Genomic DNA, 61,425 nt, shown 5'->3' on the forward strand with positions numbered 1-61,425 from the left:
CGCACTGGCTTGGCGCTTCGTGCAGAATCCGCGATCCTCGGTAGTGGGAGGGGGAACCTAGGCGCCCTTGAATAGCACCTTCCAGGCATCCTCGTATGTTGTGTCGAAGAGCCTGTTCAGAGTTTGGTGCTGGGGCGGGTCGAACTCCCACAAGTTGAAAGCCCGTTGTTGACACGGGAGGATCCGGCGGATGAGCATGACCTGGACTACGTTGATGAGTTTGAGCTTCTTGATCACCATGTTTTGGATACATGTTTGGAGTCCGGTCAGCTCTCCCGAACTACCCTGGGACAGGCCCTTCTCTTGCCAGGAGGTGAGCCGCATGGGGATGCCAGATCAGAACTCGGGGGCCGCTTCCCATGCAGGGTCACGCGGCTCGGTGATGTAGAACCACCACGATTGCCACCCCTTTATGGTCTCCACGAAGGAGCCCTCGAGCCATGTGACGTTGGGCATCTTGCCCACCATGGCGCCTCTGCACTCCGCCTGGCGGCCGCTCACTACCTTCGGCTTGACATTGAAGGTCTTCAGCCATAAGCCGAAGTGGGGCTTGATGCGGAGGAAGGCCTCGCACACGACGATAAACGCCGAGATGTTGAGGATGAAGTTCGGGGCCAGATCGTGGAAATCCAGGCCGTAGTAGAACATGAGCCCCCGGACGAATGGGTGGAGAGGGAATCCCAGTCCACGGAGGAAATGGGTAAGGAACACTACCCTCTCGTGGGGCCTGGGGGTGGGGATGAGCTGCCCCTCATCTGGGAGCCGGTGCGCGATGTCGTCGGGTAGGTATCCGGCTCTCCTCAGCTTCTTGATGTGTCCCTCCGTGACGGAGGAGACCATCCACCTGCCTCCTGCTCCGGACATGGTTGGAGAAGGTTGAGGTGGGAAATGCGGACTTGCGCGCTGGAGCTCGAGTGTGCGAAAATGGATGAGCAAAGGAGGAAAAAGTCGTGGATGAAAAGGTGAATCCTTGTCCGTTTATATGGGCGGACGGAACTATGCGTCCCCACTGGCCAGGTAAAACTTGCTTATCCCCCAAGCACCATAATCAATGGCACGGTTGGGTTACCCACGGCCGTATTGATGAGAATCCCGTAATAAGGGGGACATGATCCCTGCTTTGACAAGACGTGTCAGGAAACTACCTCGTGTTATGTGCAGAGTTAGTTGAATGAAACAGTTTGAATAATCACTGGGCCATGACATAACGTCATGTTGCCGAAACGTGTTAGCAGATTAGATTTGTGGAGATATTATTCTCTCTACGGTGGTATGTGGAACTTATTTTGCAGGGTCGGACACTATCCTTTTATTCAAATTCTTCCGGGGTGTATTCGGGGGAGGAACCTGCCTTGCAATGCCGAAGACAAAACTGCACGCCGGACTCGATGTCATTGAAACCTGGTTCAGGGGCTACTGAGGGAGTCATGGATTAGGGGGTCTCCGGACAGCCGGACTGTTGGACTATGAAGATACAAGATTGAAGACTTCGTCTCATGTCCGGATGGGACTCTACTTGGCGTGGAAGGCAAGCTAGGAAGTGCGGATATGGATATCTCCTCCTTTGTAACCGACCTTATGTAACCCTAACCCTCTCCGGTGTCTATATAAACCGGAGGGTTTTAGTCCGTAGGACAACAACACTCATACCATAGGCTAGCTTCTAGGGTTTAGCCTCTCCGATCCCATGGTAGATCAACTCTTGTAATACCCATATCATCAAGAATAAATCAAGCAGGACGTAGGGTTTTACCTCCATCAAGAGGGCCCGAACCTGGGTAAAACATCGTGTCCCCTGCCTCCTGTTACCATCCTCCTTAGGCGCACAGTTCGGGACCCCCTACCCGAGATCCGCCGGTTTTGACACCGACAGTTACCTTACCACTCTGGTGCGGAATGTGCTCTGTTCGACCTACGAGGTCCTATAGTAACTTGATCTGAAGTTTCATGATCATTATCATTAGCTTCCTCTCTAGTTGGTGCAAGCATCACGGGAACGGATTTCTCTGATGAGCTACTTTCCAATCCGAGAGAAGGTACAATTACCTCATCAAGTTCTACTTTCCTCCCACTCACTTCTTTCGAGAGAAACTCCTTCTCTAGAAAGGATCCATTCTCAGTAACAAAGATCTTGCCTTCGGATTTGTGATAGAAGGTATACCCAACAATTTCTTTTGGGTATCCTATGAAGACGCACTTCTCTGATTTGGGTTCGAGCTTATTAGCCTGAAACTTTTTCACATAAGCATCGCAACCCCAAACTTTAAGAAACGGCAGCTTAGGTTTCTTGCCAAACCATAGTTCATACGGTGTCGCCTCAACAGATTTAGATGGTGCCCTATTTAACGTGAATGCAGTTGTCTCTAATGCATAACCCCAAGATGATAGTGGTAAATCGGTAAGAGACATCATAGATCGTACCATATCTACTAAAGTACTGCTACGATGTTCGGACACACCATTACGCTATGGTGTTCCAGGTGGCGTGAGTTGTGAAACTATTCCACATTGTTTTAAATGAAGGCCAAACTCGTAACTCAAATATTCGCCTCCGCGATCAGATCGTGGAAACTTTATTTTCTTGTTACGATGATTCTCCACTTCACTCTGAAATTCTTTGAACTTTTCAAATGTTATAGACTTGTGTTTCATTAAGTAGATATACCCATATCTTCTCAAATCATCTGTGAAGGTCAGAAAAAAATGATACCCACCGCGAGCTTCAATACTCATCGGACCGCATACATCGGTACGTATTATTTCCAATAAGTCATTAGCTCGCTCCATTGTTCCGGAGAACAGAGTTTTATTCATCTTTCCCATGAGGCATGGTTCGCAAGTATCAAGTGATTCCAAAAGTCCATCCGCATGGAGTTTCTTCATGCGCTTTACACCAATATGACCTAAACGGTAGTGCCACAAATATGTTGCACTATCATTATCAACTTTGCATCTTTTGGCATCAATGTTATGAATATGTGTATCACTATGATTGAGATTCAATAAACCATTTATATTGAGTGTATGACCATAGAAGGTTTTATTCATGTAAATAGAATACCAATTATTCTTTAACTTAAATGAATAATTGTATTGCAATAAACATCATTCAATCATATTCATGCTCAACACAAGCACCAAATAACATTTATTTTAGGTTCAACACTAATCCCGAAGGTAAAGGGAGTGTGCGATGGTGGTCTTATCAACCTTGGAATCACTTCCAACACACATCGTCACCTCACCTTTAACTAGTATATGTTCATTTTGCAACTCCAGTTTTGAGTTACTAATCTTAGCAACTGAACCAGTATCAAATACCCTGGGGTTACTATGAACACTAGTAAAGTACACATCAATAACATGTATATCAAATATACCTTTGTTCACATTGCCATCATGCTTATCCACCAAGTATTTGGAGTAATTCCGCTTCCAGTGACCATTCCCTTTGCAGTAGAAGCACTTAGTTTCAGGTTTGGGTCTAGCTTGGGCTTCTTCACGGGAGTGGCAACTTGCTTGCCATTTTACTTGAAGTTCCCTTTCTTTCCCTTGCCCTTTTTCTAGAAACTAGTGGTCTTGTTAACCATCAACATTTGATGCTATTTCTTAATTTCTACCTTCGCTGATTTCATCATCGCGAAGAGCTTGGGAATCGTTTTCGTCATCCCTTGCATATTATAGTTCATCACAAAGTTCTAGTAACTTGGTGATAGTGACTAGAGAACTCTATCAATCACTATCTTATCTGGAAGATTAACTCCCACTTGATTCAAGCGATTGTAGTACCTAGACATTCTGAGCACATGCTCACTAGCTGAGCTATTCTCCTCCATCTTGTAGGCAAAGTACTTGTCAGAGGTCTCATACCTCTTAACACGGGAATGAGTCTGAAATATCATTTTCAGCTCTTGGAACATCTCATATGCTCCATGCCATTCAAAACAATTTTTGAAGTCCTGGTTCTAAGCCATAAAGCATGGTGCACTAAACTATCAAGTAGTCATCATACCGAGCTTGCCAGACGTTCATAACATCAGCATCTGCTCCTTCAATAGGTCTGTCACCTAACGGTGCATCAAGGACATAATTCTTCTGTGCAGCAATGAGGATAATCCTCAGATCACGGACCCAGTCCGCATCATTGCTATTATCATCTTTCAACTTAGTTTTCTCTAGGAACATATTAAAAATAAAACAGGGGAGCTATACGCGAGCTATTGATCTACAACATAGATATGCTAATACTATCAGGACTAAGTTCATGATAAATTCAGTTCAAATAATCTTTCCCTAATAATAATAAAGCACGGGTTGAGTCTCTCGGGTTCACCTTCACAATACGCTTCTTCCCATGAGTTTACGCTTTCACTTTGAATTGAAAACATATACGCGAGGTGGTACTAATTCGTACGTCGCCTTCCGTTGTTGTGCCAACCAAACCTGGTATGTATCACCCAGCTCGCATGGGCCTCAGCCCATCAAACAAATTCAGCAAACTATGGACCGTGCAGGCTGATGAGAGGACGCAAAAAAATTCGGCCAAACTCGTGAACGGGGCATCCAACTGAGCTAACCCATGATTCTGTGCAAAGGAGAATTTGATTACCTATTTTATATCCCACATCGCTCCCTTACAAACAGATAAACCAATTTAAATATGGCTGCAAGTTGAAATGAATAAGCCAACTGGGAGCAATAGGCAAGTGTGGGCAGAGGTATTAAAACTGAGGGGAAAGATGGATGGGTCAATCCGACCAGTCGAAAGAATCGACCCATGTGGAGCAAAGCACGCGTTGGGAATAGATGGAGTGAGGCTGGCGCTGGTCGCCGGGAGGAGGGAAGCAGAGGAGTGGGAATTTAGAGGGCAACGGCGTCCTGGTCACCGGCAGGGGTAACAGAGGAGAGGAGTGGCGCGCGGGGCCCCCGTCAACGGCAAAGGGCAGTGGTGCCATGGTGCTGGTCGCCGGCGGGAGGAAGCAGAGGTGAGGCGCACCTCGCGGGGCTCCCGCTCCTCTCTGTGTGCGTGTGCGGCAGCGCTGGGGATTGGGAGGGACTGCAGAGGAGTTGGGATCGGGGGGATAGATGCGGCTGGGCCTTAGTGGGTCAGTTGGCCCAGCTGGCGCGCTCTCTCTTTCCCATTTTCTCTCTTTTGCCATTTACAGAAATTAGTAATAATGATGTAAAAAGAAATGGCTAGGGTGCATGGAAATATATGAAATTTTTCTTGTGGTGTCCATGATTTATACTTAGCCCCTGACAAGAAGTTTCACATAAATTGGTAAGTTAAATTCAAACTCATTAGAAATTATATCAAATGGGTTTGAATTAGGTCTAGGCTTTAGGATTGTGCAAAAAACATGAGATTTTTGGTGGAGTGTGATAAAATAATTTTGGACAAAGTTTTGAGGGCCAAACTGCAAGGCATTTTGGAGAAGGTTGGAATGGAAATTGGAAAAGCAATTAAATAAAATACAAGGAAAGCTCAAATGATTTTATGAAAATCTTCATATTCATGGTTACTGAGTTAGGGTCGTGCGGTATTTTCTTCTTTCGTTGCAACGCACGGGCTCTTTTTCTAGCCATATTACTTAAGAACTCCCACTTACATAGATATCCCTCGAGTCATCTAAATGATCACGTGATCCATATCAACTAAACCATGTCCGATCATCATGTGAGATGGAGTAGTTTTCAATGGTGAATATCTCTATGTTGATCATATCTACTATATGATTTACGTTCGACCTTTTGGTCTCCAATGTTCCGAGGCCATGTATGTACATGCTAGGCTCGTCAAGTTTAACCCGAATATTCCGCATGTGCAAAACTGTCTTGCACCCATTGTGTGTGAACGTAGAGCTTATCACACCCAATCATCACGTGGTGTCTCGGCACGACGAACTGTCGCAACGGTGCATACTCAGGGAGAACACTTATACCTTGAAATTTTAGTGAGGGATCATCTTATAATGCTACCGCCGTACTAAGCAAAATAAGATGCATAAAAGATAAACATCACATGCAATCAAAATATGTGACATGATATGCCCATCATCATCTTGTGACTATGATCTCCATCTCCAAAGCACAGTCATGATTTCCATCGTCACCGGCTTGACACCTTAATCTCCATTGTAGCGTCGTGGTCGTCTCGCCAACTATTGCTTCTACAACTATCGTAATGCATAGTGATAAAGTAAAGCAATTACACGGCGTTTGCATTTCATACAATAAAGCGACAACCATAAGGCTCCTGCCACTTGCTGATAATGTTTACAAAACATGATCATCTCATACAATAACGTATATCACATCATGTCTTGACCATATCACATCACAACATGCCCTGCAAAAAAAAGTTAGACATCCTCTACTTTGTTGTTGAAAGTTTTACGTGGCTGCTACGGGCTTCTAGCAAGAACCATTCTTACCTACGCATAAAAACCACAACGTTGATTTATCAAGTTTGCTGTTTTAACCTTCAACAAGGACCGGCCGCAGTCAAATTCGATTCAACTAAAGTTGGAGAAACAGACACCCGCCAGCCACCTTTATGCAAAACTAGTTGCATGTCAATCGGTGGAACTGGTCTCATGAACGTGGTCATGTAAGGTTGGTCTGGGCCGCTTCATCCAACAATAACACCGAATCAAAATAAGGCATTGGTGGTAAGCAGTATGACGATCACCGCCCACAACTCTTTGTGTTCTACTCGTGCATATCATCTACGCATAGACCTGGCTCGGATGCCACTGATGGGGAACGTAGCATGCAATTTCAAAAAAATTCCTACGATCATGCAAGATCTATCTAGGAGATGCATAGCAACGAGACGGGGAGAGTGTGTCCACGTACCCTCATAGACCGAAAGCAGAAGCGTTAGTTTAACGCGGTTGATGTAGTCGAACGTCTTCTCGATTCAACCGATCAAGTACCAAACGTACGGCACCTTTGAGTTTGGCACACGTTCAGCTCGATGATGTCCCTCGAACTCTTGATCCAGCAAAGTGTCGAGGGAGAGTTTCGTCATCACAATGGCGTGGTGATGGTGATAGTGAAATGATCCACGCAGGGCTTCGCCTAAGCACTACGACAATATGACCGGAGGAGTAAACGGTGGAGGAGGGCACCGCACGAGGCTAAGAAACAATTTATGTGCTTATAGGTGCCCCCCGCCCCCGTATATAAAGGGGGGAGAGGGGAGGAAGCCGGCCTAGGGCGTGTCAAGTGGGGAGGAAGCCCACTTAGACTCCTAGTCATCTCCCCCCTTCCTTCTATCGGAGGGGGAAGGGGGAAGGAGAGGGAGAGGGAGAAGGAAAGGGGGGTCGCGCCCCCTCCCCTTGTCCAATTCAGACTCCCCATGGGGGGGCGCCACCCCCTTGTGGGCTGCCTTGCCTCTCCCCTATGGCCCATGGAAGATCTTTATCGGTCGTACCGTAATGACAACATACGTTATTCCCTTTGTCATCGGTATGTTACTTGCCCGAAATTCGACGTCGGTATCTTCATACCTAGTTCAATCTCATTGCAGGCAAGTCTCTTTACTTGTTTTGTAATACATCATCCTGTAACTAACTCATTAGTTACTTTGCTTGCAAGTCTTCTTATGATGTGCATTACCGAGAGGGCCCAGAGATACCTCTTCGATACTCGAAGTGACAATCCTAATCTTGATCTATGCCAACCCAACAAACACCTTCGGAGATACCTATAGAGAATCTTTATAATCACCCAGTTACGTTGTGACATTTGATAGCGCACAAGGTATTGCTCCGGTATCTGGGAGTTGCATAATCTCATAGTCAAAGAAATATGTATATGACATGAAGAAAGTTATAGCAATAAAAATGAATGGTCAATATGCTAAGCTAACGGATGGGTCTTGTCCATCACACCATTCTCCTAATGATGTGATCCTGTTCATCAAATGACAACGCATGTCTATGTTAGGAAACTTAACCATCTTTGATTAACGAGCTAGTCTAGTAGAGACTTACTAAGGACACAATGTTTTGTCTATGTATCCACACATGTATCAAGTTTCCGGTTAATACAATTCTAGCATGAATAATAAACATTTATCATGATATAAGGAAATATATAAATAACAACTTTATTATTGCCTCTAGGGCATATTTCCTTCAACACAGTCTTCAGAAAAGATAGAGCTACCAGTCGATGCAGATAGAACCACGGTTGTACTTGCCCAAGAACAAGCCCCACCACACATAACCCCAGACTCTCATAGATTGTACCCCTACCTAGTTGGACAGAGAACTAGCTACACCCCTTCTAACCCCAACCCCAGTAGATAGTAACCCAGTTCCAGTTGACACAGCACTATCTCCACCATAGAGCACCCAAACACGAGCAGTTAGTAAGGGAACTGCAGTGCCCAAAGCACGAGGACCACCACTCGGAATCCCAACTCAACATTTAAAGCAGAAGAATAATTGTTCTCAGGTCAGGTTCTATAGCTATGGTTCATACTCCTTTGCTCTTGCATCACTGTATTTACTCATACCAACTATTTTCAAATTTGAAGGATGGAATTAAAACTCCAATGGCGCAACAGGTATGTTTTAAACTTGTTTCTTTAACTGGTTTGCTGTTGTAACTTACTCTATGTTGATTTCAGTTTCAATTGAATAAACGGCTATGTTCTCATGTCATGCACATTACAAGTGTTGTTATTGCTCTGCAGTTTCCCACACTTATATTCTGTCTATTCTGCTTTGTCTTGAATAAATATTATTTGAACTATGTCCCTATCTTGATTTGGAAACAAAAACTAGAATAATATACACCATACAGTGACCATGGTACATAGATATATGTTTGTTTCATGTTGTTATCCTATCCACTTTACTACTGAACTGATTTACCAAAATGAGTTTCCTATACAACATGGTAAACCTGTGATGTGTCTGCTTGTTTCTCTTCTAGGATGCGGACAAAAAATTGGAGAAGAGTACCCCATTATGCAATGGTAAAGGAAGTAATGCGGATAAGGTTCAAGATAGCGAGACATCCCTGTTGGTCTCCAAGAAAGCTGATAAAAACTATCTTGATGACAGTGAGACAACCCGAAAGTCTTGTCTTGATGTAGTGTTCGAGTTACTGGCCACTACTGCTGGCACAAGCTCTTCGAACTCACTGCCTGAATCAATTCGTCTTCTTGAGTCTCAACTTCAAGTTGAAAGACATCGATCAGATGTGCTGCGACACGAAGCCGAAGGACTGAGGAAGTCCCTGCAGAATTAAGATGCATACTTTCTGGTGCAACGGCAAGCGCTGGAGGATTTAAGCGCCAAACAAGAGAAAGATAATAAGCTTGCTAACCATCTTGCCAGCATTATGGGTACCCAGGATATTGTTTCTTGAGCTCTTCTGAAGTGGTTTCAGTTCTGGACTTGTTTTGCTACGGCATTTATTTGCACTGGTCACCAACTTTGACAACCAGTGTATGTGATATGCTGCTTTGTTCCCTATATTTGCACTGGTGGCAAACTTTGATGCCCAGTGGATGTAATTGTGTAATAGTCGTGATAGCCTAGCGTAAGTTGCTTGCTTATTTATTTCCTTGTTGTCTTGTTTATTTGTTTGCTTGTAGTCAGTGCAGTTCTTCTTTCGTGGTTTGCTAGTGGCCGCAATAACCTATTTTTTTAAACTAGGCCACAATAACCATGGGCTACATATTTACTATAGTGACCATGGGCCTTCTACGGGCCGTAGAAACAATGATCCTTCTACGGGCTGTAGAAACAATGGGCCTTCTACGGGCTGTGGCATCAATGGGCCTTCTACGGGCCATAGCATCAAGGGACAATTCCATTTCTGCCCCTAACTAGAACCCACTACTCAAATTTGCCCCTAATTTCAACGTGTGCTCAAATTTTTTCTACCATTAGTTTCCCTTATAGAAATGCCCTTCTGCGTTGTTACCATCCGGTCAGACAACTTTGACCATCTCGAAAAAAAATAGCAAACAAAATCAAAAAAATCTGAAATTTTGTGGCATCGAAGGTACCAACTTTATCAAGGTGCATGCAAATTTTCATATTGTTTGGGCATTCTAGGAGGTTGTGGCAAGGGAAAAACAGTAAATGTGTACGCGTGTGAACAGTAAATTCAAAAAAATAGCAAGAAAATTCAAAAAAATATGAATTTTTCTGGCATCCGAGATGCTTAGGTGTGGAAGGTGTCTGCATAATTTTGTTGTATTTGGACATTGTAGGAGCTCGTGGAGAAAAAAAACAAAATTTGTCTCAGAAAAAAACTTGTAAAAAATACACTCTTTTGTTTTTTTGTGAGAGCTTCTCGCATGTCATTTGATAACAAAATTTTGCACATGCCTTATGCACCCGAGCATCTTGGATGCCAGAAAAATTCTTATGGTTTTGAATTTTCTTGATATTTTCTGAATTTACAATTCAAAGATGTACAGATTTATTGTTTTCCTTTGCCATGAGCTCCTGGCATGTCTAAATAGCATGAAAATTTTCACGCACCTTGCGCACATGAGTAGCTTCAATCCCACAAAATTTCGGATTTTTTTTTATTTTTTTTGCTAATTTTTTCGAGATGGTCAAAGCTGTTTGACCGGACGGTAACGGCACAGAAGGGCATTTCTATAAGGGCAACTAACGGCACAGGGGCAAATTTGAGCACACATTGAAATTAAGGGCAAATTTGAGTAGTGGGTTCTAGTTAGGGGCAGAAATGGAATTGTCCCTAGCATCAATGGGCCTTCTATGTGTCGTATGATCGATTGGCCAAACATGGGTCAATAACAGACCGCATTATGGGCCGTAAACAGGCTAGAGTTGGAATAGTCCGTTCATGGACCGACCATAACGGGCCATCGTTAACCGGCCGTATTTGATGACGCTACGAAAACGGCCCAACGGATTAACGAGCCACAAACGGGCCGACTGTAACCACGGGTTGAATTTGGCCCACAAGAAGAAAAGACCACTAACGGGTTGTAAGTAACCGAATGCTAGAAATGATCCCAAGAATAAATGGGCCCTAAGAAGGCCAAAAGATAACACGGGTTGGAAAAGGCCCAATGGAATAATGGGTCGTTAATGGGTATAAAGCGGTACATTGTTCATTACGGGCCAGTTTCACCACGGGCCATTAATGGGTCAAGAGTTGCAAAGGGCCTCGTATGGGCCGAAAGACGTCATGGGCCATACATGGCTCGAAAGTTATAATGGGCTGGAATCATATTGGATGGCCCAGATGAAGCTACCGGGCTTAATTCTGATAGGCCCTAACAGGCTGTGAGTTAGCAGGCCGTAAATGGGCTATATACGAACAGGCCGTTAAAAGGCTTTCCGTAGGCCGACCCGCTACCTTCTGACCAAGTCAAATTGGTCGGCCTTTTCACCGGAATGGGCCTCTGTTGGGTCATGCCACGTGTCGACGTATCATAGGCGCTGATGTCTACTACACAACCTTCTTCTTGTAGACGTTGTTGGGCCTCCAAGTGCAGAGGTCTGTAGGACAACAGCAAATTTCCCTCAAGTGGATGACCTAAGGTTTATCAATCCGTAGGAGGTGTAGGATGAAGATGGTCTCTTTCAAGCAACCCTGCAACCAAATAACAAAGAGTCTCTTGTGTCCCCAACACACCCAATAAAATGGTAAATTGTATAGGTGCACTAGTTCAGCGAAGAGATGGTGAAACAAGTGGTATATGGATAGTAGACAAAGGTATTTTTAATCTGAAATAATAAAAATAGCAAGGTAGCAAGTGATAAAAGTGAGCGTAAACGGTATTGCAATGCTAGGAAACAAGGCCTAGGGTTCATACTTTCACTAGTGTAAGTCCTCTCAACAATACTAACATAATTGGATCATAAAACTATCCCTCAACATGCAACAAAGAGTCACTCCAAAGTCACTAATAGCGGAGAACGAACGAAGAGATTATGGTAGGGTACGAAACCACCTCAAAGTTATTCTTTCCAATCAATCCGTTGGGCTATTCCTATAAGTGTCACAAACAGCCCTAGAGTTCATACTAGAATAACACCTTAAGACACAAATCAACCAAAACCCTAATGTCACCTAGATACTCCAATGTCACCTCAAGTATCTGTGGGCTTGATTATACGATATGCATCACACAATCTCAGATTCATCTATTCAACCAACACAAAGGACCTCAAAGAGTGCCCCAAAGTTCTACCGGAGAATCACGACGAAAACGTGTGCCAACCCCTATGCATAGGTTCATGGGAGGAACCCGCAAGTTGGTCACCAAAACATACATCAAGTGAATCACGTGATATCCCATTGTCACCACAGATATCCACGGCAAGACATACATCAAGTGTTCTCAAATCTTTAAAGACTCAATCCGATAAGATTACTTCAAAGGGGAAACTCAATTCATTACAAGAGAGTAGATGGGGGAAGAAACATCATAGGATCCAAATATAATAGCAAAGCTCGCGATACATCAAGATTGTATCACCTCAAGAACACGAGAGAGAGAGAGAGAGAGAGAGAGAGAGAGAGAGATCAAACACATAGCTAATGGTACATACCCTCAGCCCCGAGGGAGAACTACTCCCTCCTCATCATGGAGAGCACCGGGATGATGAAGATGGCCACCGAAGAAGGATTCCCCCTCCGATAGGGCACCGGAACAGGTCTAGATTGGCTTTCGGTGGCTACGGAGGCTTCTGGTGGCGGAACTCCTGATCTATTGTGCTCCCCGGAAGTTTTACGATACGTAGGTATATATGGATGAAAGGAGTATGTCGGTGGACAAAAGGGGGGGCACGAGGCAGGGGGTGCGCCCCTACCCTCGTGAGCTCCTCCTTCATCTTCTGACGTAGGGTCCAAGTCTATCCCGTAGGTTTCCTTCCAAAAATAACTTCTCTAGTTGATTTCGTTACGTTTCGACTCCGTTTGATATTCCTTTTCCTCGAAACACTGAAATAGGCATAAAACAGCAAATCTGGGCTGGGCCTCCGATTAATAGGTTAGTCCCAAAAAAAATATAAAAGTGTATAATAAAGCCCAATATTGCCCAAAACAGTAGATAATATAGCATGAAGCAATCAAAAATTATAGATACGTTGGAGACGTATCAAGCATCCCCAAGCTTAATTCCTGCTCGTCCTCGAGTAGGTAAATGATAAAAAAGATAATTTTTGATGTGGAATGCTAGTTGGAATAATTTCAATGTAATTCTTCCTACTTGTGATATGAATATTCAGATCCGAAAGATTCAAGACAAAAGTTCATTTTGACATAAAAATGATAATACTTCAAGCATACTAACTAAGCAATTATGTCTTCTCAAAATAACATGGCCAAAGAAAGCTATCCCTACAAAATCATAACCCCGATGACAAGCCAAGCAATTGTTTCATACTTTTGATGTTCTCAAACCTTTTCAATCTTCACGCAATACATGAGCGTGAGCCATGGACATAGCACTATAGGTGGAATAGAATGGTGGTTGTGGAGAAGACAAAGAGGAGAAGGTAGTCTCACATCGACTAGGCATATCAACGGGCTATGGAGATGCCCATCAATAGATATCAATGTGAGTGAGTAGGGATTGCCATGCAATGGATGCACTAGAGCTATAAGTATATGAAAGCTCAACAAAAGAAACTAGTGGGTGTGCATCCAACTCGCTTGCTCATGAAGACCTAGGGCATTTTGAGGAAGCCCATCATTGGAATATACAAGCCAAGTTCTATAATGAAAGATACCCACTAGTATATGAAAGTGAAAACATAGGAGACTCTCTATCATGAAGATCATGGTGCTACTTTGAAGCACAAGTGTGGTAAAAGGATAGTAGCATTGTCCCTTCTCTATTTTTCTCTCATTTTTTTATTTTTTTTATTTGGGCCTTTTCTCTTTTTTATGGCCTCTTTCTTTCTTTCTTTTATTTGGGATTCTTTGGCCTCTTTTCTTTCTTTTTTTATTTGGGCTTCTTTGGCCTCTTTTATTTATTTTTTGTCCGGAGTCTCATCCCGACTTGTGGGGGAATCATAGTCTCCATCATCCTTTCCTCACTGGGACAATGCTCTAATAATGATGATCATCACACTTCTATTTACTTACAACTCAAGAATTACAACTCGATACTTAGAACAAGATATGACTCTATATGAATGCCTCCGGCGGTGTACCGGGATATGCAATGACTCATGAGTGACATGTATGAAAGAATTATGAATGATGGCTTTGCCACAAATACGATGTCAACTACATGATTATGCTAAGCAATATGACAATGATGGAGTGTTTCCTAAACGGAACGGTGGAAAGTTGCATGGCAATATATATCGGAATGGCTACGGAAATGCCATAATAGGTAGGTATGGTGGCTGTTTTGAGGAAGGTATATGGTGGGTTTATGGTACCGGTGAAAGTTGCACGGTACTAGAGAGGCTAGCAATGGTGGAAGGGTGAGAGTGCGTATAATCCATGGACTCAACATTAGTCATAAAGAACTCACATACTTATTGCAAAAATCAATTAGTTATCGAAATAAAGTACTACATGCATGCTCCTAGGGGGATAGACTGGTAGGAAAAGACCATCGCTCGTCCCCGACCGCCACTCATAAGGAAGACAATCAATAAATAAATCATGCTGCGACTTCATCACATAACGGTTCACTATACGTGCATGCTACGGGAATCAAAAACTTCAACACAAGTATTTCTCAAATTCACAACTACTCAACTAGCATGACTCTAATATCACCATCTCCATATCTCAAAACAATTATCAAGTATCAAACTTCTCATAGTATTCAACACAATCATAAGAGAATTTTATTATTCTTGAATGCCTAGCATATTATGATTTTAAGAAAATTACCGTGCTATTTAAGACTTCTCAAAATAATATAAGTGAAGCATGAGAGTTCATCTATTTCTTCAAAATAAAACTACCACCATGCTCTAAAAGATATAAGTGAAGCACTAGAGCAAATGACAAACTACTCCGAAAGATATAAGTGAAGATCAATGAGTAGTCGAATAATTATGCAACTATGTGAAGACTATCTAACATTTAATAATTTCAGATCTTGGTATTCTATTCAAGCAAAGCAAAATAAAATGACATTCTAAGAATTGCAAACATCATGTGAAGAAGCAAAAACTTAGGATCAACCGAAACTAACCGATAGTTGTTGAAGAAGAAAGGTGGGATGCCAACCGGGGCATCCCCAAGCTTAGATGCTTGAGACTTCTTGAAATATTATCTTGGGGTGCCTTGGGCATCCCCAAGCTTGAGCTTTTGTGTATCCTTAATTCCTCTCATATCACGGTCTCCCTAAATCTCAAAAGCTTCATCCACACAAAACTCAACAAGGGCTCGTGAGATAAGTTAGTATAAACCATTGCAAAAACCTTATCATACTCTACTGTAGAAAATCACTAAAATTATTATTCAACATTGCATACTAAATGCCTCTGCATATTTAATAGTCCTATCCTCAAATAGAATCATTAAAGAAGCAAACATATGCAAACAATGCAAACATAACAGCAATCTGCCTAAACAGGACAGTCTGTAAAGAATGCAGCAACATCCAAACTTCCCTAGCTCCAAAAATTATGAAAGAAAATTCCCAATGTAGTAAATTTATCATATCTTAATATGCAAAAGGTTTCAACATTTTATCACATTTTGACTTTTCCAGGGAATTATTGCAACAGCGGTAAACTTTCTGTTTTCAAACAGCAACATGTATACTTGTAACATAGGCATAGTAAAGACTATTAATGCCACTTATATTGAAATAAAAGATGCAAAACATTGTTCTAAATAACAGCAAGCAAATCTTAACAAAATAAATTGACGCTCCAAGCAAAACACATATCATGTGGCGAATAAAAACATAGCTCCAAGTAAAGTTACCGATGAACGAAGACGAAAGAGGGGATGCCTTCCGGGGCATCCCCAAGCTTAGGCTTTTGGTTGTCCTTGAATATTACCTTAGGGTGCCTTGGTCATCCCCAAGCTTAGGCTCTTGCCACTCCTTATTCCATAGTCCATCGAATCTTTACCCAAAACTTGAAAACTTCACAACACAAAACTTAAAGTAGAAAACTCGTAAGCTCCGTCAGTATAAGAAAGCAAATCACCATCATAAGGTACTGTAATGAACTCATTCTAAATTAATATTGGTGTAATATATACTGTATTCCAACTTCTCTATGGTTCATACCCTCCGATACTACTCACTGATTCATCAAAATAAGCAAACAACACATCGAAAACAGAATCTGTCAAAAACAGAACAGTCTATAGTAATATGGATCAAACGTATACTTCTGGAACTCATAAAATTCTCAAATAAATTGCTGGACCTGAGGAATTTATCTATTAATCATCTTCAGAAATAATTAACTAAATATCACTCTCCAAATAAAAATGGCAGCAATTCTCGTGAGCGCTAAAGTTTCTGTTTTTTACAGCATGATCGCAAAGACTTTCCCCGAGTCTTCCCAAAGGTTCTACTTGGCACAAACACTAATTAAACACATAAAACCACATCTAAACAGAGTATAGATGAATTATTTATTACTAAACAGGAACAAAAAAGAAGGAACTAAAATAAAATTGGGTTGCCTCCCAACAAGCGCTATCGTTTAACGCCCCTAGCTAGGCATGATGATTTCAATGATGCTCACATAAAGGATAAGAATTGAAACATAAAAAGAGCATCATGAAGAATATGACTAGCACATTTAAGTCTAACATGCTTCCTATGCATAGGGATTTTGTGAGCAAACAACTTGTGGGAACAATAATCAACTAGCAAAGGAGGGCAAAACAAGCATAACTTCAAGATTTTAAGCACATAGAGAGGAAACTTGATATTATTGCAATTCCTACAAGCATATATTCCTCCCTCATAATAATTTTCATTAGCATCATGAATGAATTCAACAACATAACCAGCACCTAAAGCATTCTTTTCATTATCTACAAGCATAGAAATTTTACTACTCTCCACACAAGCAAAATTCTTATCATGAATAATAGTGGGAGCAAACTCAACGAAATAACTACCATGTGATTGAAAATTAAGATCAAGATTACAAGTTTCATGGTTATCATTATTCTTTAAAGAATAGGTGTCATCACAATAATCATCATAGATAGGAGGCATGCTTTCATCATAATAAATTTGCTCATCAAAACTTGGGGGACAAAATATATCATGTTCATCAAACATAGCTTCCCCAAGCTTGTGGCTTTGCATATCATTAGCATCATGGATATTCAAGGAATTCATACTAACAACATTGCAATCATGCTCATCATTCAAATATTTAGTGCCAAACATTTTATAGCATTCTTCTTCTAACACTTTGGCACAATTTTCCTTTCCATCATACTCACGAAAGATATTAAAAATATGAAGCGTATGAGACAAACTCAATTCCATTTTTTAGTTTTTTTTATAAACTAGACTAGTGCTAAAACAAGAAACAAAAAGATTCGATTGCAAGATCTAAAGATATACCTTCAAGCACTCACCTCCCCGGAAACGGCGCCAGAAAAGAGCTTGATGTCTACTACACAACCTTCTTCTTGTAGACGTTGTTGGGCCTCCAAGTGCAGAGGTTTGTAGGACAATAGCAAATTTCCCTCAAGTGGATGACCTAAGGTTTATCAATCCGTAGGAGGCGTAGGATGAAGATGGTCTCTCTCAAGCAACCCTACAACCAAATAGCAAAGAGTCTCTTGTGTCCCCAACACACCCAATACAATGGTAAATTGTATAGGTGCACTAGTTTGGCGAAGAGATGGTGAAACAAGTGGTATATGGATAGTAGATAAAGGTATTTGTAATCTGAAATAATAAAAACAGCAAGGTAGAAAGTGATAAAAGTGAGCGTAAACGGTATTGCAATGCTAGGAAACAAGGCCTAGGGTTCATACTTTCACTAGTGTAAGTCCTCTCAACAATACTAACATAATTGGATCATAAAACTATCCCTCAACATGCAACAAAGAGTCACTCCAAAGTCACTAATAGTGGAGAATGAACGAAGAGATTATGGTAGGGTACGAAACCACCTCAAAGTTATTCTTTCCAATCAATCCGTTGGGCTATTCCTATAAGTGTCACAAACAGCCCTAGAGTTCGTACTAGAATAACACCTTAAGATACAAATCAACCAAAACCCTAATGTCACCTAGATACTCCAATGTCACCTCAAGTATCCGTGGGCATGATTATACGATATGCATCACACAATCTAAGATTTATCTATTCAACCAACAAAAAGGACCTCAAAGAGTGCCCCAAAGTTCTATCGGAGAATCACGACAAAAACGTGTGCCAACCCCTATGCATAGGTTCATGGGAGGAACCCGCAAGTTGGTCACCAAAACATACATCAAGTGAATCATGTGATATCCCATTGTCACCACAGATATCCACGGCAAGACATACATCAAGTGTTCTCAAATCTTTAAAGACTCAATCTGATAAGATTACTTCAAAGGGGAAACTCAATTCATTACAAGAGAGTAGAGGGGGGAAGAAACATCATAGGATCCAAATATAATAGCAAAGCTCGCGATACATCAAGATTGTATCACCACAAGAACACGAGAGAGAGAGAGAGAGAGAGAGAGAGAGAGAGAGAGAGAGAGAGAGATCAAACACATAGCTAATGGTACATACCCTCAGCCCCGAGGGAGAACTACTCCCTCCTCATCATGGAGAGCACTGGGATGATGAAGATGGCCACCGAAGAAGGATTCCCCCTCCGGCAGGGCGCCGGAACGGGTCTAGATTGGCTTTCGGTGGCTACGGAGGCTTCTGGCGGCGGAACTCCCGATCTATTGTGCTCCCCGGAAGTTTTACGATACGTAGGTATATATGGGTGAAAGGAGTACGTCGGTGGACCAAAGGGGGGGGGCACGAGGCAGGGGGCATGCCCCCTACCCTCGTGAGCTCCTCCTTCATCTTGTGACGTAGGGTCCAAGTCTATCCGGTAGGTTTCCTTCCAAAAATAACTTCTCCAGTTGATTTCGTTCTGTTTCGACTCCGTTTGATATTCCTTTTCCTCGAAACACTGAAATAGGCATAAAACAGCAAATCTGGGCTGGGCCTCCGGTTAATAGGTTAGTCCCAAAATAATATAGAAGTGGATGATAAAGCCCAATATTGCCCAAAACAGTAGATAATATAGCATGGAGCAATCAAAAATTATAGATACGTTGGAGACGTATCAGGCGCCTACTGTCCAATGAGTGGATGACATCTGTCCCAAGGTGAGCCAACACGTGGTTCCTCCGGCCAATAAGAATTTTACACATGGAAAATCCCCATTGGTCCAGGCTGTTAACGGGTTATCGGATCCAAAACAGGACCCGATAGCTTAACGGCGACTTGTTACGGTGGATGCCACGTGTCGGTTACCCTTGACGAAAGCACTTCCATGACGCGCCGTTTACCATCATGGAAGTGGACACTACCATGATGATAATTTAGGCAATGTCATGGAACACTTCTACGACAACACGTGTATGACTATCTTGATTCTGTCATAAAATCGTCATGGATGTACATGCATGACAGAAAACTTGACCTATTGTGACAGACACGTATCATCACGGAAGTGTATTTTTTTTAGTGCAAGAATGTGGTAAGGTCTATGAAATCATTTTTATTTTGAAGTACTATATGCATGTGTCTTACTATACTCTATTCATGTAGAACAAGTGCTTAAACCTAAAGAACAATTGTTCTCATTTAAGATTCCATTGCTATGGTGCATACTGATTTGCTCTTCTATCACTATATTTACTCCTACAAACTTATTTCTAAATTGAAGGATCCAGTCGAAACTCCAATGGCACAACAGGTATGTTTAAACATGTTTCTTTAACTGGTTTACTCTTCTAGATTTCTCTATTGATTTCAATTTCAATTGTGTATACAGTTGACTTCTCATATCATGCACATTACTAGCATCACAACAGAGCCAATAGTGTTGTTGTACATGTATACCCGTGGTACCCATCTGAAATCTTGTTGTGCCGTGTAGTTTTCGGCACTTGTATTCCTTCAATGATGCTTTGTCTTGAACTGATATGATTTGAACTGTGTCTCTATTTTGATTTGTCAAGACAATGCAGTGACCATAGCACATAGGTATATGTTTGTTTGATGCTTTTATTATGTACTACTTCGCAATAGAGGACTTGGTAGTTTAATCATGTCCACCTTACTATTGAACGGGTTCACCGAAATGAGCTTCATACACTACATGCTAAACCTGTTATGTGTCTGCTTGTTTCTTCTTTTAGAATGCTGACAAAATATTGGGGAAGAGTACCTTATTAAGCAATGGTAAAGGAAGTAATGGAGATAAGGTTCAGGATAGTGAGACATCCTTGTTGTTCTCCAACAAAGTTGATAAAATAGCTAAGGAAAACTATCTTGAAGATAGTGAGACAACCCCAAAGTCTTGTCTTGATGTAGTGTTCAAGTTGCTGGCCATTACCGCTGGCACGAGCTCTTTGAACTCACTGTCTGAATCAGTTTGGTTTCTTGAGTCTCAACTACAAGCTGAAATACATCGATCAGCTGTGTTGTGACAAGAAGCCGAAGGACTGAGGAAGTCCCTAGAGAATTCAGATGCATACTTTCTGTTGCAACAACAAGCGTTGGAGGATTCTAGCGCCAAACAGGAGAAACCTGATAACCTTGATAAGCTTATTGCCAGCATGGTGGATACCCAGGATAACGTTTCTTGAGTTCTTCTGAAGTTGTTTAAGTTATGGACTTCTTTTGCTGTTGCGTTTATTTGCGCTGGTGGCCAATTTAGATGCCCAATGTATGTAATAAGCTACTTTATTCCCTATATTTGCACTGGTGGCGAACTTTGATGCCTAGTGGATGTAATATGTGTAATAGTCGTTATAGCCTAGCGTATTTGCTTGCTTATTTCTTTCCTTGTTGTCTTGTTTATTTATTTGGTTGTGGTCACTGCAGTTCTTTTTCTGCGGTTTGCTAGTGGCCACAATAAAATATTCTTTAAAAGTAGGCCACAATAACCATGGGCAACATACAGACCCTTGTAACCATGGTTCTGCTGCCTACTATATATAGTGACCACGGGCCTCCTACGGGCTATAGGATCCACGGTCCTCCTTCGGGCCGTAGGATCCATGGGCCTTCTATGGGCCATAGAATCAATGGGCCTTCTACGGGTCGTATGATCAATTGGCCAAACATGGGTCATACTATTCGTGGACCAATAACGGACCACAATATGGGCCGTAAACGGGCTAGATTGGAAATCGTCTGTTTATGGTCTGGCCATAACGGGTCATTAATAGGATGATATGTATAACGGGCTTAATTCTATCGACAGGTATATCGGGTCGTTAATGGGCCGTATTTGATAGCGCTATGAAAACAGCCTAACGGGTTAATAGGCCACAAACGAGTCGACTGTAACCACGGGTTCAATTTGGCCCACAAGCGGAACAGGCTAGTACTGGACTGTAAGTAATCGAATTCTGGAAATGAGCCGAAGAATAAATGGGCCCTTAAAAGGCTGAAAGATAACACAGGTTGGAAATGGCCCAATGGAATAATGGGTCGTTAATGGGTATAAAGCGATACACTGTTCATTATGGGCCAGTTTCACCATGAGTTGTTAATGGACCCAGAGTTACAAAGGGCCTCATATGGGCTGAAAGACGTCATGGCCCATACATGGGCTGAAAGTTACAACAGGCTGAAATCATATTGGACGGCCCAGATGACGTTACTGGGCCTAATTCGGATAGGCCATAACGGACCATGAGTTAACGGGCTATAAATGGGCTATATGCAAACATGCTATTAACACGCTTTCCGTGGGTCGGGCCGCTTCCTTTTGATCAAGTCAAACGGGCCTGCCTTTTGACCTGCATGGGCCACTGTTGGGTCGAGCCACATGTCGACGTATCATAGGTGCGTCCCGTCCATTCGCTGGATAACATTTGTCACAATGCGGAGTTGAAACATGGTTCTTTCGGCCAATGAGAATTTTACACGTGAAAAATCGCCATTGGTCATTGTTGTTAATGGGTTATCAGATCCAAAACTGGACCCGATTTCTTAACGGCGACCCATTACGGTGGATGCCACGTGTCGGTTACCCTTGAAGAAAACACTTCCATGACGCCCCATTTATCGTCATGGAAGTGGACACTTCCGTGATGATAATTTGAGTATTGTCATGGAAAACTTCTACAACAGCACAGCTATGACTATCTTGATTCTGTCATAAAATCGCCATGGATGTACATGCATGATAGAAAACGTGACCTACTATGGAAAACACGTATCATCACGAAAGTGTTTTTTTGTAGTGATACCGTTATGAGCGGAGTCTTGCAAAGTGCAATCACCATTGTCGCTTGGCACACATCAAATCCAACATTGACATTGTTTATCACTTGATTTATGATGCTACATAGGCCTCATGGTGAACTGCGGTATAGTGATTATGTAAGCGTAAGAGAATCGAGGCACTTTTAGTAAGAAAAAAAATCAGAGGCATGGGAAGTGCCACAAATATAAAGCTATATTGCGGAGAGATATAATAGGAATGGAGTAGCTCCTTGCATGAAAGAGAGAGCAGATGCTATGATGCATCGCTCTATTGACCACTCGAGTTTGCAGAATATGAAGATAACATCAAAATCCATCAATGCATATTGATCCCTTGAGCGAGTGGAATTAGAAAAAATGAAGAGGTAGGGAAACAGTGGAGAAGATAAAGGATATTGTCAACAAGATGCCGCTCTGTGCAAAAAAGTGAAAAATAATAATGATATGGCTTCACCAAATTTCTAAAAGATGCAGATCGTAAGTATATGCACAAGCAAGATGCTAACTCGTAAATGTTTAGTTGGTAAGAAACTAGTGTACACTTTATGTAGTTGATTCAATAGCATTTTAACAACTTTATCATGTGTTTCAACTACATATATCGCTTGTTCAACAACAATGTTTCAACTGCATCACGTGTTTCAATTGCACTTTTTAAACTGTGTCGTCTATTCGAGCTACTATATAAATTGCAATGTTTGGGACACAACTATTTTTTTCAACTGCACGTATTCAACTCTATCATGTGAACTTCAAGTGTGTCTCAACTAGTACAACAAAGTAAGGATCGTCTAATTAACATTTATTTTTTGTTTTAGTTGATTTGCTGGCCACACTTCTTCCTCCACTAGTGGTTTCCTCTTCCAACTGACCCATTCATATCGTCAACAGCACCGCCGCCTCCAACCTAACTAACAACGCTTTCGCATGTTGCCTCACTACCCTTTCTTGTCTGATTTGCCACCGCTCATGACTTCCCTCTAATTCCCATCCACCATGCCATATATTCCGTCGACAACCACACACCTCTCAGTCTGAACCTATCAACCCTCTGTTAGTCCTCCATGGAGATGCCGAGGCCAGCAGCATCGTTTCCGTCTCAGGCACATTAGAGACGTCGTCGCTGGTAGTCTCACATTTGACATTCCCTCGTTTTTCTACCTCTTCTCTACCAAAATCTACTGAAACAATTTCCCGAGGATTAGCAAATGTGAACAAAGTAACGTACCTCCCCAGATGGACCACTTAAATTACCTTTATGAAGTTCTCAAATCAAACAAAGTACATAAGCACAACACACTTACAATCACATTGTTCTCCTTAGACATGAAATCCTCTGGGGACATATATGTCTCACTTGAATCTAGCCAGTTGATTGAGGGTGACCACCTACTGGTCCCGCATGGCAAACTCCCTCAAGGCCATCTGCACCATCTCGATGTCATCAGGGTCGCTACCGCTACCACCACCTCTGGCAAGGCCACTCGAACCAGCCGCGTCCATGTCGTAGTAGTAGGACCAGCCTCCAGCTCCACCACCCACATTGCCCAGTTGGTTGTTGACGGCAGACTCACGGTGCATCTCTACCACTGCCGGGAGGGTACGTTGTCCAGTGAACGCATACATGTTTATGCTCGCATTGGCCGCCTGCTGGATGTCTTGCTCACTAACCATCTGCGTCGGTGACAAGCCGTACGGCAGGCAGTTGTTCAGGTGCGCATTGGGAGGGATGCAGTACGAGTACCCCTCATTTTGCCTATCAGCGGCATTCAAATTTGGTGCCCAGTAGTGCATGTTTGTCGGGTTCAGGTGGTAGTACATACCAATCATTGCCGGATTGGGGTAGGTCAGGTGTGCATGCTCGGTAGGGGCGATGACGACGGCAGTATCTCTACCGGCCATCCCCATCTGCCCACCGTGCTCTCGGTCATGATACAATGGTGGGGACACCGAACGTGTATCCGCGGGTGATCCGGTGTGCGGCTCCACGCTGCGGATGTACTGCGCAAGAAGGGAGAGCTGGCCGGGAGGTGGTTTCTTGCTATTCCTCTTCTTGATCTGGCGCTTCGCATTTAGACTGCGCTTGGTTGCATTCCAGTGGTTCTTGATGGCGTTCTCCGGCCGACCGGAGAGTAGCCGGGCGATCACCGACCAGCGGTTCCCCCACGTCTGATGCGCCTCGATCAGCTTGATGTCTTCCGCGTCAGTCCAGATTTTCCTCTGCAAGGGAAGTATTTGTAAGTTAATTAATTATGGCATAGCATTCCATTGAAATACAATTGAACACACCACCACACACTGAAAGTAGTATCTACTACCTTTACTTTTTTAATGAAACACGACACTCATGTGCACGGAAGCATTATTTATTTAGAAGTCAACCTAGTGTCATTTTTATACCATGCATGGATATGCCGTGCATGCATCCACCATTCATCATTGCTTTGAGATTTATCTTACCTTTTTGTTTGTTTGCAAAATTCGTGTTGTTCAAGAGTACCAAAATTGTATTGAAATATTTATCTTGTTTCAAAATGCATCATAATGTTTTTTCGTGTACCAACAAATAAAAATGAACTTGTTTCAGATAAGGTTTTTGTTGGTACATAATGGAGCCAATAATGCTAGACCTATAAAGTTTTACTTAACCTTCCAAACTAATTCTCTCTCTCCCCGCTGATTTTAAGTGGGGTGGTCCCCCCTCATCCTCCTATTATCAATCACAATCCTCCACTTCAGTTTGTAGGTAAAATCTTTAAGTAAACCTTTGTAGATGTAGCATTACTTGTAATGGAACATTACTTCCATTATGTTACGCATTGAAACAAAAAAATGCAACACTCTGAAACAAGATAAAATTCGCCAAGATCGGAAAACATAGCTAGAATATCCAATTATCTAAGGAATCTCAAAGTATCTCAGGAATCTATCGGTTAGAAAATTTCCAACTAAGCCTGATACTCTCACAAAATTGCTATATGCCACATATAAATTGATGAAATGGTGGAATGAGCCTGATAGAAAAAATGGAAATAAAAAAAGTTAGTATGTGGATAATTATTTGGAGAGGATCGGCCCATACAAAAAAGGGCATGTCTTATTTACTTTGCAGATATCTTATTAAAATTACACATATTTTGCGTGTGCAACAATTTTCGGAATCATATGGTGTAATTTGAGGTGCCCGAGATTTACAAAACTTTCAAAAAAATCCAGTTAGCAATATTGATTATATCACAATTGCAAGTGTCAATTTTATTTATAGATTTTATGCTCTTTTTGTTCGAACAAGGAAAAATATTTACATTTTTATTGATTAACAAGAGAAGTTTGTAAACTAACAACCACAAAGGCACCAAATTACTCTCCTGCATTACATTACTCAAATGCTTAGCCCCCATAATATCCCAAGGAGACGCCTCATCTTGGATGAGGCAAATAATGACTGCCATCGGCCTCACTTTCTTTTGAAAGACACACGTGCTCCTTTCCTTCGATATCTCCCATCCAACAAGAAGGAGCAAAGAATGTAAAGATTTCCTCGGTTGCCAATTATTGAGGAGGACTTCTTTCCACCAAGACTTCATCATCTCAATACGATGACAAAGCATCATACTAGCATGAAGACCAATATAAGAGACCACGTTGTTCCAAACTTGAGGCAAGAACCAACACTTGATGACAAGGTGAGCCACCAATTCTTACACTTGGTTGCAAAGAGGGCACTGGTCGCAATTTGGTCACTCCCAACGTTGCACCCTCTGTCGTTCAAATCTTATTTTAGATGGCAAACCAAGCCAAGAACTTACATTTTAGGATGCCCAAACCTTTCAAGCCGTGGCATGCAACTTGGATCAGATGAGGCCAACGAACTGAGCCTTGTAAGCCGACGAGGCGGTATAATTCCCGTGGTTGATCAGCTTTCTCATGGTTGTATCTTGGATGTCTAGTTTGATGATGACATGCATTGGCAAGTTTGTCTTACTGAATGAAGAATTATTGGATGTGCTCTAGTGTGAGGCCTCCTTGACTACCAACCTATAGAACCTAAAACTTATCTCTTAAAACCTTGGTCGCCTCCATAGGTGGCATGGGCGGAAACAAATGTCCACCGCCGGCACCCCTTCCTCTGCGTCTCCATCTCGCCGTCACTGGCTTATGCCACTGGGCAAAGGCTGCCGATGGTGGGATCCTCCACTTTGTGCGGCACTGGTGGTGTGTGTGTGAGGTCCGTGGTGATCAATGCAGAAATTGCATGGAGCCTCAGATCGAAGACGTCTCCTGCATGCTGCACTTACTTGTCTTGGCCGCTACTATGATGCTCTGCGCTCGGTAGGTACAATAACAGGTGGGTGGTGGACTTGGTGGCTACGACCGGCGGTTCCATGGCCTAATTTGGGCGTTGTGGCTCGCCGTGTTGTGGAGGAAGCGTGGGAGCCGTGGCAGCGACCCGGGTCTCTTATGCAGCGACGACGATCATGGTGACGGCCACGACGGGTGCCCTGGGCACCCGGCAAGGCAGCAGACGGCTATTCCATCATGGTTGTGACGGCGGCATGGGGTCGGCCATGATGGCTGGTGGTTGCAGATCTGGAGTTCCCGACCCAGATTTGTTCCCCTCTGGCAGCAGTCCTAGGGTTCTTCTGGTGCCAAGACGATGTTCTGCTTCATGCGAGCCCTCATTGATTTGGCCATTGACGAGTTCTGGAAGGCTTCGCCGGTGTTTTGTTTTCTACTGGGTGTTTGACGCCTGTAGATTGCTGGATCGGATGGGATTTGCTCGTGTGCGCCCCTATTTTAGAACGTTTGGCTTTAGGAGGGCGTGACGTGAAGCTTCGTTGTCTGTTACATTATGGGACATGTTGGTATTTCGATTTCCATGATGAAGAGAGTGGTGAAGAACATCATGGTGGCTGAGGTCTGAGGCCTAGTAATGGCAGATCGGGTCTTTGTGGCGATGAGGACTTTGCTTGGTGATTCATGACTTGTAGCAGCACCATCGGCAAGTGGGTGCGGCAGCATAGGCGGAGTACAAAGTCTTAGCTTTCTGGATGAAAACTCAAGTCCTGGCCGTAATTGGTAGTTCTTGGCAGTGACCTTGTTGAAGGCATTGTTTTGAGAGCATGGATCTTCTCCAGGGTGAAAACCTAAGATCTAGGAACGGATAATGATGGTTCATGTGCACTATTTCCTTCTTGAAGGCATCGCTTTTGGAGAATTTGGACTTCGGGTGTTGTCGAGCTGGTGGTTCGTAATGCAGCTACAAGGAATTGATCACTATACGGGATCTAATTTTCTTCTTCTTTTTGTCTTTTGGTTGTGTGCATCCATAATGTCTTTATGACATTGCGTTGTTGCAGAGGTTGGGTGTAATTGGTATCTCCACAATATTAATATATTCCCTTTGTCCAAAATTCTCTTAAAACCTTGTCCACAATGCCACCTTTCTTGTAGGATTTTTTTAAATGGTGTGATATCTTTATGCACCCGTCCCTCCAGCCATGATGACTCCCAAAATTTGGCTTCTGTTCCATCACCAATCATACCTAAGTGGCCGCCACTAATAGATCACTTCATCATTGTTGAATGACATCCACATACTGCACCACACCCTTTGCGGGTCATCCTAGTCAAGCCATAACCATAGTAAGTAAAGCACGATGGCAAACTTTCAATATTAAGAATTTACGGCTGGCAAACTCCTCCAGCTTGCAAACTTGCACCCAGTTAATTTTGCACTTGCCTCCGGTCACATTGTTTGTCCTCGCCCAAAGATAGGCAAACCTCAAGCTATCAATCTTCTTGAAAACCTCCACAAGGGGGTCAAACAGTGTAAGATGGTGTATGGACACAGCCCTGAGCACCGCCTTGACCAAGACCATGTGGCCCGCGGTATCAACTTGATTCCTTCTCTAATGTGCTAATTTCCCAGCGGCTTAATCTTCAAAGTGTTGCAAGTGGACCGTCCTTAATATTTTGACCATGAGGGATAGTGCAAGGTAACATATGGGGAAGGATAACATGGCGGGAAGGACTAGAGTGTGCCATCAAGGTTGTTGTTATTGCACCATATAGGTGCAACAGGGCTCTTTCTGCAATTTGTAACAAGGCTGGTAGTATCCTCAAAAGAGGCAGCCATGGTGGAGAGGAATTGGACTTCTTGCTTGATAGAGGCACATAAAACAACCACATTGTCGAGGTAAAGGGAACCACGAATCCACCAAAGGATGAGGTTTTCCTTAGGTCATATACTTGCTAAATATATGGTGCAACGGGTCAATGGAGAGCTCGGACCCCTGAAAATGCCCATGACCATGCTTCGTCGGGTCCTCGGCAATCCCATTGAGCAAAAGTCAAGTAGGGGACAGTCGAGATCCATCCCCGAAAGTGTCCTTGTAAGCCATGGTGACTAAACATTTCAGTAAAATAGCCCCACCTAAAGGAATCCAAGGCCTTCTTTATGTTGAGCTTGAAGAGGAGCATATGTGTCTTGATGTGTAAAATCTTCTAGCCACATTGGGCACATAAATGAAGTTATCATGGGTGCTTCTCCTCTTAATGAAAGAACTTTGTGCAATGGAAACAATATCATTCATGTGCAGAGCCAACCTCATGGAAAGGGTTCTATCAATAAGCTTGGCCATGACATGCATAAGGCTAATAAGCCCAAAATACTCATTTGGTGAACAAAGGGATCAGTTCATGGGAACCAAGCGACAAATCTCGAGGATCACAAATTTTAACTAGGGAGATCCTAACACTCGTTACTTTCACCTAAGGATCAATGGGCGGAGGAGGAAAAATCTTATACATCGTCTCAAACATGGGAGTGAATGGGTAATGGATCATGAATACTACATTAGGTGGATGAAGGGATTAGGATGTCCTCGTGACATACTCGCTCGCCAGCGATGGCATCACATGGACACCTTTGCCACCATGTTCCATCAAAGCATCCTCCATATTGTATTCATGCTCCAGTCATTTCATCCAAAAATCCGAACTGGTGAAGAGAGACGGGAATATGTTTCAACACTTCCCCTCACATCTAGGCTATTTTAGTCCTTAGGCGTGGGATCAATGTAGGCTGTAGAATCTTGTTTAATATTGCGTTGGCAGGGTCTTCAACTTGAGACCTCTTGGCTTAGATACCATATTGAACTCATGCCCCACCAGCACATCCAAAAAACCGAACCATCACCAAATCGTAATCAAGTTTGAAAAGCGTCCAGAGTGTGGCGCTATGTCTGGCAGCCTCTCCTGGAACAGAGCCACGAAGCAGTCAACCTCTTCCCCGTTGACCTGTTCAACCTTGCCAATGACTCCCATTCATTAGCATAGAAGCCTTTGTAGGAGCTGGGCGATGGGAATGACCCTGTTATTGGCACACAGGCATGGGCTATGCTGACTTGTCAAAGTTTGTGACCTTCGTGAGCGTCTCCCTCCTTGTTGTGGGTGACCAGGGCGGTGCGGAACTAGTAGCAGGGAGAATGGGAGGCAACACCGGCACAAAAAGTGGTGCGCCAGGGCAGAGCCCTACCGGGAGCTCAACTAGCATGCAAAGCATCCATCTCCATCGTCATTGGGTTGTTGTCCAAGAGCATTGGGAATGTCGGGAAGCGAGGCGTGACGATGGGTGTGTGATTCTTCATCAGGCCTAAAGAGGAACGTGGGGGGATGCTCGGTGCATGGATTGATGGCATGCATAACTCATCATAGGGCTCATGGCAGTGGGTAAGGAGGCTTGGTGCACGGGCTGGTGATGTGCACATCCGGCGAAGCAGGCCGCGCCTGCATACCGAAGTAGGGTCCACCTTGCGCAGTCAGTCCAGTCTGGAGGGAGTTGAGGGAGCTCGAGTGTTTTGCAGCCGGCACATCTCTCAAATGATAACACAGAACAGGAACATCTACTCATATTCACCAAATTCAGGAAAACCATAATAAGCAAAAAGCAACAATTTCACAAATAAACAACATCAAATTTTTGGAACATGTGTATCTGACTATCAGCATGTGACTTGTTTTGTCTATATGATTGAACTAATAAAAGTACCACATCTAAAATGCAATTTGTGTGCTGGAACGGCTCTTACTTTAGGAAATACCAAATTGAGACAAGTCTCAAATATGTAGCAGCAATAATTTGACAAATAACCACGACAAAAGAGAATCGGTAATCTTATCTCTATTTGGGGAATGTTCCTGGGGACGAAATCCCAGCAAATGACCCACAGAACACGGGATCAAGATCTGAGGGTGGCAGGTTTTTGATGAAAATGCACTAAATAAACAAAATGACATGCTTTTTGTTGTTATCAAAGATGCCATCCCCCAACACTAAAACTGCCAGTCGCACCGTTTACAAATGCCATCCTGGACAGCGAACGGTCACTGGCTATTGCGCACCAAATTCGGTAACACTTGGGCGACCACTTAGTGGCAAAGAATTTAAAAATTAGGACACACCATGTCAATTAGAAAATTTGGATATTTGTAAGTGCAAGTGTGGTTCTTTATTTACGGATTGAACACATAATTCTTGTACACATATCAAATGCTAATGTGTGGGCATGAACATTGGTCCCTACTAATTTCCCAAAATTACTTAGGTAGTCAATTAGTGACCTAAATGAATAAAGTAATTACCACATTTACTGTGTAGACTAAAGACATGCAATACTACTAACTATTTTTTGGGAGTTAATACCCACTTCCGAATGGTGACCAAACTATAGGTGCAGACTTTTGGACGTATAATCATATGATTCAACTAGTGAAAGTACTACATCTCAAATGCTAATTTGTGGTCTAGAACACCGACTCTTACTTTAGGGATATCAAATTGTGGCAACTCACAAATAGGTAGAAGCAACAATTTGACTAATAATCAACATATTTTTTTAATTTGGTGATAACTTAGTGGCCAAGAATCGATCCCTACTAATTTCCCAAAATTATATGGGTGGTCAATTAGTGGCCTAAATGAAGAAAGTAATTACCACATTTACTGAGTAGACTAAAGACATGCAATCCTACTAACTATTTTTTCGGGAGTTAATACCCACTTTCGAATAGTGGCCAAATTAATAGGTGCAAACTTTTGGATGTATAATCATATGATTCAACTAATGAAAGTACCACGCCTCAAATGCTAATTTGTGGGCTAGTACATTGACTCTTACTTTAGGGATATCAAATTGTGGCTACTCACAAATAGGTAGAAGCAATAATTTGGCAAATAATCAAGAAATATTTTTTAATTAGGTGATCACTTAGTGGCTAAGAATCTCTTCTATACTAGTTAAAAAGAACCTAAGGTTCCCATTTCAGTGTCTCCTTCGTCCAACCTCTATCTATATGTGGTTCCCCCTTCCATTCTCCTATTTGATTTTTTTCTTCTCCCATTATCTCATTTTTCTCTTAGATAATAACATTTTTTGTAAATCAATATTTTTTTACCAAATAAGTGCTTAACAATGAGATGATATTTTGACTCCCATCTCCGATCTTTCTTATAAATAATATTTTCTTTGGTAAGTCAATAAATTCTTACCAAATAAGTGCTTAACAATAACCTAGCACGTAAATCATGACAATTGCATACAAAATCTGGCTAAGATTATAGCACACTAATGTAATAATAGACGTGCAATGACGTGCTAATCTATGAGAATAATTATACTCCTGTTGCAATGCACAAACAATTATCTAGTTTAAAAAATGAGACACCGTGTCAATTACGCCCTCCATGCACAAATATAAGATGTTCTAACTTTTTTCGAATTGTAAGTATATAGATTTGTTTTACCGTGTTTGTTAACTTATTTCAGTCCGTGTAGTCCATATTGAAATATCCAAAACAGCTTATCTTCGTGAACGGATGGAGTAGTAAATTTCCACATTTGTAAGTGCAAGTAATTTTATTTATTTACGGATTGAACACAGAATCCTTGTACACATTTCAAATGCTAATGCATGGGCAAGAACATCAATCCCTATTAATTTTAGAAAATTGCTTCCCTGTAATTCTTTTTCTTCAGAAAATTACTTGGGTGATCATTTAGTGGCGTAAATGAAGAAATTAATTGCCACATTTACTGATTAGACTAAAGACATACAAGACTACTAACTATTTATCTGGAAGTTAATACCCACATCTGAATGGTGACGAATCAGATTAACGCAATGAATAATTTCTTTCCGTAAGCACACTCAATCACAGATCATCAAAATTCCCCAGAAACAAGCTGCTAGTAGGGGCTAGGAAGTTAAGAAATTTAAATTTGGCAAGATCACCTCAATGTTGGGGTCAAGTTGGTTGATCCATCTCTCCCGACATTGCTTCTTCGGCCGGGGAGGTACAGCGCGACCTTCGCCCACCTCCCTTTGCCGAATTCCTGCACCTTCGCCCTGAGCAGCCTACAACAAAATCACAAAGAAAACTGACAAAGCTGCAGCAGATGAAGGACAAAGAAAAAGGTTTGCAATTTAGGGTTGGATTTTCCACATACGTGTCTTCCTCCATGGCCCACGACCCTTTGAACCGTGTCAGCCCCTGGCCGCTGGATCTGGCACGCAGCAGCGCCCGTGCAGGCACCGCGATTGCCGCAGGGGCGTTGCTGCTCCCATAGCCGAGGAAGCTGGTGGGATCCATCTCCCTGATGCCACCAGAAGCCCTTGATCCGGCACCCGAGACGACGACCACCCCGGCTGAAGCACCACCATCAATATGGACAAAGTGTTGCGCAACACCGCCATGGTCGAAGCTCGTCAAGTGGTTCCCGTCCCCCGAGGCTGCCATGTCCCAATCAAAATAGGCACTCCCTTCAGCCATCAACGCGGCCTCCGAGGTCGGATCGGATCAATGGCAGAAGGAACACCTGCGGTAGAGATGGGGCAAGCAAAGCAAGAAGAAGGGGAGTAGTCTCTGGCTCTTCTGTGGAGAAATGCCTGTATTAGAGATGGGTCAGGGGGTCTGCGCCTGATATAGATGGGGACGGCGCCCCATGCCCCCATCGACTGTCTATTCTCCTGACCCCAGCTCCTCATCAGGCGGCCAGGAGGCGTCCCACATGGCAATAACCTTCTGACTATAGGTTTTCAAGTTCGTTGTGGACCCTATGCACCGGGTGTACGCAGTCTTCGGAGAGGTTTGCGTGGTCCAGGGTGGGTCAGCGTGTCAGTACAGATATGCTGAAGCACAACACCCGTGCCCGTATGGAGGTATGCACGCAAATTCAGGGAAAATGGAATGCATGTTGGCGTGCTTCGTGATCATTTGCAGCTAAGTACAGGGTATATTTGGATATAGCGTGATAATTTTTTCCTAAAATCTTAAAAGTGCACGCACAATTTCAGGTTGAAACGAGTGGCCGAATGCTCACCGCTCGATCAAACGCGGCCCGGCCCACCCTGCAACAGTGTGCGGGTGATTTTAGCCAACGTAGCAGACGTGTTACTATAGAAAACGCATTAAGTGTAGGAAGAAAGCGGCCAATCAGCTATGCCATGTGGCGTAAGCTAGTTGACCGCAGTGAGAAAGCTTTTGGAAAAAAATAGATGGAGGTGAGGATTCTTTTTGAAATGTTTTTTCCTTTTTAGATGGAGGTGAGGACCCCCATGTATTATTTTAAATGGAGGGCTATGCAAACTGGGGCTCACTGGTAGGCTCCGGTGGTAATTTTTTCTTCATCAATGATTTTTTAGGGTTTGTTGTTTGGTTGCCCGCATTTTTACTTCAGGGGTGAGCAGATGCAAACCATAGTTGTTTGGCTGTGTGCACGTATTTGTTATGCTCACCCCTTTCAAATGTGGTGGTCTACCACTCAAATGCAACACAAGAACAAACATCACATATATAGAAACATCACTACCTAATTAAAGCACACGGCATATAAACAACCGATAAACAATGTATATTAGTAGGGGATAATTTTTAAGACAACAGGGACATAGCGCAACCCTAGGGTGTTAATCCCTGGGCAAAATATAGACGGTTTCATAACACAAGTTCAAACCATCAACACTAACAAGATCATACTAACTACTTCAAAATAATGGGCGATCTAGAGGGCAAGACTGATGTTGTTGATGCAGTTGTGCTGCTGACAGCGGACCCTACACATGATGGAGTTATTCTGCTTGAAGATTTGCACCTTCATGCCAAGGCCAGAGAACCGCAGGACAAGGAGGCCGTCGAGGACGATCCTATAACGGCGGCAGAAGTATTGCCAGCCCCTCCCAAGGACCATTTGGTCTTGGTGAAGGAAATATGCCCTAGAGGCAATAATAAAGTTGTTATTTATATTTCCTTATATCATGATAAATGTTTATTATTCATGCTAGAATTGTATTAACCGGAAACTTAGTGCATGTGTGAATACATAGACAAACAGAGTGTCCCTAGTATGCCTCTACTTGACTAGCTCGTTAACCAAAGATGGTTAAGTTTCCTGACCATAGACATGTGATGTCATTTGATGAACGGGGTCACATCATTAGAGAATGATGTGATGGACAAGACCATCTGTTAGCTTAGCATAATGATCGTTTAGTTTTATTGCTATTGCTTTCTTCATGACTTATACATGTTCCTCTGACTATGAGATTATGCAACTCCTGAATACCAGAGGAACACCTTGTGTGATATCAAACGTCACAACATAACTGGGTGATTATAAAGATTCTCTACAGGTGTCTCTGATGGTGTTTGTTGAGTTGGCATAGATCGAGATTAGAATTTGTCACTTCGTGTATCGGAGAGGTATCTCTGGGTCATCTCAATAATGAACATCACTATAAGCCTTGCAAGCAATGTGACTAATGAGTTAGTTATGGGATGATGCATTACGGAACGAGTAAAGATACTTGCCGGTAACGATATTGAACTAGGTATGATGATACCGACAATCGAATCTCGGGCAAGTAACATACCGATGACAAATGGGAATGATGTATGTTGTTATGCGGTTTTACCGATAAAGATCTTCGTAGAATATGTAGGAGCCAATATGAGCATCCAGGTTCCACTATTGGTTATTGACCGGAGATGTGTCTCGGTCATGTCTACATAGTTCTCGAACCCGTAGGGTCCGCACGCTTAACGTTCGATGACGATTTGTATTATGAGTTATGTGATTTGATGACCGAAGTTTGTTCGGAGTCCCGCATGAGATCACGGACATGATGAGGAGTCTCGAAATGGTCGAGAGGCAAAGATTCATATATTGGAAGGTTGCATTTGGACATCAGAATGGTTTCGAGTAGTTCGGGATTTTTCCGGAGCACCGGGAGGTTACCGGAACCCCCCGAGGGAGTTAATGGGCCTTAGTGGGCTTTAGTGGAGAGAGGGAAGAAGGGCCACGAGGTGGTGTGCGCCTCCCCTTGCCCAAACCGAATTGGACAAGGGGTGGGGGCGCGGACCCCTCCTTCCTTTTCCTTCTCCCCTCCTTCCTTTCCCTCCGGTGGAATAAAGGAAAAGGGGGGGGCGAATCCTACTTGGACTCTTGGACTAGGAGTCCAAGTAGGACTCCCCCCTGGCGCGCCCTTCCTGGCCGGCCTCCTCTCTCCCTCCCTCGTTTATATATGTGGCCAGGGGGCACCCCAATAGCACAACAGACAATCTCTTAGCCGTGTGTGGTGCCCCCTCCACAGTTCAACACCTCGGTCATATCATTGTAGTGCTTAGGTGAAGCCCTACGTTGGTAACTTCATCATCATCGTCGCCACACCGTCGTGCTGATGGAAATCTCCCTCGTCCTCAACTGGATCAAGAGCTCGAGGGACGTCATCGTGTTGAACGTGTGCTGAACACGGAGGTGTCATACGTTTGGTACTTGGATCGGTTGGATCGTGAAGACGTTCGACTACATCAACCGCGTTACTAAACGCTTCCACTTTCGGTCTACGGGGGTACGTGGACACACTCTCCCTTCTTGTTGCTATGCATCTCCTAGATAGATCTTGCATGATCGTAGGAAAAAATTTGAAATATTGTGTTCCCCAACAGTGGCATCCGAGCCAAGTCTATGCGTAGATGATATATGCACGAGTAGAACATAAAGAGTTGTGGGCGATAATAGTCATACTGCTTACCACCAACATCTTACTTTGATTCAGCGGTATTGTTGGATGAAGCGGCCCGGACCGACACTACATGACCGCGTTCATGAGAATGGTGAAGGAAATATGCCCCAGAGGCAATAATAAAGTTATTATTTATTTCCTTATATCATGATAAATGTTTATTATTCATGCTAGAATTGTATTAACCGGAAACATGATACATGTGTGAATACATAGACAAACAGAGTTTCACTAGTATGCCTCTACTTGACAAGCTCGTTGATCAAAGATGGTTATGTTTCCTAGCCATAGACAAAGAGTTGTCATTTGATTAACGAGATCACATCATTAGGAGAATGATGTGATTGACTTGACCCATTCCATTAGCTTAGCACTTGATCGCTTAGTTTGTTGCTATTGCTTTCTTCATGACTTATACATGTTCCTATGACTATGAGATTATGCAACTCCCGTTTACCGGAGGAACACTTTGTATGCTACCAAACGTCACAATGTAACTAGGTGATTATAAAGGTGCTCTACAGGAGTCTCCGAAGGTACTTGTTGGGTTGGCGTATTTCGAGATTAGGATTTGTCACTCCGATTGTCGGAGAGGTATCTCTGGGCCCACTCGGTAATACACATCACTTAAGCCTTGCAAGCATTGTAACTAATGAGTTAGTTGCGGATGATGTGTTATAGAATGAGTAAAGAGACTTGTCGGTAACGAGATTGAACTAGGTATTGTGATACCGATGATCGAATCTTGGGCAAGTAACATACCGGTGACAAAAGGAACAACGTCTGTTGTTATGCAGTTTGACTGATAAAGATCTTCGCAGAATATGTAGGAGCAAATATGAGCATCCAGGTTCTGCTATTGGTTATTGACCGGAGATGTGTCTCGGTCATGTCTACATAGTTCTCGAACCCGTAGGGTCTGTACGCTTAAAGTTAGATGACGGTTATATTATGAGTTTATGTGTTTTGATGTACCGAAGGAAGTTCGGAGTCCCGGATGTGATCACGGACATGACGAGGAGTCTCGAAATGGTCGAGACATAAAGATTGATATATTGGAAGCCTATATTTGGATATCGGAAATGCTCCGGGTGAAATCGGGATTTTACCGGAGTATCGGGGGTTACCGGAACCCTCCCCCCTGGGGGGGGGGGGTTAATTGGCCAAGATGGGCCTTAGTGGAGAATAGGAGGGGCGTCCAGGGCAGGTCGCGCGCCCCCTCTCCTTCTAGTCCGAATTGGACAAGGAGGGGGTGGCGCCCCCCTTTCCTTCCTCTCTCCCTCCTCCTTTGCCCTTCTGCTACTCCAACTAGGAAAGGAGGGAGTCCTACTCCCAGTGGGAGTAGGACTCCTCCCTGGCGCGCTCCTGGCCGGCCGCCTCTCCCCCCTTGCTCCTTTATATACGGGGGCAAGGGCACCTCTAGACACAACAATTGATCTCTTGGGTCTCTTAGCCGTGTGCGGTGCCCCCCTCCACCATAGTCCACCTCGATAATATCGTAGCAGTGCTTAGGCGAAGCCCTGCGTCGGTAGAACATCATCATCATCACCACGCCGTCGTGCTGATGGAACTCTCCCTCAAAGCTCGGCTGGATCGGAGTTTGAGGGACGTCATCGAGCTGAACGTGTGCTGAACTCGGAGGTGTCGTACGTTCGGTAATTGATCGGTCGGATCGTGAAGACGTACGACTACATCAACCGCATTGTGCAAACGCTTCCTCTTTCGGTCTACGAGGGTACGTGGACAACACTCTCCCCTCTCGTTGCTATGCATCACCATGATCCTGTGTGTGCGTATGAATTTTTTTGAAATTACTACATTCCCAACAGTGGCATCCGAGCCTGGTTTTATGCGTAGATGTTATATGCACGAGTAGAACACAACTGAGTTGTGGGCGATACAAGTCATACTGCTTACCAGCATGTCATACTTTGGTTCGGCGGTATTGTTGGCTGAAGCGGCCTGGATCGACAATACGCGTACGCTTACGCGAGACTGGTTCTACCGACGTGCTTTGCACATAGGTGGCTGGCGGGTGTCAGTTTCTCCAACTTTAGTTGAACTGAGTGTGGCTACGCCCGGTCCTTGAGAAGGTTAAAACAGCACTAACTTGACGAACTATCGTTGTGGTTTTGATGCGTAGGTAAGAACTGTTCTTTCTTAGCCCGTAGCAGCCACGTAAAACTTGCAACAACAAAGTAGAGGACGTCTAACTTGTTTTTGCAGGGCATGTTGTGATGTGATATGGTCAAGACATGATGCTATATTTTATTGTATGAGATGATCCTGTTTTGTAACCGAGTTATCGGCAACTGGCAGGAGCCATATGGTTGTCGCTTTATTGTATGCAATGCAATCGCCCTGTAATTGCTTTACTTTATCACTATGCGGTAGCGATAGTCGTAGAAGCAATAGTTGGCGAGACGACAATGATGCTATGATGGAGATCAAGGTGTCGCGCTGGTGACAATGGTGATCATGACGGTGCTTCGAAGATGAAGATCACAAGCACAAGATGATGATGTCCATATCATATCACTTATATTGATTGCATGTGATGATTATCTTTTATGCATCTTATCTTGCTTTGATTGACGGTAGCATTATAAGATGATCTCTCACTAAATTATCAAGGTATAAGTGTTCTCCCTGAGTATGCACCGTTGCGAAAGTTCTTCGTGCTGAGACACCATGTGATGATCGGGTGTGATAGGCTCTACGTTCAAATACAACTGGTGCAAAACATTTGCACACGCGGAATACTCAGGTTAAACTTGACGAGCCTAGCATATGCAGATATGGCCTCGGAACACTGAGACTGAAAGGTCAAGCGTGAATCATATAGTAGATATGATCAACATAGTGATGTTCACCATTGAAACTACTCCATCTCACGTGATAATCGGACATGGTTTGGTTGATTTGGATCTCGTGATCACTTAGAGGATTAGAGAGATGTCTATCTAAGTGGGAGTTCTTAAGTAATATGATTAATTGAACTTAAATGTATCATGAACTTAATACCTGATAGTATTTTTCTTGTCTATGTTGATTGTAGATAGATGGCCCGTGCTGTTGTTCCGTTAAATTTTAATGTGTTCCTTGAGAAAGCAAAGTTGAAAGATGATGGTAGCAATTACACGGACTGGGTCCGTAACTTGAGGATTATCCCCATTGCTGCACAGAAGAATTACGTCCTGGAAGCACCGCTAGGTGCCAGGCCTGCTGCAGATGCTGCTGATAACGTTAAGAACGTCTGGCAGAGTAAGCTGATGACTACTCGATAGTTCAGTGTGCCATGCTTTACGGCTTAGAACCGGGACTTCAATGACATTTTGAACGTCATGGAGCATATGAGATGTTCCAGTAGTTGAAGTTAATATTTCAAGCAAATGCACGGATTGAGATATATGAAGTCTCCAATAAGTTCTATAGCTGCAAGATGGAGGAGAATAGTTCTGTCAGTGAACATATACTCAAACTGTCTGGGTATCATAATCACTTGACTCAACTGGGAGTTAATCTTCCTGTTGATAGTGTCATTGACAAAGTTCTTCAATCACTGCCACCAAGCTATAAAAGCTTCGTGATGAACTATAATATGCAAGGGATGAATAAGACAATTCCCGAGCTCTTCGCGATGCTAAAGGCTGCGGGGGTAGAAATCAAAAAGGAGCATCAAGTGTTGATGGTCAACAAGACCACTAGTTTCAAGAAAAAGGGTAAAGGGAAGAAGAAGGGGAACTTCAAGAAGAACGGCAAAAAAGTTGATGCTCAAGAGAAGAAACCCAAGTCTAGACCTAAGCCTGAAACTGGGTGCTTCTACTGCAAACAGACTGGTCACTGGAAGCGGAACTGCCCCAAGCATTTGGCGGATAAGAAGGATGGCAAGGTGAACAAAGGTATATGTGATATACATGTTATTGATGTGTACCTTACTAATGCTCGCAGTAGCACCTGGGTATTTGATACTGGTTCTGTTGCTAATATTTGCAAATCAAAACAGGGACTACGGATTAAGTGAAGATTGGCTAAGGACGAGGTGACGATGCGTGTGGGAAATGGTTCCAAAGTCGATGTGATGCGGTCGGCATGCTACCTCTACATCTACCTTCGGGTTTAGTTTTAGACCTGAATAATTGTTATTTGGTGCCAGCATTGAGCATGAACATTATATCTGGATCTTGTTTGATGCGAGACGGTTATTCATTTAAATCAGAAAATAATGGTTGTTCTATTTATATGAGTAATATCTTTTATGGTCATGCACCCTTGAAGAGTGGTCTATTCTTATTGAATCTCGATAGTAGTGATACACATATTCATAATATTGAAGCCAAAAGATGCAGAGTTGATAATGATAGTGCAACTTATTTGTGGCACTGCCGTTTAGGTCATATTGGTGTAAAGCGCATGAAGAAACTCCATACTGATGGACTTTTGGAACCACTTGATTATGAATCACTTGGTACTTGTGAACCGTGCCTCATGGGCAAGATGACTAAAACGCCGTTCTCCGGAACTATGGAGCGAGCAACATATTTGTTGGAAATGATACATACAGATGTATGTGGTCCGATGAATGTTGAGGCTCGCGGCGGGTATCGTTATTTTCTCACCTTCACAGATGATTTAAGCAGATATGGGTATATCTACTTAATGAAACATAAGTCTGAAACATTTGAAAAGTTCAAAGAATTTTAGAGTGAAGTTGAAAATCATCGTAACAAGAAAATAAAGTTTCTACGATCTGATCGTGGAGGAGAATATTTGAGTTACGAGTTTGGTCTTCATTTGAAACAATGTGGAATAGTTTCGCAACTCACGCCACCCGGAACACCACAGCGTAATGGTGTGTCCGAATGTCGTAATCGTACTTTACTAGATATGGTGTGATCTATGATGTCTGTTACTGATTTACCGCTATCATTTTGGGGTTATGCTTTAGAGACGGCTCCATTCACGTTAAATAGGGCACCATCGAAATCTGTTGAGACGACGCCTTATGAACTGTTGTTTGGCAAGAAACCAAAGTTGTCATTTCTTAAAGTTTGGGGCTGCGATGCTTATGTGAAAAAACTTCAAACTGATAAGCTCGAACCCAAATCGGAGAGATGTGTCTTCGTAGGATACCCAAAGGAAACTGTTGGGTACACCTTCTATCACAGATCTGGAGGCAAAACTTTTGTTGCTAAATTTGGATTCTTTCTAGAGAAGGAGTTTCTCTTGAAAGAAGTGAGTGGGAGGAAAGTAGAACTTGATGAGGTAACCGTACCTGCTCCCTTATTGGAAAGTAGTTCATCACAGAAACCGGATCCTGTGACACCTACACCAATTAGTGAGGAAGTTAATGATGATGATCATGAAACTTCAGATCAAGTTGTTACTGAACCTCGTATATCAACCAGAGTGAGATCCGCACCAGAGTGGTACACTAATCTTGTTCCGAAGGTTATGTTGCTAGACCATGACGAACCTACGAACTATGAAGAAGCGATGGTGAGCCCAGATTCTGCAAAATGGCTTGAGGCCATGAAATCTGAGATGGGATCCATGTATGAGAACAAAGTGTGGACTTTGGTTGACTTGCTCGATGATCGGCAAGCCATTGAAAATAAATGGATCTTCAAGATGAAGACTGACGCTGACGGTAATGTTACTATCTATAAAGCTCGACTTGTTGCAAAAGGTTTTCGACAAGTTCAAGGGATTGACTACGATGAGACTTTTTCACCCGTAGCGATGCTTAAGTCTGTCTGAATCATGTTAGCAATTGCTGCATTTTATAATTATGAAATTTGGCAAATGGATGTCAAAACTGCATTCCTGAATGGATTTCTGGAAGAAGAGTTGTATATGATGCAACCAAAAGGTTTTGTCGATCCAAAGGGAGATAAAAAGTGTGCAAGCTCCAGCGATCCATTTATGGACTAGTGCAAGCCTCTCGGAGTTGGAATAAACATTTTGATAGTGTGATCAAAGCATGTGGTTTTATACAGACTTTTGGAGAAGCCTGTATTTACAAGAAAGTGAGTGGGAGCTATGTAACATTTCTGATATTATATGTGGATGACATATTGCTGATTGGAAATGATATAGAATTTCTGGATATCATAAAGGGATACTTGAATAAGAGTTTTTCAACGAAGGACCTCGGTGAAGATGCTTATATATTGGGCATCAAGATCTATAGAGATAGATCAAGACGCTTAATTGGACTTTCACAAAGCACATACCTTGACAAAGTTTTTTGAAGAAGTTCAAAATGGATCAAGCAAAGAAAGGGTTCTTGCCTGTGTTACAAGACATGAAGTTGAGTAAGACTCAATGCCCGACCACTGCAGAAGACAGAGAGAAGATGAAAGATGTTCCCTATCTATCATGTATGAAATGCTGTGTACCAGACCTGATGTGTGCCTTGCTATAAGTTTAGCAGGGAGGTACCAAAGTAATCCAGGAGTGGATCACTGGATAGCGGTCAAAAACATCCTGAAATACCTAAAAAGGACTAAGGAAATGTTTCTCGTTTATGGAGGTGACAAAGAGCTAGTCGTAAATGGTTACGTCGATGCAAGCTTTGACACGGATCCGGGCGATTCTAAATCACAAACCGGATACGTGTTTACATTGAAGGGTGGAGCTGTCAGTTGGTGCAGTTCTAAACAAAGCGTTGTGGCGGGATCTACGTGTGAAGCGGAGTACATAGCTGCTTCAGAAGCAGCAAATGAAGGAGTCTGGATGAAGGAGTTCATATCCGATCTAGGTGTCATACCTAGTGCATCGGGTCCAATGAAAATCTTTTGTGACAATACTGGTGCAATTGCCTTGGCAAAGGAATCCAGATTTCACAAGAGAACCAAGCACATCAAGAGACGCTTCAACTCCATCCGGGATCAAGTCCAGGTGGGAGACATAGAGATTTGCAAGATACATACGGATCTGAATGTTGCAGACCCGTGGACTAAGCCTCTTCCACGATCAAAACATGATCAACACCAAGGCTCCATGGGTGTTAGAATCATTATTGTGTGAGGGAGTCTTGGATTAGGGGGTCTTCGGACAGCCATACTATATCCTTTGGCCGGACTGTTGGACTATGAAGATACAAGATTGAAGACCTTGTCTCGTGTCCGGATGGAACTCTACTTGGTGTGGAAGGCAAGCTAGGCAGTACGGATATGGATATCTCCTCCTTTGTAACCGACCTTCTGTAAACCTAACCCTCTCCGGTGTCTATATAAACCGGAGGGTTTTAGTCCGTAGGACGATATACAATCATACCATAGGCTAGCTTCTAGGGTTTAGCCTCTCTGATCTCGTGGTAGATCTACTCTTGTACTACCCATATCATCAATATTAATCAAGCAGGACGTAGGGTTTTACCTCCATCAAGAGGGCCCGAACCTGGGTAAAACATCATGTTCTCTGCCTCCTGTTACCATCCGCCTTAGACGCACAGTTCGGGACCCCCTACCCGAGATCCGCCGGTTTTGACACCGACATTGGTGCTTTCATTGAGAGTTCCTCTGTGTTGTCGCCGTTAGGCTTGATGGCTCCTGCAATCATCGATAGCGATGCAGTCTAGGGTGAGACTTTTCTCCCCGGACAGATCTTTGTGTTCGGCGGCTTCGCACTGCGGGCCAACTCGCGTGGCCATCTGGAGCAGATCGGAAGTTACGCCCCTGGCCACCAGGTCGGATTTGGAAGCTTAAACTACATGGCCGATATCCGCGGAGACTTGATCTTCGATGGATTCGAGCCTCTGCCTTGTGCGTCACGCGGTCACGATGAGTACGATTTAGCTCTACCATCAGACAGTGTTCAGGAGATCGCACCGGCAGCCGCTCCGACCCTCAATTCGGAGCCAGTTGCGCCTTCCACGGACGAGTGGATGGACCCCGCCACGGAAGCCTTATCCTCATCGGCGATCGAGCCTGACATTGACCTTACCCTACACGTCAGCCGTATTGTCAAACTGCCGGATCCTTCTACGGCCATGGACTCCGAACCGCCTGCGCCCGTTCCTAGCGAATCTGATTGGGCGCCGATCATGGAGTTTACCTCCGCGGATATTTTTCAGCACTCGCCCTTTGGTGACATACTGAACTCATTAAGGTCTCTCTCCTTGTCAGGAGGATCCTGGCCGAACTATGTCCGGCAGGATTGGGATGCGGACGACGAAGAAATTCGCGGCCCACCCACCACCCACTTAGTAGCCACTATCGATGACTTAACCGACATGCTCGACTTCGACTCTGAAGACATCAACGGTATGGACGACGATGCGGGAGACAAAGAGGAACCACTGCCCACAGGGCACTGGACAGCCACCTCATCATACGATATATACATAGTGGACACACCCAAAGAAGGCAATGGCGACGAGACAGCGGAGGATGACCCCTCCAAGAAGCAACCCAAGCGCCGATGTCAGCGGCGCCGCTCTAAGTCCCGCCAAAGCAAATGTGGTGATACCGGCACAAGAGATAATAACACTCCGGATAGTGCAGAAGACAACAACAATCCCCTCCAGCAATATTTAGAGCAGGAAGATGGAGGAGCCAGCCCTCCTGAGAGAGCGGCAGATGGAGAGGCGGAGGATGATAATTACATGCCCCCCTCCAAAGACGAGGCAAGCCTCGGCGATGACGAATTCGCCGTGCTAGAGGATCCCGTCGAACAAGAGCGCTTCAAGCGCCGGCTTATGGCCACGGCGAATAGCCTTAAGAAAAAGCAGCAGCAGCTTCAAGCTGATCAAGATCTGCTAGCTGACAGATGGACTGAAGTCCTCGCGGCCAAGGAATATAAACTCGAACGCCCCTCCAAGAGTTACCCAAAATGCAGGTTGTTACCCTGACTGGAGGAAGAAGCGTATGATGCGGCTGATCGGCCACCTCGTGGCCATGATAGAGAGGCATTCCAGCCAAAAACTCAGCCCGCACCCCGACATCATTCAAATAAAAAGGCATGGGGAAATATGCCAGACCTGCGAGACGTATTGGAGGACAAAGAAAATCATGCAAGGTCGAACTACGGATCACGAGGGCACGCCACTATGCGAGACGATAAACGTCATGACGGATACAGTAAAAGTAAATCCGGCCGGGCCGAACACAGTGGGCAAGACCCATTCGAGCTGCGTCACGATATAGCCCAATACAGAGGCACCGCACACCCCTTATGCTTCACAGACGAAGTCATGGATCATCAAATCCTAGAGGGTTTCAAACCCGTAAATATAGAATCATACGACAGCACAACAGATCCTGCGGTATGGATCGAGGATTTTCTCCTCCACATCCACATGGCCCGCGGTGACGACTTACACGCCATCAAATACCTCCCACTAAAGCTCAAAGGACCAGCGCGTCATTGGCTTAACAGCTTGCCAGCAGAGTCCATTAGCTGTTGGGAAGATCTGGAGGCCGCATTCCTCGACAACTTTCAGGGCACTTATGTGCGACCACCAGATGCCGATGACTTGAGACACATAATTCAACAGCCAGAAGAATCGGCCAGGCAATTCTAGACTCGGTTCCTAACAAAGAAAAATCAAATCATCGACTGTCCAGAAGCTTTCAAACACAACATCCGCGACAAGTGGCTAGCCCGGCACCTTGGTCAGGAAAAGCCAAAATCTATGGCAGTCCTCACGACACTCATGACCCGCTTTTGTGCGGGAGAAGACAGTTGGCTGGCTCGCAGTAATAACATATCAAAGAACCGTGGTACTTTGGATACCAAGGACGGCAATGGCAGGTCACGTCAAAATAAACATAAGCGCCGCATTAACAGCGACAATACCGAGGATATGGCAGTCAATGCCGGATTCAAAGGCTCTAAACCCGGTCAGCGGAAAAAGCCATTTAAAAGAAGCACTCCAGGCCCGTCCAGTTTGGATCGCATACTCGATCCCTCGTGTCAAATACACGGCACCCCTGACAAGCCAGCCAATCACACCAATAGGGATTGTTGAGTATTCAAGCAGGTCGGCAAGTTAATTGCTGAAAACAAAGATAAGGGGCCACATAGCGATGATGAGGAAGAGCCTCGGCAGCCGAACACCAGAGGACAAAAGAGGTTCCCCCCACAAGTGCGGACGGTGAACATGATATACGCAACCCACATCCCCAAGAGGGAGCGGAAGCGTGCGCTCAGGGACGTATATGCGTTGGAGCCAGTCGCCCCAAAGTTCAACCCATGGTCCTCCTGTCCGATCACCTTCGATCGCAGGGACCACCCCACTAGCATCCATCATGGCAGATTTGCCGCACTAGTCCTAGACCCAATCATTGACGGATTTCACCTCACTCGAGTCTTTATGGATGGAGGCAGCAGCCTGAACTTGCTTTATCAGGACACAGTGTGCAAAATGGGTATAGACCCCTCAAGGATCAAATCCACAAAAACGACCTTTAAAGGCGTCATTCCAGGGGTAGAGGCCCATTGCCCAGGCTCAATTACACTGGAAGTGGTCTTCGGATCCCCGGATAACTTCTGAAGCGAAGAATTAATCTTTGATATAGTCCCGTTCCGCAGTGGCTATCATGCACTACTCGGGCGAACCGCATTTGCGAGATTCAATGTGATATCGCATTATGCATACCTCAAGCTCAAGATGTCAGGACCTCGGGGGGTCATCACAGTTAATGGAAACACAGAGCGCTCTCTCCGCACGGAGGAGCACACTGCGGCCCTCGCAGCAGAAGCGCAAAGCAGCCTCTCAAGGCAATCCACCATTTCGGCGTTTCAAGACCCGGACACCTTCAAGCGCGCTCGGAGTAATCGGCAACTAGACCGCCTGGCACAACCTGAGCTCGCGTAGCAATGCGGCGCCCACCCCAGTCCCAGCCAAACGGCGAAATCCGTGCCATGCGTACATATTTACGCATTAAAAATACCATGGCCACAAGCGGGGAGGGGGCACAACTATGGCACGCCCCAATACGCGGCTTAAACCGCACTAGGGGCTTCCTGCTTTGTTATTTTTTCAGGACTTTAATCTCTGGAAACCCTGTCCGGCAGCATGATTGCCGAACACATGATGCAGCAACCAAGGAGGCAGAAAGCTACATCACACCACGGAACTCCCAGGTGGATTACGATAACGAGTGAAATATTTGCTTTGATACTATTCCTCAGCTTGCCCTTGAAAGGGACATAGTCCTACTTTTTGCTTATCACACTATTTGTATCATTCTGCTTTAACGCACCTTTTTGAATAAACAATGCATAGCATTACGACTACTATTGCATTCTTCTTTTTTATATACATGTGTTCATTAATGACGCCTTGTAACCCTACACTTTGGTACGGCCAATACACCAGGGGCTTAAGTACCCCACAATATGGTGTGATAAGTCCGAACACTTTCACAAGTGCGGCACCCCGAACTTATAGCATTATATGCATCAGCTCTGAATCATGTCTTTGGTCAAATGTTGGGTTTGCCCGGCTCCTATGTTTTGGTACCTTACGTTCCACTCTATCGGCTAAGGTAGCACTAGGAGAACTACTGCGATTGTTCCCCAGTTCTGCTGGGCTAAGCACCTCAGTAGAGAAAGCTAAAATTGACTGTCATGATAAGGCGAGAGATTGGTCGCTGTTCGGCGAGGTTTCGAGTCCCTAAAGACTTATGCCGCTTAGAGCGAGGAGCCGGCCCTATCCGGCTTAAAGGCGTTTATCGCGCCCCGAATTCGGCCTTCCGAATACCAAGGGCTTCGCCGAAATTTAAAATTATAGAATTCTATGGCTAAGTGAGAGTGATAAAGCATTATTAGTCTGGTTGCCTTGTTCGCCGTGCTGAGCACCTCCCTCGAAGGACCCAAAAATGGGAACAAAAGTGCTCAGGTTTATCCCGAACACCCCAGCACTCGCGGCATGGGGGCAGAAGCCGAGGACTAGCCATCTCTCAGATTGGATAAACAGCCAAACAAAAGGTAATATTTTAAATTCAAACAAGCGTTGCATAGTGCATATGAAACAAGTTTTCATCATATAGGATCACACGAGCAAGTCTACTCAAATATTACATCCTTTGAACCTTCTTCTGCTACAAGACGGGCACCCTTCAGGACACCCTCATAATAAATTTTGGGGGTGCGATGCTCCTTGCCCTGCGGCGGTCCTTCCTTGATCAGCTTCACGGCGTCTAGCTTGGCCCATTGCACCTTCACACGGGCGAAAGCCCGGCGTGCACCTTCGATGCAGACGGGCCGCTTGACGACTTCCAGCCGTGGGCAGGCGTCTACAAGATGCCTCACTAAGCCGAAGTAGCTGTTCGGAAGGGCGTCGCCAGGCCACAGCCGGACTATAAAGCCCTTCATGGCCTGTTCGGCCGCCTTGTGTAGCTCGACCAGCTGCTTCAGCTGGTCGCTCATAGGCACCGGGTGTTCGGTCCCAGTATACTGAGACCAGAATAGCTTCTCCGTTGAGCTTCCCTCCTCGGCCTGGTAATACTGTGCGGCATCCGACACGCTGCGGGGCAAATTTGCGAATGCTCCTGGAGAGCTCCGGATTCGGGTAAGTAATAGGTAATTTACTTTCACATGCTTGCTTTGCATACAGAATGCCTTACCCGCCGCTATTTTCTTCATCACGTCAATCTCCTGAAGGGCCTTTTGGGATTCGGCCTTGGCACTCTTTGCGCTCTCGAGGGCCGCGGCAAGCTCAGACTCTCGCGTCTTCGAGTCAAGCTCCAACGCCTCGTGCTTCGTCACAAGAGCCTAGAGCTCTTGCTGCACCTCGCCCACCCGAGCCTCTTGCCTTTCCTACTCGGTGCGCTCCTTGGCCGCTTTATCTTCGGCCTCGGATAGCGCTTGCTTTAGGGTCGCCACTTCGGTCATGGCCCCTGGCAAATTCATGATGATCCTGTCATTTTGCAATCACATTCTTTTTATACATATCCATAGACTAGGTACTACTTACCTTTGTTCTCCTCGAGCTGCCTCTTGGCAAGGCCGAGCTCATCCTTGGGCCCTTTAAGGTCCTACTTCAGTGCGGTGACCTCCGCAGTCAGTGCGGCAGATGCCAGCAGCGAAGCCTGCATACGCATAATTGACATACTTATATTAGACTCCTGTGATATTGTTTGATCCTCTGCTCGGTTTTTCTTTGTGAACACCGAACAGAGCATCAGGGGCTACTGTCTATGCGGTAATATTTTTCCTATATTTTAAAACACTTACCTCAAAGCCTGTTAGAAGGCTAGCACAGGCTTCAGTCAATCCGCTTTTTGCGGACTGAACCTTCTGGACCACCGCACTCATAATAGTGTGGTGCTCCTCGTCAATGGAAGCACTGCGAAGCGCTCCCAGCAGATTGTCCGGTGCCTCTAGATGGACAGAGGTCACCGGCGCAGGCATCTTGCCCCTCTTGGAAGGAGGCCGCCTGCCCGAGTCCGGAACCACTGGAGGTTCCGGCGTGGTGTTCGGCTGAGGGCCGAACTCGAAGCCCTCAAGGGCCTTGTTCCCTCTGCTCCCGGAGTCCGAAAGGTCTCCTTGAGGCGCCTCCGGGACTGTCTCCCCTCGACCCGGTGCCTCTTGAGACAATACCTCGGCGTCGTCCGCAGGGCAAGGGGAGGTGGCGGTCGGAAGTGGATCACTATCCATATCCGGCGAGCCCAGGGAGCCGTCCGACGACACATCGATGCGGGCTCGTGGCGGCCTGCATAATCATATTCGGCGTTAGGGGAAGCAGTGCGACAAAGGAATACTATGAGTTACTCTGGTATCCGAATGCTTACGACTTCGCCAGGGGCTTGGCCCTGAGCAGCCAGTCGTCTTCGCCTTCGGCGGTGGTGGTGGAACTGTCCGAAAGGAGAGTCCTTCCCTTCTTGGACCCTTCGGCCTCCCCAGTTGGGGCGGCCTTCCATTTCTTGTCTCTCCCATCTGAAGGGGGAGCATCTTCTTCTTCCTCCTCCTCTTCGGGGAAGGAGTGTGTCGCGGAGTTATCGGACAATGAGTCCGATGACGCCTGGCGTCGGGAACTCTTTCGGGTTCCCTTGGCCTTCTTGGTCTTCTCCGGCACCTTATAAGGAGCCGGAGTCAACATCTTCGTCAGGAGAGCATCTGCTGGGCCTTTGGGCAAAGGAGTCGGATAGTCGATCTGTCCGGCCATCTCCTGCCAGTCCTGTCAAAGGTACGGGAGCTTAGATCCCGCATAGAGTCAAACTATGAAAAAACAAGTATCCTGTGAGGGGTAAAACAGCTTACCGTGCTGGCTTGGCGCTTCGCACGGAATCCGCGATCCTCGGTAGTGGGAGGGGGAACCTCAGCACCTTTGAATAGCACCTTCTAGGCATCCTTGTGAGTTGTGTCGAAGAGCCTGTTTAAAGTTCGATGCTGGGCCGGGTCAAACTCCCACAAGTTGAAAGCCCGTTGTTGGCACGGAAGGATCCGGCGGATGAGCATGACCTGGACTACGTTGATGAGTTTGAGCTTCTTGTTCACCATGTTTTGAATACATGTTTGGAGTCCGGTCAGCTCTCCCGAACTACCCCAGGACGGGCCCTTCTCTTGCCAGGAGGTGAGCCGTGTGGGGATGCCAGATCGGAACTCAAGGGCTGCTGCCCATTTAGGGTCACGTGGCTCGGTGATGTAGAACCACCCCGATTGCCACCCCTTTACAGTCTCCATGAAGGAGCCCTCGAGCCATGTGACGTTGGGCATCTTGCCCACCATGGCGCCTCCGCACTCCGTCTGGCGGCCGCTCACTACCTTCGGCTTGACATTGAAGGTCTTCAGCCATAAGCCGAAGTGGGGCTTGATGTGGAGGAAGGCCTCGCACACGATGATAAATGCCGAGATGTTGAGGATGAAGTTCGGGGCCTGATCGTGGAAATCCAGGCCGTAGTAGAACATGAGCCCCCGGATGAATGGGTGGAGAGGGAATCCCAGTCCGCGGAGGAAATGGGTAAGGAACACTACCCTCTCATGGGGCCTGGGGGTGGGGATGAGCTGCCCCTCATCTGGGAGCCGGTGCGCGATGTCGTCAGGCAGGTATCCGGCTCTCCTCAACTTCTTGGTGTGTCCCTTCGTGATGGAGGAGACCATCCACCTGCCTCCCGCTCTGGACATGGCTGGAGAAGGTTGAGGTGGGAAATGCAGACTTGGGCGCTGGAGCTCGAGTGTGTGAAAATGGATGAGCAAAGGAGGAAGAAGGCGTGGATGGGAAGTTGAATCCTTATCCCTTTATATGGGCGGACGAAACTATGCGTCCCCACTAGCCTGGTAAAACTCACTTATCCCCCAAGCGCCGTAATCGATGGCGCGGTTGGGTTACCCACGCCCGTATTGATGAGAATCCCGTGATAAGGGGACACGATCTCTGCTTTGACAAGACGTGTCAAAAAACTGCCTCGCGTTATGTGCGGGGCTAGTTAAAGGAAACGGTTCGAATAATCACCGGGCCATGACATAATGTCATGTTGCCAAAACAAGTCAGCAAAATTAGATTTGTGGAAATATTATTCTCTCTACGGTGGTATGTGGAACTTATTTTGCAGGGTCGGACACTATCCTTGTATTCAAATTCTTCCGTGATGTGTTCGGAGGAGGAACCCGCCTTGCAATGCCGAAGACAATACTGCGCGCCGGACTCATCGTCATTGAAGCCTAGTTCAGGGGCTACTGAGGGAGTCCTGGATTAGTGGGTCTCCGGACAGCCAGACTATATCCTTTGGCCGGACTGTTGGACTATGAAGATACAAGATTGAAGACCTCGTCTTGTGTCCGGATGGGACTCTACTTGGCGTGGAAGGCAAGCTAGGCAGTACGGATATGGATATCTCCTCCTTTGTAACTGACCTTGTGTAACCCTAACTCTCTCCGGTGTCTATATAAACCAGAGGGTTTTAGTCCGTAGGACGATATACAATCATACCATAGGCTAGCTTCTAGGGTTTAGCCTCTCTGATCTCGTGGTAGATCTACTCTTGTACTACCCATATCATCAATATTAATCAAGCAGGACGTAGGGTTTTACCTCCATCAAGAGGGCCTGAACCTGGGTAAAACATCGTGTTCCCTGCCTCCTGTTACCATCCGCCTTAGACGCACAGTTCGGGACCCCCTACCCAAGATCCGCCGGTTTTGACACCGACACTGTGTAATCAAGATTATTGACTCTAGTGCAAGTGGGAGACTGAAGGAAATATGCCCTAGAGGCAATAATAAAGTTATTATTTATTTCCTTATATCATGATAAATGTTTATTATTCATGCTAGAATTGTATTAACTGGAAACATGATACATGTGTGAATGCATAGACAAACAGAGTGTCACTATTATGCCTCTACTTGACTAGCTCGTTGATCAAAGATGTTTATGTTTCCTAGCCATAGACAAAGAGTTGTCATTTTATTAATGAGATCACATCATTAGGAGAATGATGTGATTGACTTTACCCATTCCATTAGCTTAGCACTTGATCGTTTAGTTTGTTGCTATTGCTTTCTTCATGACTTATACATGTTCCTATGACTATGAGATTATGCAACTCCCGTTTACCGGGGGAACACTTTGTGTGCTACCAAACGTCACAACGTAACTGGGTGATTATAAAGGTGCTCTACAGGTGTCTCCGAAGGTACTTGTTGGGTTGGCGTATTTCGAGATTAGGATTTGTCACTCCGATTGTCGGAGAGGTATCTCTGGGCCCACTCGGTAATACACATCACTTAAGCCTTGCAAGCATTTTAACTAATGAGTTAGTTGCGGGATGATGTGTTATGAAACGAGTAAAGAGACTTGCCGGTAACGATATTGAACTAGGTATTGAGATACCGATGATCGAATCTCGGGCAAGTAACATACCGATGACAAAAGGAACAATGTATGTTGTTATGCGGTTTGACCGATAAAGATCTTCGTAGAATATGTAGGAGCCAATATGAGCATCCAGGTTCCGCTATTGGTTATTGACCGGAGATGTGTCTCGGTCATGTCTACATAGTTCTCGAACCCGTAGGGTCCGCATGCTTAAAGTTCGATGACGGTTATATTATGAGTTTATGTGTTTTGATGTACCGAAGGAAGTTCGGAGTCCCGGATGTGATCATAGACATGACGAGGAGTCTCGAAATGGTCGAGACATAAAGATTGGTATATTGGAAGCCTATATTTGGATATCAGAAATGTTTCGGGTGAAATCGGGATTTTCTCGGAGTATCGGGGGTTACCGGACCCCCCCCCCCCGGGGGGGGGGTTAATGGGCCAAGATGGGCCTTAGTGGAGAAGAGGAGGGGCGGCCAGGGCAGGCCGCGCGCCCCCTCTCCCTCTAGTCCGAATTGGATAAGGAGGGGGGCGGCGCCCCCCTTTCCTTCCTCTCTCCCTCCTCCTTCCCCCTTCTCCTACTCCAACTAGGAAAGGGGGGAGTCCTACTCCTGGTGGGAGTAGGACTCCTCCCTGGCGCGCCTCCTCCTGGCTGGCCGCCTCTCCCCCCTTGCCCCTTTATATACGGGGGCAGGGGCACCTCTAGACACAACAATTGATCTCTTGGATCTCTTAGCCGTGTGCGGTGCCCCCCTCCACCATAGTCCACCTCGATAATATCGTAGCGGTGCTTAGGCGAAGCCCTGCGTCGGTAGAACATCATCATCATCACCACGCCATCGTGCTGACGGAACTCTCCCTCAAAGCTCGGCTAGACCGGAGTTCGAGGGGCGTCATCCAGCTGAACGTGTGCTAAACTCGGAGGTGTCATACATTTGGTACTTGATCGGTCGGATCGTGAAGACGTACGACTACATCAACCGCGTTGTGCAAATGCTTCCAGTTTCGGTCTACGAGGGTACGTGGACAACACTCTCCCCTCTCGTTGTTATGCATCACCTTGATCCTGTGTGTGCGTAGGAATTTTTTTGAAATTACTACGTTCTCAACAACTGGTTCTACCGACGTGCTTCACACACAGATGGCTGGCGGGTGTCTGTTTCTCCAACTTTAGTTGAATTGAGTTTGACTATGGCGGTCCTTGATGAAGGTTAAAACAGCACACTTGACAAAAAATCATTGTGGTTTTGATGTGTAGGCAAGAACGGTTCTTGCTAGGAGCCCGTAGCAGCTACGTAAAACTTGCAACAACAAAGTAGAGGATGTCTAACTTGTTTTTGCAGGGCATGTTGTGATGTGATATGGTCAAGACGTGATGAGATATAAATTGTTGTTTGAGATGATCATGTTTTGTAAAAGTTATCGGCAACTAGTAGGAGCCTTATGGTTGTCGCTTTATTGGATGAAATGCAATCGCCATGTAATTGTTTTACATTATCACTAAATGGTAGTGATAGTCGTAGAAGCAATAGTTGGCAAGACGACAACGGTGCTACGATGGAGATCAAGGTGTCAAGCCGGTGATGATGGAGATCATGACTGTGCTTTGGAGATGGAGATCAAAGACACAAGATGATGATGGCCATATCATGTCACATATTTTGATTGCATGTGATGTTTATCCTTTATGCATCTTATTTTGCTTAGTACGGCGATAGCATTATAAGATGATCCCTCACTAAATTTTACGGTTTAAGTGTTCTCCCTGAGTATGCACCGTTGCTACAGTTCGTCGTGCCGAGACACCACGTGATGATTGGGTGTGATAAGCTCTACGTTCACATACAATGGGTGCAAGCCAGTTTTGCACGTGCAGAATACTCGGGTTAAACTTGACGAGCCTAGCACATGCAGATATGGCCTCGGAATACTAAGACCGAAAGGTCGAACGTGAATCATATAGTAGGTATGATCAACATAGTGATGTTCACCATTGAAAATTACTCCATCTCATGTGATGATCAGACATGGTTCAGTTGATATGGATCATGTGATCATTTAGATGACTAGAGGGATGTCTATCTAAGTGGGAGTTCTTAAGTAATATGATTAAATTGAACTTTAATTTATCGTGAACTTAGTACCTGATAGTATTTGCATGTCTATGTTGTTGTAGATCAATGGCTCGTGCTACCGTTCCCTTGAATTTTAATGTGTTCCTAGAGAAAGCTAAGTTGAAAGATGATGGTAGAAACTACACGGACTGGGTCCGTAACTTGAGGATTATCCCCATTGCTGCACAGAAGAATTACATCCTGGAAGCACCGCTAGGTGTACCACCCGCGCCAACAACTGCAGACATTGTGAATGCCTGGCAGTCGCGTGTTGATGACTACTCAATAGTTCAGTGTGCCATGCTTTATGGCTTAGAATCGGGACTTCAAAGACGTTTTGAACATCATGGAGCATATGAGATGTTCTAGGAATTGAGGTTAATATTTCAAGCAAATGCCCGAGTTGAGAGATATGAAGTCTTCAACAAGTTCTATAGCTGCAAAATGGAGGAGAATAGTTCTGTCAGTGAACACATACTCAGAATGTCTGGGTACCACAACCACTTGACTCAGCTGGGAGTTAATCTTCCTGATGATAGTGTTATTGACAGAGTTCTTCAATCACTGGCACCAAGCTATAAAGGCTTTGTGATGAACTATAATATGCAAGGGATGGAAAAGACAATTCCCGAGCTCTTCGCGATGCTAAAAGCTACGGAGCTAGAAATCAAGAAGGAGCATCAAGTGTTGATGGTTAACAAGACCACTAGTTTCAAGAAAACGGCAAAGGGAAGAAGGGGAACTTCAAGAAGAAGAACAAGCCAGTTGCTGCTCAAGGGAAGAAGCCCAAATCTGGACCTAAGCCTGAGACTGAGTGCTTCTACTACAAAGGTACTGGTCACTGGAAGCGGAACTGCCCCAAGTATTTGGCGGATAAGAAGGATGGCAAAGTGAAAGGTATATTTGATATACATGCTATTGATGTGTACCTTACTAATGCTCGTAGTAGCCCCTGGGTATTTGATACTGGTTCTGTTGCTCATATTTGCAACTCGAAACAGGGGCTATGGATTAAACGAAGATTGGCTAAGGACAAGGTGACGATGCGCGTGGGAAATGGTTCCAAAGTCGATGTGATCACCGTCGGCACGCTACCTCTACATCTACCGTCGGGATTAGTTTTAGACCTAAATAATTGTTATTTGGTGCCAACATTGAGCATGAACATTATATCTGGATCTTGTTTAATGCGAGACGGTTATTCATTTAAATTAGAGAATAATGGTTGTTCTATTTATATGAGTAATATCTTTTATGGTCATGCACCCTTGATGAGTGGTCTATTTTTATTGAATCTCGATTGTAGTGATACACATATTCATAATATTGAAGCCAAAAGATGCAAGGTTAATAATGATAGTGCAACTTATTTGTGGCACTGCCGTTTAGGTCATATTGGTGTAAAGCGCATGAAGAAACTCCATGCTGATGGACTTTTGGAATCACTTGATGCTTGCGAACCATGCCTCATGGGAAAGATGACTAAAACTCCGTTCTTCGGAACAATGGGGCGAGCAACTGACTCATTGGAAAATAATACATACTAATGTATCGGTTTGATTAGTGTTGAGGCTCGCGGCGGGTATCGTTATTTTCTGACCTTCACAGATGATTTGAGCAGATATGGGTATATCTACTTAATGAAACATAAGTCTGAAATATTTGAAAAGTTCAAAGAATTTCAGAGTGAAGTAGAAAATCATCGTAACAAGAAAATAAAGTTTCTACAATCTGACTGTGGAGGTGAATATTTGAGTTATGAGTTTGGTCTTCGTTTGAAACAATGTGGAATAGTTTCGCAACTCACGCCACCTGGAACACCACAGTGTAATGGTGTGTCAGAATGTCGTAACCGTACTTTATTAGATATGGTGCGATCTATGATGTCTCTTATTGATTTACCGCTATCATTTTGGGGTTATGCTTTAGAGACGACCGCATTCATGTTAAATAGGGCACCATCTAAATCCGTTGAGACGACACCATATGAAATGTGGTTTGGCAAGAAACCTAAGCTATCGTTTCTTAAAGTTTGGGGCTGCGATGCTTATGTGAAAAAGTTTCAACCTGATAAGCTCGAACCCAAATCGGAGAAATGTGTCTTCATAGGATACCCAAAAGAGACTGTTGGGTACACCTTCTATCACAGATCCGAAGGCAAGATATTCGTTGCTAAGAATGGATCCTTTCTATTGAAGGAGTTTTCTCTCGAAAGAAGTTAGTGGGAGGAAAGTAGAACTTGATGAGGTAATTGTACCTTCTCCCGAATTGGAAAGTAGTTCATCACAGAAATTAGTTCTAGTGATTCCTACACCAATGAGTGAAGAAGCTAATGATGATGATCATGAAACTTCTGATCAAGTTACTACCGAACCTCGTAGGTCAACCAGAGTACGATCCGCACCAGAGTGGTACGGTAATCATGTTCTGGAGGTCATGTTACTTGACCATGACGAACCTACAAACTATGAGGAAGCGATGATGAGCCCAGATTCCGCGAAATGGCTTGAGGCCATGAAATCTGAGATGGGATCCATGTATGAGAACAAAGTGTGGACTTTGGTTGACTTGCCCGATGATCGGCAAGCCATAGAGAATAAATGGATCTTCAAGAAGAAGACTGACGCTGACGGTAATGTTACTGTCTACAAAGCTTGACTTGTTGCGAAAGGTTTTCGACAAGTTCAAGGAGTTGACTACGATGAGACCTTCTCACCCGTAGCGATGCTTAAGTCTGTCTGAATCATGTTAGCAATTGTCGCATTTTATGATTATGAAATTTAGCAAATGGATGTCAAAACTGCATTCCTTAATGGATATCTTAAAGAAGAGTTGTATATGATGCAACCAGAAGGTTTTGTCGATCCTAAAGGTGCTAACAAAGTGTGCAAGCTCCAGCGATCCATTTATGGACTGGTGCAAGCCTCTCGGAGTTGGAATATACGCTTTGATAGTGTGATCAAAGCATATGGTTTTATACAGACTTTTGGAGAAGCCTGTATTTACAAGAAAGTGAGTGGGAGCTCTGTAGCATTTCTAATATTATATGTGGATGACATATTGTTGATTGGAAATAATACAGAATTTCTGGATAGCATAAAAGGATACTTGAATAAGAATTTTTCAATGAAGGACCTAGGTGAAGCTGCATATATATTGGGCATCAAGATCTATAGAGATAGATCAAGACGTTTAATTGGACTTCCACAAAGCACATGCCTTGATAAAGTTTTGAAGAAGTTCAAAATGGATCAGTCAAAGAAAGGGTTCTTGCTTGTATTACAAGGTGTGAAGTTGAGTCAGACTCAATACCCGACCACTTCAGAAGATAGAGAGAAAATGAAAGTCATTCCCTATGCCTCGGCCATAGGTTCTATCATGTATGCAATGTTGTGTACCAGACCTGATGTGTGCCTTGCTATAAGTTTAGCAGGGAGGTACCAAAGTAATCCAGGAGTGGATCACTGGACAGCGGTCAAGAACATCCTGAAATACTTCAAAAGGACTAAGGATATGTTTCTCGTTTATGAGGTGACAAAGAGCTCGTCGTAAATGGTTACATCAATGCAAGCTTTGACACTGATCCAGATGACTCTAAGTCACAAACCGGATACGTATTTCTATTGAATGGTGGAGCTGTCAGTTGGTGCAGTTCCAAGCTCTAGTGTCGTGGCGGGATCTACGTGTGAATCGGAATACATAGTTGCTTCGGAAGCAGCAAATGGAGGAGTCTGGATGAAGGAGGTCATACCCTATCTAGGTGTAATACCTAGTGCATCGGGTCCAATGAACATCTTTTGTGACAATACTGGAGCAATTGCCTTGGCGAAGGAATCCAGATTTCACAACAGAACCAAACACATCAAGAGACGCTTCAATTCCATCCGCGATCAAGTCAAGGAGGGAGACATAGAGATTTGCAAGATACACACGGATCTGAATGTTGCAGACCCGTTGACTAAGCCTCTTTCACGAGCAAAACATGATCATCACCAAGACTCCATGTGTGTTAGAATCATTACTATGTAATCTAGATTATTGACTCTAGTGAAAGTGGGAGACTGAAGGAAATATGCCCTAGAGGCAATAATAAAGTTGTTATTTATATTTCCTTATATCATGATAAATGTTTATTATTCATGCTAGAATTGTATTAACCGGAAACTTAGTACATGTGTGAATACATAGACAAACAAAGTGTCCCTAGTATGCCTCTACTTGACTAGCTCGTTAATCAAAGATGGTTAAGTTTCCTGACCATAGACATGTGTTGTCATTTGATGAACGGGATCACATCATTAGAGAATGATGTGATGGACAAGAACCATCCTTTAGCTTAGCATAATGATCCTTTAGTTTTATTGCTATTATTTTCTTCATGACTTATACATGTTCCTCTAACTATGAGATTATGCAACTCCCGAATACCGGAGGAACACCTTGTGTGCTATCAAATGTCATAACGTAACTGGGTGATTATAAAGATGCTCTACAAGTGTCCCCAATGGTGTTTGTTGAGTTGGCATAGATCGAGATTAGGATTTGTCACTCCGTGTATCGGAGGGGTATCTCTGGGCCTTCTCAGTAATGAGTTAGTTACGGGATGATGCATTATGGAATGAGTAAAGAGACTTGCCAGTAACGAGATTGAACTAGGTATGATGATACCGATGATCGAATCCCGGGCAAGTAACATACAAATGACAAAGGGAACGACGTATGTTGTTATGTGGTTTAACCGATAAAGATCTTCATAGAATATGTAGGATCCAATATGAGCATCCAGGTTCCTCTATTGGTTATTGACCGGATATGTGTCTCGGTCATGTCTACATAGTTCTCGAACCTGTAGGGTCCGCACGCTTAACGTTCGATGACGATTTGTATTATGAGTTATGTGATTTGATGACCGAAGTTTGTTCGGAGTCCTGCATGAGATCACGGACATGACGAGGAGTCTCGAAATGGTCGAGAGGTACAGATTCATATATTGGAAGGTTGCATTTGGACATCGGAACAGTTCCGAGTAGTTCAGGCATTTTTCGGGAGTACCGGGAGGTTATCGGAACCCCTCGGGGAAGTTAATGGGCCTTAGTGGGCTTTAGTGGGGAGAGGGAAGAAGGGCCATGAGGTGGCGCGCGCCTCCCCCCTGCCCAACCCGAATTGGACAAGGGGTGGGGGCGTGTCCCCCTCCTTCCTTCTCCTTCTCCCCTCCTTCCTTTCCCTCTGGTGGAAGAAAGGAAAAGGGGGGGCGAATCCTACTTGGACTAGGAGTCCAAGTAGGACTCCCTCCTGGCGCACCCCTCCTGGCCGGCCTCCTCTCTCCCTCCCTCCTTTATATACATGGCCAGGGGCACTAGCACAACAGACAATCTCTTAGCCGTGTGTGTTGCCCCCCTCCACAGTTCAACACCTCGGTCATATCGTCGTAGTGCTTAGGTGAAGCCCTGCACCGATAACTTCATCATCACCATCGCCACGCCATCGTGCTAACGGAACTCTCCCTCGTCCTCAACTGGATCAAGAGCTCGAGGGACGTCATCGTGTTGAACGTGTGTTGAACACGGAGGTGTCGTACGTTCGATACTTGGATCGGTTGGATCGTGAAGACGTTCGACTACATCAACCGCGTTACTAAACGCTTCCGCTTTCGGTCTACGAGGGTACATGGACACACTCTCCTCTCGCGTTGCTATGCATCTCCTAGATAGATCTTGAGTGATCGTAGGAATTTTTTTGAAATACTACGTTCCCCAACACCTGGAAGGCCTGGACCTACACTTATAACTCGCACCACTTGTTCGTCGAGAGTCTGACAGCGTGAGGAGGCTTCCAGACCAACCACTGCTTCATCACTGCCCTGAATGTTGGTGGGATGATGAGCAAGGCGATATCCTCCTCGTCCTTGATCTGGACATAGAAGCGTAGTGGCTGTCATGCCCCCTCCTCGTGGGTGATCCTCGGCCTACGTCCAATGCCCGGCGGCTGGCTCATGGCAACGATCTGCCAGGCAGGTGCATCCTCTTGAGCCACCGGTTTGT

The 61,425-nt window shown here is 44.5% G+C and overlaps 1 pseudogene; it reads right to left on the minus strand.

Annotated features, from left to right (window-relative positions):
- Positions 1-23,800: 23,800 nt before the first annotated feature.
- LOC119352229 lies at positions 23,801-33,245 on the minus strand (annotated as a pseudogene).
- Positions 33,246-61,425: the final 28,180 nt, after the last annotated feature.

This window comes from Triticum dicoccoides, chromosome 1A (genome assembly GCF_002162155.2).
Source record: "Triticum dicoccoides isolate Atlit2015 ecotype Zavitan chromosome 1A, WEW_v2.0, whole genome shotgun sequence".
Lineage (NCBI taxonomy): Eukaryota > Viridiplantae > Streptophyta > Magnoliopsida > Poales > Poaceae > Triticum > Triticum dicoccoides.